Source organism: Neolamprologus brichardi, chromosome 4 (genome assembly GCF_056152115.1).
Source record: "Neolamprologus brichardi isolate AB-2024 chromosome 4, ASM5615211v1, whole genome shotgun sequence".
NCBI lineage: Eukaryota > Metazoa > Chordata > Actinopteri > Cichliformes > Cichlidae > Neolamprologus > Neolamprologus brichardi.
Genome location: NC_142107.1, coordinates 12,663,059 through 12,735,147, shown reverse-complemented (window position 1 = coordinate 12,735,147; position 72,089 = coordinate 12,663,059).

The following is a 72,089-nucleotide window of genomic DNA, read 5'->3' as shown; positions in this document are numbered from 1 at the left end:
CTTTTTGGGATGGAAGTTTCCACTTTTTTTAAATTCACCCATTGGTCTCCGGTGTGATTTTGGATGCCTGTCTGATCCTGGAGACGTCAACCTTTATATAACCTTTATATTAAAAAAAAACGGCTATGAGATGATGGCATGCCTACTGACCCTGTATGTGACAACATGAGCTAATCTGTACTTTGGGAGCCTCCCTGCGCTCTGTCCTTTATGGTTTGGCAAGAACTAGTTGTAGGCAGTGTCACACAATGACCTTGTGCCTTTTAAAAAAAAAGTTCTGTAACCACTAGTGTAAGCCAAGCTCTACCGCTTTGTCGACAAATTTCGGCTTTCTCTTTATGGAGATTGCTCATTTGTTTTTTGCCAGGTTTGTTCAAATTGAAGCATTACACACATTCACAGCCAAGTTCAAGCAACAAAAGCTATATACTTTTATTTGCTCAAAATAAGTATGTTTGACAGAAGAAGACATTTGTCTTGTTTCATAACATATTGACTTGCCAAAAGCTTGATCACTAAATTGCATGGTGGATAGATTTACGCTCTAAGCTCCCTAAAGACAAGATCCAATCCTTTCCCCACAGCATTACCCGTTGTTTTCTGTCTATTGAATAAGACGCAGGTAGTCACACAGGAAAGCCCTATCTCATGTTTTGATCTTAATTTGCTATGGTCCTTGAAATTCCAGACTTTCAGAAAGTCTTCCATTCCTTTGCTCACACATCTGTTAAGATTTACCTTGTAAAAGTATTGGCTGCAAATTTAGCCATTGTTATTCCACTTTACTAAGGTTGACATAATGATCTTGACAAGCAAACAGTGCATGGCTAGAAAAAATATGTATTGTGAAAGCACCACTCCAGCACTACTTTTTTTTTTCCATCTGGTAGTTGATATTATTTTGTATTGTTCTTGTTAGAGGAATATATGAAACGGAGAAAGGAAAACAGAAGAAGTCAAACACTCGTCTCTTTCTTAATTTCAAAGTTTCTTTGTAACACAAAAAGTGCTTTAGTGATGGTACAAGAAGAGGTAAGGGGGGAAAAAAAGTTGCAGTACCGTTGCTGATCTAGTGGTGGCAATCTGGCTCCATTCAGATAGATGGACTCGAGTTACTTGACACGTTTTTTTTTAAAATGAGCTTCTGTCCCAGTATGTTCAGACCATGAAAATGATTGTTACAAAAAGTTACTGAGATGCACTGATGAGCTCTGCCTCTATTCTACAGACAGGGCAAATAATAATAAACGTGCGAATGCATTAATACGCACGTGTGAGCATATGTTTTTATGTCAAGCTTGCTGGTTTTCCTCATGCATATTTAACTGAGCCACCAAAATGACATGGAGACAATTGCAAATATTTGATTTATGATTAATTTTGATACTGAATTCTTGCACATTGTGATGAGTAACAAGTCTAGTTTACTTTAAGTTAAATGGTTTTCCTAGGGAATGCTGGGAACATTTAATAATGAGCAAACATAGCTAAACATAGATAAACACACAATACCTCATCCCTGCTCAGGGAATACCATTATAATTACAATACAAACAAAAATTAAACATTTTTAATAAAATGTAACCAAAATAAATGTCAGTAACATGCAATTCAACATAAAGAAACTGTATACTGTAGCCTTAAAAAAATACAGTAATTAAGTTTCTTATTTCCATTGCTAGATACTGAAATAATAGTTCATAATTTTGTTTTTCTCAGATCACTATCGTCTGCCTCCTCACCTCTGGCCCCACAGCCCCCCCCCAACCACACGCAGTCAACTTTAAGCCCTGACATAGTTTGTGGCTGACAGCAGTGTGAGAGTAAAGGTTATCTGCAGGTGCCCTCTCTCGAAGATGATGTCACTGATAGACTAAGAAATAGAGTGAAATCCCTTCAAAAATAAACACAAGCTGAATGCAAATATCTCTGCTATTTCACACGTTTCATTTTTTCTCACGCTGGTTCTCCGCAGCTTCTCGGGTTATGTTCACTGTGCACGATGCCCACTGAATGTCTGTTCTCAGATAACCTATACCATCTCAGTTTGGGTGCAATCCCTAAACTCTCTTTTTCAGGACATGTAATTCTGTCATGAATGTGCCAGAAAACTGGAAACACACAGACCGTCAGTGGATTTCTGCACATTATTAAGTGAACACAGACTGTGTGTGCAGCTGTATACAGCTGTCTGTAGTAAATAAAACTAGACTTCAAATGCATTACTGCCTAACAGTTTTGAATGTGAAACACCACCAGAAAATCCTACAGCCATTGCAGTCATGTGTTGAATTGACTGGCAGGTATTTTATGAGTAACAAAGTAGCCTGATATCATTTAATATAATTCAATACAAGTTATTTGTCCTGTCAAAGGAACACATTAACACCAATTCACAAATTTTTATTAATGATTTCCTTTGGATTACTCAACATCTTTGTGGACTTACTTAAATCTAGAGAGGGAACGAAAACAGCTACTGTAAACATATTATAAGATCTATTCACATGCGTGAACACAATGTTCAGGACACTCAGCAGGGCGTCTTTTTATTGCTCATAATATGGACTAAAATCATTTGTTCAAGTAGTTGAAAACCTCCTTAGTTTCTAGCAGGCAGGAGGGGGCTGCGACTTGGCCAGTGTTAAAACAGCAATGTGGGCCCAAGGTGCCATTAGTGGCTGTGGAGCAGCTGGAAGTGATTCCAAAAACATGGTGAGGGGAGGCAGTTTAAAACCGCATGGTTTCAACTGGGTTTTAACACTGTTCTTGAGTTTACAACTAATGGCTTCGCCCAGCCTCAGTGTGACTTTGTTTGTATTTAATAAGAAAGGCAACAATGGTGACTGCATCAAAGATGTTCAACTGTGGTTTGACGCACACTGTGCAACCATGGCTACTGTACCGTAGGTGTTAATGGGCTTATAGAGAGTATATGATCCCACATGGAGGGTGAAGGAAGGCCATCTGCTTCCCGTCTCTGACCCAGAGAGTTTGTTTTGGGTGTCCAGTGCGCTGCCTTGATTTTGTTGCAGTTTAAGTTCAAACCAGTTGTTTGTTGTTCTTCTTTTTAATTTTTTTTTTATTTGAGTGCTATGTTTATGTGTAACACTCACATAAAATTAATGAAAGCTTGCAAAGCAATCTTTTTTTTTGCTAGTTTATTCAGAGTTCTGGGAGAGCCAATATTTCCTAAAAGGATTTTTCTAACAAAATCTTGTAGTCTTGTATCATCACACCTAAACCATCTCTCACTTTGCGGCTTTTGTGCTTGGCTGTCTGTCATACAGTAGAGACGGTAGACAGTCATGTTTAAAAAGGCCACCTGAATAAACTTCCTGTGCTATCTGCTCTAATTATGGGATCATCCCTCAGGAATTCCTTTGAATGCTCAAACACGTGGGAATACATACGCAGTCACCAAAGAACAGGCGAATGCAGTATAGATACACAGTTTTGTCAGTCCTGTACAGGATTTCAATAAAGCAACAGTAATATACAGTCTACAGTTTAAGACCACTTGAAAAATGGCAGAATATCATATTTTGCATGGTTGGATCTTAACAAGGTTCCAAGTAGAGCGTCAACATGCAACAAGAAGGAATCACGGTGAGACAAACACATTTTTTTGAGCCTGCAGTTTACTGAAAACAACGCTTAAACAGAAACAGGCTGTTTTACAGCTGATCAAAAGTTTAGGGCCACATGCTTTTAAAAGGCCAAATCTGTGCAAACATGTGGATTCATTGTCATTTTCTGTCAGGTAGTCACACTGTCATGACGTTCTGATGGCAAAGGCAAAATAAAACGTTCCCTTTTTGAATGTGGTCGGGTTGTGGAATTGCATAAGCGGGGTGTCTTGCAGCACGCCATCGCTGCTGAGACGGGATACAGTAAGACAGTCATTTGGAACTTTTTAAATGATCCTGAGGGTTTTAGAATAAAGAGGTCAAGTGGAAACCCCCCAAAATTTCACCAGCACTGAGCCGGAGGATCAAATTGGCTGCCTGTAAAGACACTGGACGATCCTCGACCCAAATTAAGGCCGGTAGTGATGCCGATTGCACCCCAATAACCATCAGACGGCATCTGACGGATTTTGCAAGAGAGCACCAAACATGGGACATTGAAAGATGGAAGAAAGTTTTATTCTCTGATGAGAACAAATGTAACCCTAATGGTTTCCAATGTTCCTGGCATGACAAGCAGATCCCACCTGAGGTGTTTTCTATGCACCACAGTGGAGGGGGCACCATAATGGTCTGGGGTGCTTTCTCCTTCAGTGGAACAATGGAGCTTCAGGAGGCGCAGAAGCCTCAAATGGCTGGCCGTCCAAATGTCCAGATGTTGCAGAGAGCATCCTTCATGACCGAGGGTCCTCGTCTGTGTGGTAACAACTGGGTCTTTAAACAGGACAACGCTACAGTACACAATACCCACAGGACAAGTGACTTCTTCCAGGAGAGTAACATCACTCTTTTGGACCTTCCTGGGTGTTCCCCTGATCTACATCCAATTGAAAACCTTTGGGGATGGATGGCAAACGGACAACAGTTCCAGACAGTAGATGCCCTTCGTGCAGACGTCTTCACCACTTGGAGAAATGTTCCTACTCACCTCACGGAAAAGCTTGCATCAAACACGCCGCAGCGAATTATGGAAGTGATCAACAGTAATGGTGAAGCTACTCATTACTGAGTTCATGTTTGGAACTTTAATTTCTGGGAGGGGTTACAGGTTTTTTGGGAGGTGTGGTCTTAAACCTTTGATCAGTTTAAGACCACACCTTAAACTGATCAAAGGTTTAAGGTTTGATCAGTTTAAGGTCAAACCTTAAACCTTAAACTGATCAAAAATTCAAAAATTGAATTTTTGAGCATTCAATTTTTGAATTTTTGAGCATTCAATTTTTTGAAAACAAAAAATTGAATGCTCAAAAAATGTTTTTGTCTCACCTCCATTCTTTCCTCCTTGTTGCATGTTGAAGCTCTACGTGGAACCTTGTTAAGATCCAAACATACAAAATATGATTTTTTAGCCATTTTTCAATTGGTCTTAAACTTTTGATGGGGACTGCACTATCAGTGGTTCTAAAATAGCATATAGGTGCATAGGAATTTGTTGTGGCATATATATTCAGACAGCATATTTTTTAAAACAATGGAAAATCTGTGAAATACTCAGAGTATGCAATGCAAAAATGCTTTGATTTTTTCCTTTTAAAACACTATGTACAGCCTTTGAATGCACCCTAAACAGCTGGTCAAAATAAATGACCTTTATTCAGTGTTAAATTCACCAGATCTAATAAGCAGTGAGTGAGATTGAATTTATCAGATTTGCAATGTTATTATCCAATCTAAAGCAAGAATATTTTCCTCTCAGCTTGGCTCAACACACTGCCTCTTACTGTAGATTGAAATGGGGCGGTGTGATGTCAACCTAATCAGCATGTTGTTTCCATCTCTCTGAACATAAATGGCCTTAATAGCACATAAACGTAGCCTGTTTTGTTAATAGCTGAACTGGCTATTTCATCCACCGATCTGCAAATTTGTTCAGTACCTCTGTGATGTGTATCTTGAATGTTTGCAGTCCATTTGCACAGAGTTACACTGGTTGGAGATTCGGAGCTGTTAAACTTTGTTCTGTGTAACTGGAGCTCAAAGCTCGCCAGCAATTGTGTCACGAACTGTTTCTATCAAATCTTAGATTCCGAATACTTCAGTGATTTCAACTCAGGCCATTAGGACTTTAAATCCACAATGGAATCAACTCAATGTATGCAAACATATGTACAATATAGTTCTGCACAAATAATAGCATTTCTATAGACTGAAAAGAGGCAATAAAGAAAGAATATTTATTTACTCGGTGTATGAATGGATACCTGAGTGCACAGACACATCCACAGAAGCGTATGTGCACACACACATGCAAGTACGCGTAAGATTTCTGGTTCATTTCATTCGGTCACAGGTCCACTGTGAACAGTTTTGTTTCTCCTCTGAGTATTTTGAGCATTAAAGATGATTGCGGTACAGTGCTTCATGGGTGTCTCACATGAGAGTTAGGAACCAATGAGCTTCTGTAAGAAAGCACTTTAAAAGTCGTTTACCGTAGGGACTGAAAAAGCTGAAAAGTTCCAGTTAAAATGATTTAAAACCAGATTTCGTTCGAATTATATCAGGGCCTCATCTCTCGTGGATTAGTGGACTGCCTGCAACACATGACTACTTCGCTCTTGCATCATCTTGCAGGGTGCTTCTACAGTAAAGCTAATCCTCAGAGGCCCGTGCTACAACTGGACCATATATTTCTTTCTCAGAAAAACCATGTTGATTTACATTTATGGACCATGGCAGCCTTACTGCATAGAGTCCCACTGCATCAGTAAAAAAAGACTTGTGCAAATGTAAATGTTTGTATCTCTGGCTTCAGTCTTTTTATTGTCCTCCTTTCAGCACATGGGGAAAAAATGTGGGAATATACCTCAGAAGCGATTGTTCTGTTTTAAAGGTTTGTGTTTAGTGGTTTGCTTTTCATTGCACTAAAAAGGCTAAATCATCAGATTGCTGATTAGCTACCAGATTAAGGTTATTATAGTACATTTATAAACTTCATACCATCAGACAGGAAAAAAACCAGTCCGATTTCATGTGTCCTGTTCAGTTATTTATTTTTTTGTTAACAACATGTCTCCTAATTCAATCTGTCTCTTGATGAAATGAATTCATTAAAAGCAACCACCCAGTCCAGATTTCTTATTCAAGAAATCTGTCATGTCATGTCTGAATGACTGAGGAGGCATCTGTTGTATTAGTTATACTAGGGTGAAAGTAGGGCTATAGTTTACAGACTCTGAGTTGCATCTCTGTAACATGAGGATCATAGAATATTTACAGAGCCTATGAGGATGATGAGGTGAAATTTGAGGGCTGGGCAAAGAAGCCTTACTCCTTTTTCTGACATGCGTGTGCAAAACTGGCTGAATTTTTAAAACATGATGTGTTTGAAGGGATGTATAAACATCCAAATATTTTTCTAACAAATTGCTGTCAGTAGCTTTCTCCAAATTAAGCATCTGGATGAAGAGGTTGTGGATGAATAGGCCCATTTAGTGTACGGTAGTCCTGACCAACATGAACTTCACACACACGCACTTAAGAAACTAAAGCTTTAATAAAAAAAAGTCATATCTGACTAACAGCACAGACTTTCAGAAACTTAAGGAAAAAACTTTTCAGGCTTGGACTTTAAATGTTTAAGCACTGATTTATTCAGTCACGTATTTTGTTTACAGTAATACATGTGGGTTGTAAAGATGACAATCACTTAAAATTGTTTTATGAGCATGTGAAGAGAAAGAGCCAGAGAGGGAGGTATATTTCATTTTAATTTCCTCCATAGACAGCATGTGGCCAGTAGAGCAAGTTATACTCAAGATAAGGAAAATAGTGAGAGTCTCTTGGCAGAGAGGGGTTGGTTTATGAAATTTATAAGCTGCTGAAAGTGACACTTTAACAGATATTTAAGTTTGTAACATCATATCCCAGAAATTGCTGATTTTTATCATGTACTGTAAAAAACTCCCAGTGCAGTATTTTTTTCTGTGATTCTCCCCCAAAGTACTAAAAAAAACACTTATTAACTTTGTTTTTAACTCGCACTGTCAGTTTAACAAAACTGCAAATGCGTCTCATTCTTGCTGACATTTTCAGAGGATGGCTTTGCAAGTCGCTGATATTTTGGGTCTTTCTGTATTTAAAACTATTATTGAAACTTTATTTGTCATTATTTGTTTGTGAAATCATGAAATCAAACTATGATACACAAAATCTATGTTTTTCTGCAAACTCTTGCTACACAATCAGAACTTGAGCAACCAAAACTTGATACTCAGATACATCTTAACCCTCTGACGGTTCTTATCTATATCAGACATTATAACATTGTCATGCTGCTTAGCAACCACCTATTTTCAGTATTTATGCACCTATAAAATATAATACATATATAATTAATTTCATACAAACAAAAATTCAATATTATCATATAGACCATGTAACAAATTTATTAGACCATCACCTAATAACAGCTTTATGCCACAGCTGTTCATAGAATTGATAATTGCCAAAATCATTTTTGGTTTCTGTAATGATTAATCTACCAGTATGTGCAGTTTAAAAAAATATTTTTATTCCTAAAATTCAATTATTATTGTTAACCCTGAATTTTCAAAGGCATTGTTTTACAATAAAGGTGCTAAATTACTTCCTGAACAGAAACTATATATTTTCAGTGGTTAAATATTATGCTTGAATAATTTCTGACTCCTCAGGGAAGTCCAGTGATCTTTGGTAGAAAAACACGAACTCTGTTATTTACCTTCTTTATATATAGTCCACAGTGTAAGTTTTAGTTTGAAACAACAACAACAACAACAACATAATTGTTTATTTTTTTATAGTAGCTATAGTAGCAAATTTAGCTACTATTGTTATAGTAGCTAAATTTGTTCAGCACTGTATATAATACATTATGATGCGATCATGTTGCCTCCCAACCATCTTACATCTGACTAAAATTACATTTATGTGGTAGGGCAGGATCGGAGCAATGCAGGAACCATAAAAAATAGGCAAAACTTTAAATTTTGCCTTACATATAATAGGAGGGTCATACTACAATGGTTAGAAAAAGGGAAGTTTATGCAACAGCATTCAACATGCCATATTGGATAAGCAAAATAGGAAAAGTAAATCAAAAAACAAAAGAGAATCTTATTTACAGTCTCTCTATTTTTTTATTTTTTACTTTTCCCAGTGTCATCAAACAAAACTGTAGCATGGGCATGTACTGGTATAATTTCCAAATTACGGCATTTAGCATTTAGCTTTTTTGCTCTCATGCATTAACAACAAACAAGCCATTGTATTTTCCCTCGGGAGGTAAAAAAAACAAACAGCATTACTAATTGATTCTGTTTAGCTAAAATAGCTGCATTTTCCCTTTTTTTTTTTTTAAGAGTATAGGTGTTGCTGCACTGGAAAAACAAAAACACATCTCTTGTTGTTAACTTCCACAAAGTGTTATACTCCTAGTTTAAACCAGGGTCACTCACTTTCCTAGAGGATTATTAGCCAGGCCACTGTGTAGTAAATGTAGCAATTAACACCCACTGGAATGGTGTTGTCAATGTTATAAGGTGAGTGACACGAGGCAGACCATGACTATAACAGGTGGAAGCAAAGGTCAGGAGGGAGCAGGTTTCTGGAAAAGGCTATTATCAAAAAATGTAAAGCTGGAAAGGAAGTTTAATTTCCCCCTCGGCCGCTGTTAAACTCAGATAGCTACTTACACGGTAGCTGAACACGATTACCAGGCTACCACAGTATATTAGTGTGACAGACCTCCACTAACACATATTGTGATATTTTTCGAAGTTTTTTTTTTTTTTGAAGTAAACTGCTGCTTTACTTAAACACCCCTCCAACACTTTACTCCGTCATCAGCGGCAAAACCAGAGAACAGCAGAGAAGTTTAAAATGTTGGATTTGTCCTTGCAGTTCTCCAGAGACTTGTATGACTCTTTTGTCCACTATGTGAGCTGTGGTCCAGCCCTACATGTCTAGACAGAGGAAAAGGGAGAAATATCTGCCAGCGTATTCGGTAAAAGGACTCATTTTCAGGGGAGGGAGTTTAATTACTTTTTCCTTTCAGATAACCTGTTATTAACAGCGACATTTACTCTTACCAAACAAACATTTAAACAGAAGACACACGTTAAAAATGGAAAAAAATTGGGTAAAAAAAAGTATTGTGTAAGGCCGGTCTTGTGACTTAGGCATATGTCGACAAGCTGAAACTTCCCATTTGAAAAATAAGTTGTATTGCTGTTAGATTTCATCCATTTTGGCTGATTGAAAGTCAATTTCTTCAAGAACGGCACCTCTGCTTTCCTTTTCATTTGGAAACACAATAAAAACATTTCACTACTCATGCAGTGAATCAAAAAGTATTTAATGCCGATACTTTGTGGCACCCGCAACAATTTATCCAACTGTGTGGTCTCAAAATAGTGAAGGGCCACAAAATGAAGCTGTAATTTAGAAACGCTAATAATAGCTGATACAGTAAATCAGAACTAATGTGATCTGAATGTGTCAGTGTTTTCTTCATCCCTCTGCAGCAAGCTCAGCCAACCCAGACAGATTAACTTCCAGTCATTACAGCATTTTAGATGACTGACAGACTGAGCGGACCTTGTCCTGTGTCCTCTCTCCATCTCGCTGGCTACTGAGCATCTACTGTCACCGGGTGTTGCGGGTGTTAAACCACCGGCTCAGGCGATATGTCATGACTGGCAGTGGAGAAAAAATAAACAGCTCTGGATTATGATAATTGGTTGGTTAGCTTCGGCCCGAGTGGGACGCTAAGACATGCTCAATTAATCAACTGTTCTGCTGAAACCTTTAATAAGAAGCAAAACAATAACCTTTTAACAGATGGGAATCATTTTCCTTAATTAAAAGCAGAAATAAATACTGCCCTATCACAACAAAACCACTCGGGTTTTTACGCAGACTTTAGCCATATAGTCAAGAATTTTCTGGCTAAGCCAGAAGCAATCAAGTCAATTGCAAAGTGTCTGTTTTCTATATATACATATAGAAATTGGGTTATCTGAATTCCACCTCAAAACTGAAAATCTGACAAATTAAAACATCGGAACTGTGCATTTTGGTATAAATGTGTACTGTAGTCCATATTTTATTATTAAAAAGTGTCAATGTGCGATAACAGATGTCAATAAACTATTTACAGTAATATTTTCAAGTCTTGTCTAAAATGTAGTCTCTTAGCATAGCTATGTTAACAGAAACGATAAAATCCATGACTTTATATTAAATCAAGTTGTCACTGTGCACAGTAACAGTGAAAACAAATACAGTTTAACATCTGACAGATGAAACAGCAATATTAAATCACAAATTTATTGTAAAGTTATAGTTGTAGCAAAAATAGACAAACGAAAAGGTTGCAGTTAATTCATATTTAAACTATGAAATCAGAGTGCAGAGTTGCAAAAGTCAAAAAAAAGAAAAAAGAAAAAAGAAAGAAAGGATCTTTAATCCGACTCTTTGGGTGGAGCTTTCTGTTCACATTCCTGCACATCAAAACAATGATCTGACCGTGTCTAAAAGCTGCATCAAGCTTTGAGTGGGATTAGTAGTGGAAACTACCTTTCACCTGCATAGCTGAGCAAATCCACACTTGACAAAAGCCAATGAGCCGTGATAAATGAAAGACACCCCAAAGACGTACCAGTCGATCATGTTGCAAGGGCTGTGCTAAAGGCAAGTAAAGTCAGGCGTGTTAACCAGGGCAGGGCCATGCACCACCTCACAGCTCACCATTGCACTGTAGGTTACATTCCTACCTCTGTATGATGTAGCCATCCTTTGCCTTTACTGGTCTGCAACAGCACCATCAGGTCAAAACTTTGCATTCTTTTGTGAAGCCGGTGTTTCCAAATTCCTACTAAACTAATAACATTTCTAAAATATGCAAGCAGAATGAAAGATTAAAAGAAAGATAACAAGACAAATGAAAGACAATAACCAAACCATAAAAGGCAACATCACATTTAATGTCATGAAATACAAGCAATTATTAGCAATAAAAGGAATAAAAATGTATCGTAAGGTGTTTAAATGAGGTTACTGATTACTGGTCAGACCCAATCGTGCTTTATAAGTGATCTATAAAATCTTAAAATCAATTCCTAATAATACTAGCAGGAGAGAGAGGCCATGGTTGGGGCGATGTAATGGCAGGCTGTTAGCATTACAGTTAGCATGGTAATTAAAATGCTAATGGTGGTGCTAACAGACTGTATAGATATATGGTAGTGCTAACAGCATTTAACTCAAATCTGCCAGTGACAGATCTGTCAAATATTCATTGAGATCTGGTGCTGGTTTTGCTCTGGTTTTTGTTTGGGTTTTTGTTGTGGTGTTGCCTGGGCACATTGTCCTGCCTTTGCCATAGGAGGATATGCTTGGTCTGCATCAATGCTTAGGTTGGTGGTTCATTTCTAACTAACATCCACAGGACTCAAAGTTGTAAAATGACAATCACTGTTGTTCACTGTTGTGGTTTGGACTATGGCCACTCACAGCTGTCAGTGTTGGGATAGATGGGAAGGATGTCTCTACAGGCAATGTCTCACTGTAACACCCAGAACATAAAACTACACCACATACCAGACTACAACAAAGCAATGGGAGGATGTCGTTGGTAAGCAGGGGAATTCTGCTAGTCTTCTTCATCTTCTCTTATATAAATAACACCATGCAGTTTCTATATGGTGAACATGAGGATCATAAAGGCAGAAAAACTCTCCGGGACAACTCAGTCACAATGTCATAGTCAACAATGAATAAAACAGTCTTCAAGATCTGTGAGGTTTAGGTTAATAACAGTCCACAAATACTGTGCCCTATATAGGACTGATTAGAGCTTGTACACATTCTGATGGCTGTTTTTTTTATGTCACATCTCCTTTTTCTACTTTTCTGCCTCATATGCATTTACCCTGTATCTCCTCCCTTTCCCCCTTCTCCTCTCTCAATCAACCAAACTCCGTACTGCGGTACAATAAAAAAGAAAAAAGCCACTGTGTTGCTCAAACCACACTCAGACAGGCTGGGGAGCTCGTTTCAAAGAGCCTCTCTCAGTGACTCTATTTCTCTTCAGAGTGACCTGAAGTGCTGGCGCTGGGCTAGCACTTCAGGACTTTGGGAGGAGACAGACTGTAATCTCGGCCATAATCCATTTTAATCAACAATAACACGCTACATCCAGTCCCAGGGCGAGGCAGCAGATTTACATCTCTGTGAGGCAATGCTGAAATATGGCTTTGATTTATTCAGGTTTTATTTGGCACAAATTGTCCAAGGTACAGATCGCATAGCTCAGCCCTTTCCCCTCCGGCATTAATAGAAAGCTCTCTGAGTTGTGCTTAATTGCAAAAGAAGTCTGACGTCACGTGGACAGTTTAGCTGTTATAAACTTCCTCGCTGACTGCTCTCTTTTTCTAAAATCACCAATAAATTATTTCAAGAATTTTGACAAGCTCAGAATGCACAATCACAACATTTTCCTCAGCTTTTATAAGTGCTATACACTAAAGTACTGTAACACACTGTCATAAAAAACAAACAAACAAAACAACACAAAAGCTAAAGTGAAAAAATATTTGATAGGCTCAAAACCGATTTTTTACCCTTTTAACTATGACGCCCAACACAGCATGACTCTCTCAACAGTACATGGAGTTAATTACACTTGCTGAAGTTGTATCCTTCTACATTACACCCCTATTACACCTTTGGACCTCTGACAAGTAGCCTCTTTGTTCAGTAGGTCTCCTTCGAGTGACAGGATGTGTTAATATCACTTGGTTGATTGGATGCGATAAATCTTGCGCGCTGCTGATTTTTTTCCCTGAGGTATTCCAGCCTAGTGTCCTGCAGAAAGCTCTGCCTGCATCCAAACCTTGTGGCCGACTTTGAATTGGCTTCTTTGTCTTCCCCCGCGGATCCAAATCATCAAGGCCAGAGCCATGCGCCTGTCGCCATGGGAACGAGGACCGTGGCTGCCAGTAGTTTGCTGTTGGCTTTGGCAAGGAATCAAAGCATGAGTGGAGGTGGGGATGGACAGGGTAGAGTAGGAGGTGATGTGGCTTCGTGGGATGGCAAGCGGTGATACAGCATCTTAAGGTACACTGCGGCTTTGTCCCCAACCTGGAAGCCAGAGTGCACTGGTCCACCCAGAGGGATATGATCCGTTTTCCTGACCACCTCTGCCTTGTCATCAACCCAAATGTTTCTCCTGATTCTGACAAGATCTGCATGTGTCACAGTCTCCAACATGATCCCACCCCCTGCAAAAACCCAGCACGCTCCCCTGAGTCATTTTGTTTACTCTGGCGTGCATGGCTGGACTTGAAAACAGATATGGTGCGGTATTCTAAATGTGACAATATCAACAACTTTTCAAAAATCAATAAAGCTGCTGTTCACAGCCTCTGAGTGCAACAGATCGTGTGACATAGCTGTAGCACGATTCTGCTGAGAGTGACAGGCAGTCTTTTGTTGTCATGGTGAAGGCGAATCACATGCAAAGTAACTAAAAGCAGTACCTGAAAGTACACTGTTGCTCTTTATTTCCCTAAAGGAATACCTTTTTTTTACACAGATCACCTAAGTGTCAGTTCATAAGTTATCACATTTGAATTTTTATTCGTCATCAGTTATGTTGTACAAATAAAGCTGTCTTGGGTTGTAATTTTTGTGGGTGTAAATTCATATTCGATAGACGAGGCCATTTATCACTGTCAGAGTCGCAACTGACTTGAAGCCCCTTCACCAAAAGAAATCCCTGTTTTGACAGGCGATGCAGAAGCAGGCACTGGGACAGTCACTGTAGGGGGTCTTCTGGTTTGCAAGGCTTATATCCCCAGGTCCTCTCACATTCAGGTGTAAAACCCCTCAGCCAGCACACCAAGGCTAACATTGCTCTGGACTTGCAGCGCCACAGTGTCTGCTGCAGCCCCCGAGCCTCCCCGCCTGTTACTAAAATAGAGGCAACCTCACACCAAGACATGGCTTCACAGTTAGCTTAGAAAAATCTAAATGTTCAAAGCACTCAAAACAAATCCATCTTTTTTCATAATGAAATATACCTGAACTGACTTCTTGAGTTGTGTGATGAATCGACTTTCCTGGGTAGTCAAACTCATTAATGTTATGCATAATTTATATTTAAAAGGTCTGTGACCTTGATGGTGAGACCTCTCTGCAGCTGCAAGAATGAACCATTTAGCTGCTTACCTGCTTTCACAGTTGAAAAATTACTGCAATGATTTTCACTGATGATGAGAATATTTAAATCTTCTGTGGCAAAACAACAACAACAACAACAAAAAGATGTTTTGTTTTTTTCCACACGTTGTAAAAACGATTTTCTGTGGGGTGCAGGTGTTGCCCTTTCTGGCACGATATCCCAGATGATCAGCAGATGACTCCCTGTCCCACTCACCTCTGCTTCCTGTTTAGCTGCACAGCGGATATCAAAACCACACATGTTCCTCCAGCTCTCTAGATTCACTGCCTGGGAATGGCCCCCTAAGGGTCAAACTTTAGCTTCTTCCTGCATTTTTGCAGGTCAAAGGTGACAGCCTGTTACCGAGGTGTTTCCCACTGCTGCTATTCTGGATTCTCACTGAAACCTGCGTTAGGGAAGAAGAGACTTTGTGCATCAGAAAACCACACGGATACAATCTTGTGAGCTTGTTAAAATAAGTTGGGCAAAAAAAATAATGGTTGTCAGGTAACTCCATAAGGAAGTGTGCAGATGAAAGATGGCAAATGATGAGATCGTGAGAACTGATTCATTGAGCATTATGAGATTTCCCAGCATGTGACAGGAAAGATATGGCAGATTATTTTGAATTAATAATATACAGTACTGTGCTTTGAATAGAACTTGTTCTCTCAATAGATTATTTGACAGATGAAATCAATCTGAAATAAAAGCCCCTTTGAGTATTATGAATTAGGAGAACTTGACTGGATCTCACAGCATTTTTCTTCGGCCTCATTAGTGTCATGACTGATTTCCCCTCCAATACTGAGCTTGGGTCTCCTTGAGAGATCTCGGTACCATGGTAGCGGATCTGTCGAGTTGAGTGATGATGATGGGAGCCTCTTGACACATGTGTACTTTTACAGTGAGAGGGCATGCATAATGCATGCAGCCTTAACCAAACATCCACGGCCTGGCTCTACTGGGGTGTTATCTGGTGTGTGACTCGACTCTCTTCCTGAGTGGGATGTGTATCGCTTTCCTGGAGGCCTCGCTTCCTCCTGTGTATGCATGTAAATATTCACAGACTGCAAATATCAAATAGGTGCATGCCAATACACACACATTGGTAAAACCTTCAAACCAAAAAAGAAAAAAAAAGCATTGTTTTAAATGGTAGGACACACAATCTCGGATTTACAATAGAACAAGTAGAACAACTAGTGCAACAATTAGTTAGTTGCTCTGAAATATACCAGCTGATATGAAGTATATATATTGTCTTTTTCCTCCTATTCTATAGATGAAAGGAAGAGGAGCAGCTGTTACACAGGCATGTCTGGGTTCTCCCCAGAGCCCCAGTGGAGGCTGCGTGGGCTAACTCCAAGACATCTGGCATGATAGAGAATATCTTGACTGCCAGGTTAGCTTATAAATGAGACAGATACACATATATAAGCTCAGTTTAATTCCAGCACTTCAACATTTAATCATTATAAAATTGTCAAACAGTGAAGAACAACATCCCAGTCATCCCCGACTATAAAGTTTAGTTTTGAATTTGAAGTCAAAACTTTTAGCTGCTGGCAGATATTTAGTTAAAATAGATACATTAAAAAAAGGCATAAAAAAGACACAGGTTTTATTCATTTTTATTATATTTTTATTGAAAAAGGACTTGTTACAATAAAGTGCATTGATATTATTTAGTCAAAAAAGTCCTTTTGTTTTACATTCAGATAACAAAAAGTGAGCTCGGTGGCTTGACAGTGTATACATAATGCAGCGTGTTTAACTTATTTACATAAAGAACATTCAATACATATTATGAAGGAGAGGGTCGACCTGAAATTATACAATACATGGAAAATACACCAATTCAGGGCTGATGTTACCTAAATTCAGGGCGGAGGGGGGACACAAAGCTTATCCATTTCTTCCATATTTTGTAGAATTTATCTTTTGAAATTTTAATGAAGAATGTCAATTTTTCCACTTTAAATGTTTCAAAAACCACATTAAACCAATCCTCAGACAGAGGTTTTAAATACTGGAAACATGCTTGACATTTGGACTGATAAAAGACTATAAGTAAAATGATGTGATAATGAGACTGATGGGCAATCACTGTAAGAATGTTGAACAAAATTTCATATATCTTATTCTTGAGTTGTTTTTAAAGTATACCAGATAGGAGAGCACTGCAGTAGTCTGGTACAACCAGTCGTTCTGTGTGTGAGAGAAATAGTTGCAGTATTTTTTAATTAGTAACATACCTCTCAGGTATAAGACATTACTGTGATTTTGGCTTGCTGTGTTGGGGTAAGTCCTAGTGAACTTTGTGGCCATTTGCTCAGTCTGAGCCTTTGGACATATAACTGAAATTTCAGTTGCACTGCGGGCATTTATCACGGAGCAATCGAGTTGAAGTGTTGATTACACAGCTTTTAAGAGTGCGGTCACACAAACTCACCGTGAGTAGCTAAAGGTCTGTCATCAGGACCTCTTATAAAACCCGCAGCCAGTCTGATTACCAGAGAGTGAAAGAGTTTTTTAAGCTTCAGCTGAAAGGGAATCATACCCAGGGTGCCTTCTAGGACTGATTTGTCTGACTTTTATGCTCTTTGTGCATTATATGACCGATTTGTGGTTTCGGCCAACTACGGGCCTTGCCTGAAAATGAACTCCTGACTGCAAGGAGCTGAGTTATATCTGTGTGTTTATGTCTGTCAAAAAATGGTTAGTCTCAGCAGTGTAACCGAGGCTCCCTTGCTGATGTTAAAATTTAGATACTTCCCTGAAATTTGCCAGCAGCTTCCCCTGTTAAATATCAGGGGTCTATTGATCTCAAGGTTTATGGAGCTTAATGATTACTACATTACAATAACGCTTTGGTTCCTGGTTTGTTGGAACTATGGCTTTAGGTAAACTACATAAGAAATGATGTAATTGATTTTTATTTACAGTTTAGTTAAAGTTGTCTAATGCTCATCGTTTTTTTGACACATTTTGGTGAAATTATGCTTAAAATTCTGCAAAACTGCAGCGCTTTGATACTAATGCAACACCAACCTAATAATAATAAAGGAAAAACTGACTGTATTAAGGATTTAGCTTTTGCTTTTTGCCTTTCTGACTATTAATTTGTAATATTTAATAACTGAACAAATGCATACAAGGATGTGAAACCCCTTGAAGAAAGCCCTTAGTAGCATATGATTTACATATACAGAGAGACTTTACCTGGCTTTGTGTAACACAGTAAGTGTGTCCGGCTGTTTGTATGCGACGTGCTGAGGTTGGAGCAGCTTCCCCTCTCAATTACAGTAGGTTGTGTGAGAATATGCAGAGCACAGGTCCAGGCCTACAGTTGCTTATTTATTATGGAGCAGCCACAGCAAGCAGACAGAAGTGAGAGCAGCAGCAGCAGCCAGGGGGTGTCCTCCAGGGGCCTACCCCGGAGGCCAACACAGTGTCTGTCTAAAGCATAAACATCGGGGACCTCCAAGCCCAAAGTGCCGCACCACTGCCAAACACCACCTACCATACTCACCACCGCTATCACACACATGACATTCACTACTGTTCAGAAACCTCACTTTCCCACCAACGGTTTGTTTTCAAAACACACATTTTGGGCAGCCACAACCTGACATAGTGTGTGTTATGATTTTGTAGTCATGTACTAATTAAGCATAACAGGAATCGTTGGCCCTGAAATGCTGAGGATGATGCTCAGATGAGGGCAAGGGTTAGTGCATCCATGCATTTTTGGGGGACTTTTTTTATTGTTTTTATGTACGCCAGCGAGTTCAGAGATTCGCTGCTGTACTCCTTCTTTTCATGTTTTTTTACTTTATACACTGAATTCTGCACATTTGAATAACATCTGACCTCAAGTCACTGTAAATGAATGACTGCAGCAATCTGAAGTGTTCCCGGGAACTGTTTATTCAGATAAGTTAACAGTCTTACTGAGGAAGGCAGGGGGACAAGAGGCATCTTATCGCTTATTACTGTCAGTGGTGCAGCCTGTACCACCATGTGTGGGTGGACAACCAGAAACCTGCAACTTATCTTTATTTAGTACATTTGGTGTTATCCCGAATTGAGCCCTGCACTAGCTCAGACTGCATTTCAACGCCAGTGACTCTGTCTCCTCTCCAGGCCGGCAACCTCCACCCACTTCTTCCTCAGTGACTTCCAGAAAAAGAAAGAGAGATGTCTCAGCTGGATAGAGATCAAAATAAGGGGAAAAAAGAAGCGGAAGAGCTTAGTCAGAAGTAGTCACTGAATTACTCCAGTGGAGTCACTTCAAAGGAGCACCAACAAAGATAACTGCAAAAGGCATCGGCAGTTTTCTACTTCAGAGTGTTTTTGAAAGTGTTTTTATGACAGAGTATCTTCAGACATTTCACCTTTTTATTGACAAATGCTTACCTCTGTAGTTACTATAGCTCTGCGAGTCACACTTGGTCTATCACTACATTTCTTCTCCGTTCCTCTGGCGTCAGCTCACTCTCCAAGTTTGTGCTAAACAATGTGAGCCCACAGCCCTCTCTTCTAGACATCTTTATACCTCCACAGGTATGTCTTCTCTCTCTTCATGCAGGCCCTCACGCCCTCCTTACTAAACCTCTGCAGTCTCTTATTCACTAATTTTCCTCCACTTGTCCCTCCCTGGCTTTCATTTTCTTACTTACCAGCTCCTCAAAGTGCTCCACTATTAACTTGTTAGTTCAGTTCTCTACCCTTAATCGCCCTGAGCTGCTGCACATACTTTCCAGCTTGATCTTCTATTATTATAATGATGGCAATCGATACAGCACATGTGTACATTTACTTTTAATTAATTCCATTCTTTTCCCCTTCCTTAGTGTCCAGCCTCACGTGCAACTCACTGAAAACCTTTTCTTTGACCTTTGCCACCTCAATCTTTGTATTACGACTAGCCTCCCAGTACTCATCTCCCTATCTCACTATTTCTTTACCTCTTCCTCTTCCTCAATTAATATTTCTTATATAATCCAACCAATGTTTGTAAATCAATGAATGGCACAGTTATTATTGATATAATTTCATCCATATCAATCAACTAGAAATCTGCTAAACAATAAAAACTGAGAAAAAGATCTTGCCAATGTCCTCTGTCAAAATTGCCACGCCCCCTCAGGTCTCCCTGGTTGACCTCACCAGGGTTTGTTTCCTGTTTGTTGCTCTTGGTGTCCATGGGTGGGAACCATTCAAGGTGTCTGCCTCTGAAGCTATACACCTGTGTTGATCAATACACCTGCCTGCATTGATCTCATCTGTGGCCATTACTTGAGGTAGCGGCTGGCGTTCTTGACTAGAACGTTGAACTACAAAGATAGTAAAGGCTCAAGTGCTAACCTTGTTTCTTTTCCCTGCAGAAAGTCTCATTCTGTGTCTTCCTTTGTACATACCTTCCCTGGATTCCAGACCTTGGAGTGTTTGATGAGCCTGCCTAAGCCGAGAGAGTATGGAGTGTTTTGGGATATTTGGACCCCCTTTTCCCTGCATCCCTGGAGTCCCGTTTCCCCCCCTGCCGCTACTGTATATATCACATTTGTGTTTTCACTGTAAATAAACACACTTAACGTGACCTCCCAGAATCTTGCTCTTGAGTCCTCTCAGTGTTGTATTCATGACAAAAAGTATAGCTTTTGAGAGATTCGATCTTGTCACTTGTATTCTGATGTTTGCATTATACCTTTCCTACTGCGGACGCTTCGTCATGCTTTAACAAAGAGTGAGGGCTGATTTCAAGACACACAAACGTATGTGGTGGAATGTGTCTCATATTGTCCAGGGTTTCCTAACAAACTGGAGGTGTGACATTATTTAATTACTTACAGCTTACAGCTCATGCCTGCCTTCACATTCATCTGGTTTAATCTGGTTAGTTTTGCAGAGCAAATATGAATATGAGCTTTTGTTTGCATAACTTTAATTGGGCCTTAATGAATATTGTCATTTCAAGACCAGGCCTCAAATCAAACTGGCAAATTAAGAAGACAGTGTATGTGAAATACGGCTCAGTTTCAACGTAAACTTAAGTGAGACACCATGGACGGAGAGGGAGAAACACCCTCATTAAGTAAACAAAATGAAATGGATCCTAACCTTGTGCTCGGTATTGCTTACATGACAAGACAACATCTGTTTTTGCAGGGCCTCCAGGTTCAGGCTGCAGACAAAATTATGTTTTATTAAGGAGCTAATATTTCCTCTTTAGTGGTGTTCAAGACGAAAAAAGGTTTTGTATCTCACAAATTAAAAGTCTTGCTTCTTGAATTTCAGAGTTACCTCGGTGATGGCCTTGTCTTTGGCACGATAGGATTTAGTGAAAACTAAAACCGTTTCCCACCCGGGTGGGGTTGCGGGGGGCATTATTTGCTTATTGGAGAACTCACACACTACTTTTGTTTCTTTACAATTATCCACTCTCCAACTAAAAAGACAGGAAATGTACACATGTATTGTATACTGGGGTGGGAAAGAAAGACTCCAGTAAATGTCAAGTGTGTAAAGAACTCGTGCGCTCAGCTTTTGACCTACGGCGTCTCACTGCCACCTCCCATTCTCATTTCCAGACACACAAAACCAGAAGTACTCTCCAGGGCTGAGTGAACACCACATGAAGGCTGTCTTTGTCCTCTGTGACTGTGGTACCGTAGCTTGCTAACGGTGCAGTCCTGGCCTACAAACAGCACTATGTCACCCAGGAGGTGTTGTTCCAAGTGTACTGGTAACTCTGATATAAGAGAGTTTTTTTTCCCTGACAATGTGTTTATTTCCATGCTTTTTAGGTTGTGTAGCTTATTCTTGAGCTTCTTGTAGCTGTTGGTTCTACCTCTGTGCACAGTGTAGCATGGGAGTCACATACTGGCTCAAAGTCAGCTCCCATCAGAAAGGTGTGGATGTATATTATTAGAGATGTCCGCATGTACTCCAAGTCGTAGAAGCAAAGAATCTGCTTTCTCTAATCTAAGCAGCTGAATTTATATGGACTTGTGCATCTCCATGCAAACTCTAACACAGTGACACATATATATATATATATATCCTAACACATACAAACAAACTAGCCATACTTGTTCTGATCATTAATTTCCTTTTTTGTGTGTAGTTTTTGCATTTTTATGGTTTCCGTTCTGCTCATGTCGTGGTTGAATAAAACTGTCAGGTTACAGTATCAGATCAGGCTAACTGCCACCTTGCAGGGTCATACAAGAATTATGTCTGTGCTGTATTTCTTTGTAGTCTCACAATCTACTGTTTCTAACTATTACCAAATATGGTGGATATTCTCCAGCCCCTCCACAACCTTAAACTGGATCAGCAAATGAGGATGGATGGATGGATGGTGTCACATCATGGCTGGATTATAGTTCTGTGCAGCAGGATAACTATTTATATAGTTACACAATGCTTAACTGAAAGTAATGAGAATGAATTATTAGGTTTTGCAGAAATTTATGGAGTTCATAGCAGCTTGATGCTGACATGCTGTCAGTGAAGCCAAAGGTAACTTTTCACTACTTTTTAAGCTGACTTTTTTTTGTTTGTGTTTAACTTTAGTGCAGAGAAGTTTTAGTGTCAGATTTTTGACTCTCCTACATAACAGCATACCCGTCTACTGTCTATTCTCTGCAAAGGTCTAAAATTACCGATGTTTTGTAGGAAGAGCTTGTAATAGACACAGACTGCACCACATGCTATCGCTCATGTTTGGCATGTCGACACAAAGCTGGTGGGAACCATTTTTCCCAGAAGTCACATGACATGTTTCCAGTCTGCTGGCAATGCCAAACCAAACGGCCAACCTGCAAAGAGTCCACTCAGTACATGCAGCTGGGGTTGCTCCAAAACATTTTGGGAATGGATCCACCAGAGGTGGTGTGTGTGTATGTGTGTCTGCCTGTGTGTGGTTTTGCCTCCGTGGATGTGTGCGTGCTCACCATAATGAATATGTATGTAGCATGCCAGCTTCCAATACCTAAACCCACATATTCAGCAAGCTGTAGTACAGTGCAAGTCTCGTCTAAGCTGAGCCAAATAGCCTCTTGCCTCTTACCATGGTAGCAGTAGACAGCAGACAGGCACGCTCCAAAAACAGAGGCAAGGCACCACAGTACACCTTGCTCACAGTGTATGCCTTTGTGCCACAGTTTACCACAGTGTTCTGGACGCTTTATCAGAGGGCTTTAGCCATTTGGTGGAAGGTTTTATTCAAAAAGCAAGAATAACAGATGTTATTTTTTTTTGCTGTACATTTTTTTCACCAGGAGCAGCCCAGATGAAAACTGAACCTCTCTCTGTATGAGTGTGTCCTTGTAATACTGATTATTTTATATACCAAAGCCACATTTTTATCTTTGTTCTTCAAATTTCAGTGGTGTCGTAACAGAAGGGTGAAAATATGCTACAGAGCATGTAGTGCTGCTCTTCAACAGTACCGCACATCCAAAAGCCTATACCTGCAGAAAAACTGGAGAAAAGAAATGATGCATTCATTGCATTTTATCTTCCATTGGCACATTATCTGGGCATGTTCAGGAAACTACTTCAAGTGTCACGTGTAACCAGTAGCATGCAGTCAAAGTGGGGACTGGTATTTCCCAATTAATGGAAGTGCACAGGCCACTGCTGACCTTTACGATGAGGTCACCATACACCTGACCTTCTCACAGCATTCAGTGAGAGTTCAGATTGTAAGGATTTATGAGCGAAGGTGAGAGGCTCTGGCAGCAGCTCTGGCCCGTGATTGACCCTCAAGGGTCCCGCGTTCCCTTGTGTGCTGACAGTGTTACTGCGCACGAGAACCCCTGAAACATTAGGTGTGCCTTTCTCCCAATTGTTCTGACCCCAGTAAAGTGTGGCCTGGCTACCAATGGCCTTTTCCACTTGGAATATCTCACCCTTAAATAGAGCTCTCAGGTATTGGGGCCTCTCAATGTGTCACTCCAATGGGCTACAGGAGCCCCAAGACTGGGTTCATTAACTCTGCATTGATTGCTTAGGCTTTGAAAGCGTGCAGCAATGCTAGGGATAATATGACTCTATTAAAAAGCATTGCAAGTCCCCGAAGACTAATTATGGCACAGACAAGTAGGTTTGTAAAGGTTTAATGTGCTTTGTATAGAAAGCACATTTCTCCAATTTGAGTTATGAGAAATCCTGTTTGAGTAACGATTGCTGTTAACCTCCATATCATGATAATGGGAAGGTCTTTATTTTGTGTTAACAGTAACTTTCCTTCATTGTACAAAGAAATAAAAAAGTTCCATTGATTTTGCAGCAAATGAAGAACTTTACTTATTTGTAATTTTCACTTAACAAAGAAAGTGCCAAATATTTTACAGTTAAATGCTTGCTTTTCTCTTTAGTTGTGTACTTTATATGCAATAGCAATTTACTACTTTTACATTTGGATTATCCATGCCTGAATACGTTTGATTTAAGGTTGTTATACTTTCAGAGCGATTCTCTGTCTAAGGCTGTGGCAGGCCTGCCCAAACTATATAGCTTGTGGAAACTGGCCTAGATGTGATTGATGAAGACCCCAGTGTGGTGGGCCCTCCCAGCTGAGGAGGCCTTCAGAAGTGCAGTGTGTCAGGGTGCTGTGAGATAACATTGAAGCTGTCCTCCCTGCCACCATCCTGCTAGGAGCCTCATTCATCATGAAAATAGGATACTGCTCACTTCACCGCATGGCTCAAGTATAAATCGACCTCTTTCCAAAGCTCTATAAAGGAAACACAAAAATAGCACAACATGATGCATTCATCGGAGGAGCATTCACGTTTTCTTTTTTTTTTTTGCATAACAACGATTCAGGAACATCTACTTCTTAAAAAAAAAAAGAATGACATATATAATACATATATAATACATATAATCTCATTAAAAATGTACACACAGACAAGTGGAGACTTGTCTGCAGGGAGTGTAACACAGGCTAACAAAGTTAAGCTGAGGTGAGCAAAGTGCTGCCAAGGTCCAACTTGCCATCCCACTTTTCATTCCCCGAAGCTTTTTTAGAGGGAGAAAGACATCCAGTTTCCAGGTACTGATGGGCTTGCTGGCAGACTGGACCAAAACTCCTACTGAACACCTCTGTTCCTAACAGCTCGTGTCGAGGCAAAACCTTTCTCCTTCCACCTGATTAGTGTGGTAAATTCTGACCAGGGAAGGCATTTCTACAAAGAACAGTTTTCACCATACCTCAAATAACATGGTTACTATATATTATCAGTTCAGTATGTATCCATACACATACAGCTCATTCACAACTGTTAAAATATTTCAAAAACAAATCAATGACAAAGTACAAAAACATATTAAAGATATTTTAAAGAGCTTTTATAATAGTGCTGTGTTGAACCCCTGCTGCCTTCAAAATTGCCTTAATTCAGGTAGCATCAAACAGTTGCTGCAGATTTGTTGGTTGCACATCCATGATGTAACTCCCTTTCCACCGCATCATCTATTAGACTGAGATCTGGTGAAGGTGGAGGTCATTCGAGTACGGTGAATTCATGTCCAAGAAACAAGTTTGAGATTAAATGAGCTTTGTGACACAATGTGAAGATGGTACACTGCTACATTGTAATAATGGGGGGGGGGGGGTACCAAGTATACTCGGTGAGTTCTTCTTTGGTGTAGCCAGTCTGCTTCAAGGGTCCATGTGCTGTGAATTCAGAGATGCTCATCTGTGTATCATGGTTGTTAGTTCTGGTTTTGTGAGTTACTGTTGTTCTGTTATCAGCCCACATTAGTCTCCTTTGACTTCTGACCTCTGGCTTCAACATGTAAGTAAATAAGTAAGTGAAACTTTATTTATATAGAACCTTTCAATATATAAAATCGCAAAGTGCTTCACAAGAGCTAACAATGCATTAAAAATATAACAAAATGAGAGGAAGTAAAAAAAAAAAAAAAAGCAGATTTAAAGAGATATGTTTAGAACCGGCTTTTAAAAGGGATCGCAGAGTCCACTGATCTAAAGTCCAAAAGAAGAGAGTTCCAGAGCCTGGGGGCCACTGGACAAAAGGTTCTGTCTCCTTTTGTTTTCAGCTCCACCGTCAGCAGACCCTGGTCACAGAACCTCAGGGACCTACCAGGGACATGTAGGTGCAGAAGCCCTCTGATAGAGCTCTCCAAGTCAGTAAAAGATTCTTAAATTGCACTAAAATAAGCCAGTGTAGCTGCATCAAGATTGGAGTCACATGTGAAAATCATTTTGTCAGAAGCCTGGCAGCAGCATTTTGAACTTGCAACCGTTTTAGTTTTTTTTTTTTTTTCTTGAGACGTGTATATGGTACATTGCAGTAATCCAATTGTGATAAAACATAAGCATTTTCTCAGAGAACTGACACTCACTAAATGCCTTGTATTTTTAGACCATTGTCTGTAATCCCTACACATGGTTATGTGGGAAAATCTCAGGAGATCAGCAGTTTCTGAAATACTTAGACCATGACCGTCAACTTGACTATAACTGCACATTTAAATTGAGCTGCTGACTGCTGATTAAATATTTCCGTTAATGAGAAGTAATTTTTCAATAATATTTCTGGTTAATAACATCTAAAGGTCCGTTGTGTGCACAAAATTAACCTTTCTTTATATCGTTATTGCTTGTTGAAATCCATGCTGATTTTGATGATGCATTTGGTTTAGGCCTTCGTAAGCGCAGGAGAAAGGTTTCATATTCATCCCCTTTAATTGGGACAACCTGGAAAAACTGACCACACTGCATGTTTTTTTTTTGGTGAGGGCCTGTGGAAAGGTGTGTGGTTTGCCTGAAGAATTAATGCATGCATGGCATTGCTCTACCTTCAAGATTTATAACCAAGCATATTGGAGACACCGCAGTGGTTACAGTTTTGAAAGTCATGTAAAGCAAGTCTAAATTTCTGGCAGTTGGTTAGTTAACCACCAGTTACCACCAATGAACAAACACGCTCCTTTACTTTAACTATGTGAAGTTCTTCAAAATGCACAAAAATACTCTCTGTTATAAATGAGGCAGTGATATCTCCAAATGTGTGCTTCTTTCATTAGAAGGAATATATTCATATGATAAGTCCAGGTATGTGGATTCCTCTGTTACCAGTTTAATATCGCTGTAGATAAAATAAGTAAGTATCAGATTATATTTGCAAACATTTTCTCAGCTTTACTGGTAGGAAAAAATTCATAAATAGAAAGATACAAAACTTGAGCACACTCCTGATTCATGGTGATGAGCAGTCTTTTGTCAGTTTTACACTTTTTCCAAACTATGACATGTTTTCAGCTGGTTTCAGCTAAAATGTATAGAAAATGCTGCTCATACTTGGCCTTTTCCTTTTCAGCATGAGGCAGAATGTTAACTTTTAACCTCTTGTCTGTGCTAAACCTTCTTTTTTATCGTTCAAGAGTTGTTTTCAAAATAATCACAATTGCTTCCAGAAAAAACTTCAATAGCCAAACGTTGTCTGCAACCTTTATTAGAAGCATGTTCGGCTTGCTGAATAGATGTGCACCTACACGACTCCAGAAGGAAGAAGATATTGGTTAAAAAAATTTAAAAAAAACCCAGTTTGGTAAATTGTTTTTGACTCTCAGTAGAAACCAGTAAGTTCATAGTTCATCATTTCTTATCATATGATACATATGATAATGAGATGTCACATAGCCAGCTCTATAAGCCATTAAAATATGAAGCAACATATGGATTTTCTTAAAAAGAGACAGTGTAAGAGAGCATTTGGCTAAGCGCAAATGTTTATTTTAAAAGTGATGTTTGAATATTGCTTTATTTCCATATACTTGTAGACTTAGCTCAGCAGGTCAGCCTGTCTCATAGACATGTTTAAATCCAGGAGCCTGGATTCAATTCGTGTACTGTAGGAATCTATACCAGGGAAATGTGATTAAAAAGAGAACCACGATAAGAGAATCTGTGTCACAGTATCCAAGTAAAATAAGCGAAAGGCTGGCATACTTTATTTGTGAACATGAGCATAGAATATGAGGCCTGCAAAGTGGAAAAATACCACAGGTGAAAAGAAACACTAATTCAGTACTTTTCCAGGCTTTGGAAGTACTTTTTATTATTTTTAAACTTTTCATGTGCAATAAAACATATGTGAAAATGTGAAGATGGTAAAATTGGACAAAAAACCTGCTAATGCTCATCATTTGTGGGACAAAGTGATGCTGTCGTATCATAAAATGTCTTTAAAATATCCCCAACACGTTTGTCTTTTTAAGAACAAAAGCATTGCCATATCACATTAATAGAGATGAATGGAGAATCGTGGCAATTATAGTTGACACATATTAAATTAAAAAATAATACAGCTCTACAACCGCTGAATCAGTCAGGTAAAGCCTACAAGTGTGACTAAGGTAAGTTATAAGAGGAGTCTTGTCTCTGTGTCCTGTGAGAGGGATTTTTTTTTAATTCCACCTTAAGTAAATACTACATATGCAGTGGGAATTAGGCTCCATCACAATCCCTGGTTATTTGGCAGCCTGTAGCTAATGGAAGCATGGAGTTGAGTGGACGTCACAAGCACATGGTTGAACAAAGAGCTCCTTTCTGTGGACCAGAAGGTGCTGAAAGGCAGGGTGAGGGTGGCAGGCCTGTATATTGAGCAGTACTATCATGCTGGGCGTCATATACCAAATCTTATAGACAAAGGTGAGGCAAACCATTGCTTTAGACCACTCCTGTGGGGTCACATCGGTTAATAACTATTGAGTATGTTGTTCAAAGATGAGGAGGTGAAGTACTTTTCAAGTACTCACAAAACGGGAAACAATAATTAGCAGCGATTATGTGCATCATCGTCACATATGAACTATTTCACAACACATCTGAAGTCAAAAGCAGGAGGAAGTGTGTGCCGAAGAAGGAAGTAGCAGTGCTGGATTGAATGATGAGGCCCAAAAGAAGATATGACAGAGCTTCATACCTCGGTGATTCTCTGTGCCACAATGTTTTTGCATCATATCACATAATTCACACCAGGTGTGCCCACATGCCCTCAATAATGTGACATAAATGTTTGCGACAGTTAATAAGGAACATAAAACATGATCCTTAGTAGAACAAAAGTGAATAAATGTGTGTTTGTGTGTTACTGTTTTGCATATAAAACACATCTCTAATAAAGGGAGTACAACTTCCAAATAATTGTCATTACTTTTACATCACCTGGTTATCTTCTTTCAAATTTCTGTTTATAGCTTTTCCAAATAAATCAAGAAGTAGATTAGAAATGGGGGATTATAGAACATAGGATAGATCTGAAGTTGTAAATAGGCACTGCTCAGCGTCAGGACCTGTGGAGCCACACAAGTGATCTCCTTACTACCACATATGCTCTCTGCTTCTTACCTCCTTCTGTGTGCACAAAGGGGAACTTATCTGAGTGCCCTACCCTCTCTATTTCAACCCTCTATTCCCTCCTCCCTCCATAGCCCTTCATAATGAGAAGGAGTCAGGTCCTGCCACTGCATAATAAAAACCTGCTCCCATTGCCAAACAACCACAGCAGGGCGGGAAGGAGAAATCACCTAAAATCAATCCAACTGAGGATGCGAGATTTGATATTGTTGGCTGAAAGGAAGCAAAGTTTAGTACAAAGAAGGAGACTTTCTAGACCTCTCATATAGTGTTGGAGAAGCCTGAGCTGCACATGGATCTGCTCATTATTAAAAGGAATGTTAAACTTCTGGTCAGGCAGAAGTTTTGCATTATCCACTGCACGTTTGTATTCCATATATGAATAATAGAATGTGACATTTTAAAATAATAATCAAATATCAGTTACGCACAATTTTTTAGCAGAATTTAGTTGTTAACAGGCATGTTTTGCCATGTAAACATGTTACATATTGCGGTTAACAGAGAGTTCATCAATAGGTTCCCCTACAGCCAAGACATCTGGTTGCCTGTAGTCCCAAACATGCAGCTGCATGAAGTCTGAAATCCATCTTTCTCATTGTGTCTGTGTCTAACGTTTGCATGATCTGTCACCAGAAGAGAGTACTGTAAAATGTTACGTTTCCTCTGGCACAGCTTTTACAACATAGAACCTCAGAGGCCACACACAGCTTATGAGATCCAACGATGAGAGTAAATAAACCATGCTTGAGCCATCCCTTACACCATGTGTGGATATGTACAGTGTAGACTGTTAGGAAAACAAAGTTGGGTCAAGCATGATTACCATCTCACCTTTTCTTAGGTTGTGTGTGGAGGGTGCAAGATCAGATTACTTCTGTGTGACTGAACCAAACTTAAGAATATACATTATTGAGAATTTTCTGTTATATTCTAAATGCTCAGGTACATGGAAATTAGCCCTTGATTTTGACATTTTTGGCTATCTCAAGCCCTGACTGGGTATTTGGAGCAAGAAGTCACCATATTTAGGGGACAAGGAGGTAGATCTGACTGACACATCGATCAGGTCTTAGTCAAACTAGCCTAGAGACTGGTCCATATGCTTCTTTGCAACCAATTTCATCTACCGACAGAAAGCACCTTCCAGCAACCACTGACCCACCGATTAGCAAAAAGATATTTTTTCTTAAATAGTCGTTTTAACAATGGTTGCAATTATAAATAATCAAGATTTGTATGAGGCACTTTACATTAGCTTTCCTTTTTCAGACCCTTTGTCACTGCTGAGCTGAAGAGCCATCAAACAGGAAGTGAAAAACATTACACAGCTGTTTACAGTAGATGATGTCTTACTATAGGTTTGGAGGTTCTCATAGGGTTAAGACCCCTATTTAAAACATTTTTTCTGTTGGAACATTTTTACAGTTTAATAAGTAGATTTCATTACTGAGATGAATCTACAGTACATTTTCATCGTTGCCTGGACTGTTATCTGTTTGTTTAGGTGCAACAACTTTTAAGTCCTGAAACCTAGGGTACGTGCTGCTCTGGATCGTATTCCTCAAACTTCAAAATGACTTTGGCATTGGTTGTGGAAACGCATTATTGACTGTCTCTCAAATTCACATACATACTGAATACCACAACTGGTAATGTGGAGACTGCTTTTTTCTCTTGTTTAAGCTGGAACCACTTAAGTGTATATCTACTAAAGTTAGCTGCTCGGAGCTCAAGCTCACTCTTTTTCTGATACATTTACGACTTGGTTAATGTTTTCTATATCACAACTATTTCAAATATCTAAATTAAAGTCTGTATTAGGACACAACAAGTGTGAAGTATTGCTAGATTTATGTTGGAAATTAGGAAAAGGATTTAATGTAGTATATTTAGAAAGCTTTGGACTAGCTAGAATTAACCATTTTACAGTTAATTCTAGCTAATTTGCTGACTGTGCAGCTTTAAACGCTCTTCTCCATCACCTCTAAGTCACATGCTTAGGAAGCACTCATGTAAGTGCCAATCAAGACAGATTGTTTATATCCAAGAATGGCCTGCAAACCCGCAGCCAGGTTCATTGCATCTGCAGGTTCTCCGTATATGTCAAAAAGTGCCCCAGAGCATTTGCCTTACAGTAATCCAGAGCAAAACAAGCCATCATCACTAGGATTGAGAGTGACAATACTGACATTTCAACAGTTATACAATCCCTAATCTATATTCCTAAACAGGATTTGCCACCAAATTGCTTCATTGCCTGTGGTCTTTCTGTTTGTTGTCGCCCGTTGCCGTGCATAGACTTAAATAAACACAGCTTTGATAAGCTAGGGGCCAGAGAGTAACCTCTGACCCAAAGCAGTTCCGATCAGAGTCCCGGGGCATGAAGTTCACCAGATGACATAAGCACAGCTCTAAATTAGCTGCCCTTTTCTACACAGGGAGGTTTATAAACTCTGTGAGTGGATGAGGGAGTGTAAGTAGGAAAATGACTTTGTCCAAAATTTGTTGACCAGGAAGAGAGCAGAGGTTAAGAGGCAAGATTGATTCTCCACAAGTTAGTATACATTATGCTAGTCTCTAAACAGTCACCATCAAATTAACAACTCCTGACAGATATCTGGTGCAAGTTCCACATCTTATATATAATATAGTGAACTTGTGATTCATAGCAGTGATTTTTCTTCTGTGAAATTATTATTTTAACAAAGTCATTTGTCTGGTTTAGAGGCTTAAATCCAAGCATAAACTAAGAGGGAAAAAAATTATGTAAATATTTCCTTCTACAGAATAAGGGTCCTTGGCTTATTTGTAGTGGATCTGGCCATAGGTGGAGCCAGCCAGTAGTAGTCTGAACCCTCTTTGTAGGCAGTCGAACATACACCAAACCACAAATTATCATTGGAGCAGGACAGGCCTCCTGCACCATAACCAGGACTACCCCTGCCTCCCAAAAACCTCTGGATTTATGGCACACGTCCAGATAAACATGTTTGAATGTTCTTGAGAAGGATTGCGAGCGAGTGTGAATTTGAAAAGGTCACATCTCACACCTGCTTGAGCGACGTGTACTGTTGATAAGACCACATACTTTCCCCAGTAAATCTAAAAAAATAAATATCTTATCTATTTGGGACACCTCTGTCTCTCTGTTTGTGTTTTTACGGTCACCTCAATTTCCTTTGTTTTTTTTCCTCAACCTCCAGTTTGCTATTTTTTCTTAATTTTGTCAAACGTATTAATGGTAAATGAGGTGTGCCTTAGAATAAACATTGCTTAACTATGTTTACTTTTGTCCTTGTGTAATTTCTGGTCTGTACAGTAGTCACTTATACAGGTAGAGTAGAGAGTGGAAAACTTTCCTGTGGTTCTCTGACGTTTGTAACCATCTACCAGGGTGGGATGGCTTATTTTAATATTTCCTTACCCAAACTTAGGGCCATTTCTGCTCCTACTGGTGCGTTTGCATGCTTTTACTGACTATTAAAAACAGGATGCCGGAGGGCCTCTCTGCATTAATTTGTGCAGTTAATGAAACAGACCAGCAGTTTTGGATGTTATTATGTTGCTGAAGAGTTGTCCAAAAAAAAGTATTGGTCAAGTATTTGCCTGTTGTAAACCAAAGTAACCAAAGTAGCACAAAAGCCAAGACATCCACCTGCTGTCCAAGTCTCGAAAGCGGTTTTCATATATGGGTTACAGTCCTTAAATTTTATAGACATTACTCAACTGAGGTGCATATAAGGATGCAAATGTCTCATTTGTTCCGAGTGGACAATAAATGGTCTTCACCCTGTTAGCTCTCTCTCAGGTGGAGGCTAGCGGCATGTGATCTGCTTCTCTATCAAGGCAGCACCACCCCTGAACCAAACTGAGTAACCTTTTTGTAATTCCTGTATGAAAACAGCTATATTGTCTTCTCTGTCTTGATTTATCCTTTTTCATAAAACTATTGTTCCCATAACAAGCTTTTAAACCCTGTCCACAGGGTTGCTGGCAGCAAGCAAGGCCAAATTGCTTGAATCTGATTTATTTGAAAAGGTAACGCATTCAAGTTACCGAATATGTCCCAGTACTGTGCACTGTTGTACATGAATAGATTTAATAGTTGGTAAGCATACCTTTGGTCTTATATCTTTCAATGGTTTTAAGCGTTAAATTGGTTAACCTTGCAAGCATCTACTTTAGACTTTGAGAGTTGTTTCTCAAATGTGCTGCCACGTTTGCTCTTTTTTCTTTACCACACTGGTAGATGAAGGTTTAGTTTTACTGGTTGTGCTGTAGGCACGTATGTTAGCCTATAAGTCAGTGTGCACCCGCCAACACTAAGATTCTGCTTTTGGCCTGCTGTGTTGATGACATCAGTAATTTGTCACTCTGCAGACACACCGTGATTTATGGGTTTTCCCATGCAGTGAAACATGCCATTGGTGTTTCTTTATTACACTTAAAACCTATTACTGTAAAAAGGAGAGATTACAGCATAATACATGCTTGGAAAAACGCCGCAGGTTGAGCAAATGTGGTGTGTTTTGTACTTATAAAGTAGCTGAATTCAGAGTAAATGTTTATATTATTTTACAGCTCGCCTTGAGGAGGGAAAAGATTTCCATTAATAACCAGAGTGATGAATGTGAGTAATTACCTTGTGTTGTAGATACTTCACCCCCTAAAGCTTCACATTCCCGTTCTTTTGGATGTCTCAGTCGCAATTATAAAAATGTGTGTTTTTTAATGACGTTTGAGGTTTTACTGTTTTCTCGATTGATTCTTTTTTTTGTTTATAGGTATATTGATTTGAAATTTGATGTATAAGAGGTGTGTGTAAGCCATTTTTATATACCTGACTATTAGGGATTAACATGCCTCTCCCTTCCTTTTGATTAATCCTGCTTTCTGATGGGAGACGAACATAAAAAAAGAAGGGCATCCTTTTGGAGTGAAATGCAGCTTTTAGTCTCAGTAATTACTTCGACTGGCACCTAGGGATCTAAAGCAATGATGGACAACCTGCTTGCCAGGCAGTAAGGCAGTTTTTGTATATTTGCCCGGTGAGCGATCTGCAGAAAGACATTCTTGTAAAGGCCACCGGCATTGCTCTCTGAGGGCACCCTGGGTGCTGACATGCGGTGTCTATCAACTCCAGCACAGAGCATTTTTGCTAATCAGTTCATTCCTACCACTTGTTCATATTGTACAGTATCAGAAGAGAGGACCAAGAGACAGGGACCAAGGGAAAAGATTTATTTTAGGCATTTAGACATTTTAGCTTTGTCTATTTTATGGTAGACAAAGATTTATTTTTGCTGATGCTGACACACGTGCAGCGTGACTGCATTTAAGGAAAGTGGTGAAGGATCGTCATCATCAGGGGTGCAAATCAAATAAACACTGGCACATGTGCATCCTGCTTTAGGATGTTTTTTGTGTGGATACCAAGTATTTATATGTTAACATGTTCCCATATTGAGATAAGGATTCCCTGTTAGTTTATAATAAAAGGGAAATGGTCTGTAAGGGTCAGGTCATACAAATAACATTCAGCAAACAGGCACCATGCACATAGGCCAATAAATGGCTGATAGTGAAAATGACTGTACAGTTGTCAGCGCTGGAGTGATGAGAGACTAGGGACCTGCAGTGTTGTTGGTAAAGGGGTTAACGTCAGCTCTGAGAGCAGGAGGCTGTCTTCACTGGGAGTCCCATCACAATGGTCAGTCTGGCAACTGTTAAAGGTGTCCATTAATCATAGTTCTAATTTGTTTTCACACTGTTGTGCTGACATAAAATAGACTGAATATTATGACAGTGGAAAAAAGGAGGGAATCTCAGTGGCTGCGACTTTCATTGCTGCACATACTAAAGGATCCACTGAGACTGCCCCACTGTTAGACATAAAGGAGTTGCTTTAGCTCACTTATGATAATATTTAAAATTCAATTTAGCTGAACGTTTTTGGTGCATTTTTAAAGTGGAACTAATATGCTCTCTACTCTCTGCTCCAGCTCAGTATTTTCACATTTGGGCTCTCCTAGCTAGCTTTGCATGAGTCATTTTCCTAATGGATCTCGGTACGGTGCCTCAGTTCACCCACCTTCTTAAGCTGTCTGTTTTATTGTGTCTCCCTTTAAGCACACCCACATGTTAAGCCAGTTTTTCTTTGATTGCCTGGCCCAAGAGAACCATATCAAGGACCATATTAAGGACAGCCACTCTCGCTGACATTTCCAGATGCATAGGTAATAGAAAAACCGAAGGAAATGCAGTCAAAACCTGAGCTTTTGGCTCAAAGGGATAACTTGAACATATCCTGACCAAATTGTTTGAAATTTTAGCAATATCTAATATGAGTAACTATGGTAACAGTGTAAGAGAAAATAACTAAAACGATATAATGTTCCATTTAAGTTTCACATATTTACAGTCTGCATCCATAATAAAATGTTTACCTTACATCATGTAACAAAAAGTCATTCCCTGAACTCATCTCACTTAAGACTGTCAAGACCTTTTTATTGTTTTGTTTTAAAAAGTAAATAAATATAATAGCTGGACTATACGCTTTAAGATCTAATTAGTTCCCAAAACTTAAAAAAACATGCAAACTTGTTGCCTTAGAAAAACTAAGCAGAGCTTACTCCCGCTGGAGTTTTTATGCAAAGAAATTGAAGATGATTTCTCAAAGATGCTGAACTCTAATTCTGTTGGATTTCATGTGTAACAATTTTTTTTAGATGCACAAGAGAAGAACTCAAAAATAAGCATTTTGTAACTTTTTTATGTGCCCCTATTGATCAGATTCTTAATGGATTAAACCAGCAGTAAACCTACATAATGGACACAAGCGTTATCAGTTATCATAGACTACATATAATATATGTTTATGTTTGGATAAAGTCTTGCAAACGGAATATGCATAAATCTTAACAGATGCCAATGTGGATGTTTGTCAATATCTTAATATAAAATCACTATAAAACACTAAATCATTCACGAACCACAAGAATAAATGTATCCACACATATTAAAAATTGTCTGATTTTTATACTCAAACAGCATTTTCATCTTTTCAGCTATATGTAACCATCTAAATGTGTCAAATGGTCTCATGAATAGGCTTTCCATTTAAAGTTGCTCTTTCTGAAAAGTTGAAAAAGTGAAAGACTTCATTGTTACTGCTTCAGCAGTAGCAGATAAGGCTAAAGGTTGCTATGGAAACTCAGCCACCTGGAGCCAGAGTCCAATTTAAGAAAACCACAAAGTCAACATGAGCGCGTGCTACGGTTGGGAGGGAATTTAAAAACATTGTGATTGTGTAGGCCATAATCAGAAGTCAAAATATATAAACTAAAAGGCCCTTGGATACAGTAACACATCACCATTAATTTCCATCAGTTCAGGTAAACTATCATGATGACACATTTAAAGTATACATAATGTGAGACTGTCACTTCTGCAGAAACCGTATCCTTTTATTTAACTAAGGCAAGGCCAAATGTTGCAGTGGTCATGAGCTTCCTCTAAATGTTTTAAATCAACCACATCTTTTTTGAGTGGAGACATTATTCTAATATCATCCCACCAATGTCTGACATGAAAACCAAGAGGCAGTGTAAGTCTGGCAGGATATAAGACTGTGGAAACAGAAAAGAAAAACATGGTTTTTAGACTTGTGTCTGAGAAACCGTTGCCAAAATATGACCTCATGCAATATCCACAATGAACGTTCATTCATTCATATATTAATGTAGCGAACACTGAGAAACGAAGATGCATTAGCTTAAAAGGTAGGCGTTTTAACAACGGATCTATTATACTAAATTCTAACTCAAATATATCCTCATCTAAGAGATAATAAACAAGTTTTTGTAAGTTAGATACCTTTAAAGGTATGTTTCTCTTAACTTGAAATATTTTTTTCTAAATCTGGTGACTGTGGTCAGGTTAGCGCACCCAAACCAGCCAAGCTACAGTGGCTCCTTTTGAGTGTTCTTTAACTGCACCACACAGAAAAATAGTCCATCAGAACTATTAGCAAAGTCTCTGATGTATGCTCGATCATCCAGGTAAAGAAAAGTTGATTCTTCTAATCTGGACAAAATGAATCAACTTTTTGATATTAGCAAAGTAACAAACACTAACATCGTTTTAAAAAAAGGCACTGATGCTGGAAAGCCTTTAAAATGAATCTTCAGTGCTCATAAATACTTATTGACGTGTAACTTAGCACAGATTTTGTCAAAAATAATGCTTATATCAAAATTTACAAACTGAGAGATTAATGTGAAGCTTAATACCCCAAAAGTAGAAGACCAAAAAAGTAATTGGAACATAATATTCTTTACAAATTGAGATTTATCTTCAGCCTCTAGCACATCTGGAGAAGAGACTGAGGTTGCATAAGCAACCATTCAAAGAGCGAAACAACTGAAAGGCTACAAATGCTGAGTGGTTCCAGGGACCATTCATTTATCTTCACTGATTTTGGCACTTTGATTACTTATAAATGGGTTACTTGCACAACCAAAACACAATATCAACTAAGGTGGGCCCTGCATTATTAGCTAATTATTTGGCCCTGTCTTGTGGACGGGCCCTGGGTCAAGACCAAGGAGCACATTCAATTCAATCAAATTAAATTTTATTAAATTACTCCAAGTGGAGACAAATGGAGTATTAATTCAGCATAGCACTGGTTGAAGAACTAAACAAAAACTCGAAGGTGGCAAGAAAAAGGGAGCTGAGCACAAGGGCCCTTTAACAAGAATCTGGTCACAGAGGAGCATGGAGGCACGGAGGGAACAGGGTGGAGATGTTCAGCTGTTACCTAGCAGGCCTGCATTGTGGTAGAGTGGGTTGTCTACCAAGTGGAAGGCTGGTGGATTGATCCCTGACTCTTAGTTACTCTAGTTAACATATAAATCTTTAGTGTTCACCTGAGTAGGAAGGCATTACCACAGCAGTGTACTTTGGTTTATCTAATGTGAAGAAAGCGCACAGTGGACATGAAGAAATATAATTGCGGTGAGAACCCCCCCCCCTCCCAACCTATTTATAGTATGTCTGACAATACAAGATATTTCATGCATATTGCTCTTCTCTACATCCACCCTAGAGAACAAGTTCAAGCAAACAAAGTCATGGAGCATACCACAATCAGGATGGGAATGTCATTATCAGCACACACGTACTGGGAAGGGAGGAGGAGAAAAACAGCTCTATAAACTACAAGGAAAAAAATAGAAACAGGGTAATGTTCTTCGATGCAGTGCTCATTTATTAAGTGACCTGATCCAAACCTTTGTCAGTCCTATCCACAGGTCATCTGCGGATAGGACTGCAACTTCCTCAATATGGTAGTAAAGCAAATCAAAGTATACAACAGTGATTCACTCCAGTTATTCCAGATCTTCATCAAACAACATGTGTCAAAAGCTACGATTTGTAGTTACGTATAAATCTGGAAACTTGATAAATGAACTCAAGAAAATTGATAGCAAAGTGGTCTTTTTTTTCACACATCAGTCTGGAGAAAAGTACTTTCGTCTGCCAGGTTTAGCACGGGTGACTCTAGCCACTGGTGTGGTACCTGTCCAAGAACAACTTGTCTGAGGTCGCTGCAGAGCCGGAGTCTGACACAGTGATTATAGGTGGTGCTCATGGGTGAGGAAAGCTGTGGTTTCGAGGTGAATATCTGAGAAATCCATTGTGAGCTTCACCTCTTCTGAGGTAGCACTTGACTGAATTATTTGCTATCGGGAGGAAGCGAGTGAGTCCCCAGTCTGTTACTAGGAGCAATATCTCAGCTACACTGCAGCGCGGATGGACCTGGCTGTTATATAGTCACATATGTGTTATTCATTTCCAAAGTGTCTTAATTTGTTTGGATAGAGAAAATTGGAATAACTGTGGAACAAACACACTAGGTTTGTTTAAACTGATCATTTTCCATAAAGACTTACATAAAGGAGAGAATGGGACGATTTGAAGTGAATGACACTTTCCATTTTGTGGTCTTGAAAGGGGAAAAAACATCCATTGGAGCCACTGTGAGTGGCAGCCCTTACCTCATGTATACCAGAAGAGGCCTTTCATGCAAATCTTCATGACTGAGGGATTGAGATGTGGGGAGCTCCTTTGGGTTTGGAAAAACTAGATCTTTCTATTTGACGAGCTGTGATGTCAGGCATGTTACAGTCCATCAGTTGGATGCCTGCCACAAATAACTTCTAACAAGTGGACCCCAGGGAGTCTCTTTTTAGGCAGAACTGTCTAGAAGCTGGCTCACACTTTTCTGTGCATATGTGGCGGGTGAGAGGGTGGACCATGATACGTGCAGAATGCCTAGATACGAGGGGAGAAAACAGTAATCATGATGCATGCATGGTTTGTCGTGACGTGCTTCATGCTGCTCTAGACACATTGTAAATTCTATCAGTCATCCAATAAATCCTGCTGGAGGGAAAACACAACACAAGATATATGACTGTGTTAATGAACATGAGCCAAAGGTGTAGTAGTCTGGACTGAACCTGAATGGGGTGCATGGATTCAGTGCGAGCGGGGTGTAATCCACGGGGACTTGGAGGTTGGAACGTACCTAGCAACATGGGGGCAGACACAAGGCCTTAGTCACAAGGGGTTAATTGTAGGTGTTTAAAGAGCACATGTTGTTAAAGAGCTGGTGGGTGGAAAGAGTTCTATTTATACATGGCAGAGGTAATGAGGTGAAATTATTCTGTCCGACAGAGATGGGATGTGACCACAGCGGGCTTGCGGAGACTCCCCTGCCCCTGGCTTAGACTCCTGAGACTGTTTTCAGTCCAAATACGGGTGCTGAAACGTAAGCTTGTTAATTAATTCCCATTTACATATGGCCAGCTGTGGTTTCCATTGCGCCCTAAAGCCCAGGCGCCCTGTCATTGCAACAGGCGATTGATTGACTAATTAATGATTCCCCAGATGGAACGGTTAAATTGAAATTAGCTCAACAGGCCTCAGACAGCATTAGCTACAGTAATGTTTTCATTACTCATGTTTATATGATAAAACATATAAACATTCGGCTTACACGTGGGGAATCGGAAGAATAATTTGAAGGCTCTGAGAGGATTAAGCCTCTGATTCTGGAGCCCTTCTCAGTTTAAAGTGCTCTTCTGTTTTATAATGAAGAAAGCTCAGTTCTTTTCTGTGCTATTCTTAACCTAAAAGTGTGTTTTTATGATACTTTATGATATAAGAAAAAAAAACAAAACATCTTTAGTTGAAACAATGTTCGTTGCTCCACTAGAGGGAGCAACTTGATAGGGATGACACAGGAAAGAATCACTTGATTTTGTCAGATACTGCAGTAAAGATTCACTCCCACTCTAAGAATGCGAAGAATGATTTCATTTAATCCGTCTTATTTTGTTTTCCTTTTTAATCCTGAGAACTCGTCACTCAGCATCGCAAGGATAATGCGTGTGAAAAGCACAGAACAAATGTTTAAATCCGTACAGAAATTTAGTCTGTGTATGTATTTATTTTTCTTGCTAAAAAATAAATACATACATACATTCTTGCTAAAATTACAATTAGATCATTTTGTAGATTTTATTGGTCTGTGAGGTGTTTTTCCCTGAACAGATGGAATATAGCCCGAGGATGTTCAGTGGTTGCCAGATTCTGATCACAGGAAAGACCCATGTAATTGAAGTAAAGAAGAAAACAGCAACCTGAACAACCTGCCAAGACCATCATGCAATTTCTGGACCCCTCTAAAATGCTAAGAAGGGAATTTGAATCTGCTACTCAGCTGCCTTTAAATCCCCTGAAATGATAATTTCTTCCAATAAATGTTTGTACATTTTGATAGATGAAAAAAGAAAACATGTATTAAAAATGTGATAACTTTCAAAGTTTATTATTAATAGCTGGAGTAATGAAAATAACACAATTAAATGTTTGTAATTCATAGTGCTTTCCCCTCTGGTGCTCAGATTACATGGACTGAAACAGCGTTTATCCGTGTTAGTGAAAGCCCAGGTTTTACCCTTCCTGTCTGCCTGCTGGTAAAGGAGGGAGGCCAGAGCGCTATGGCATGACGGTCAGTGGCACCCACCCTGCATTTCCATCGGCGCCTGCTGTCCGAGCCAAGGCTGAAAAAGGTGAAATGGCTGATATATAAACTCTCTCACACAAGGCCATCAAAAATAAGTGAAAGGCCACTTCAGTCTGGGTTGCTATACTTTTGAAAAGCATGAGCAGGAACCATAGATCCATACTAGCTTCAACAGGAGCCTAGACTGGAAGTATGTTTTGGTCAATAGCTCTTGTTTGTTTCGCTTCAGTGGGATTGAGTAGGACTGATTCACAGTAATCATACGGCCTGCTTTACTCACTGAATTCATTAATTTCATCGGAAAATCGTAGAGTGGTAAAATTACTCTTACTTACACACCTTTCATGTTAAATCTTCTCAGTGAAATTCTTACAGCAGACTCAGTCTCTGTTCAGGATGTTCATTTACTTTGAAATGAAGGCCAACATAAACATTTAGGCATTAAACACAATTAGGAGACTGAAACACAGGTCGCGTGATGAGGTAAAGAAACTACAACAGAGATTTGGCACACCTTAATAACAGTATACAGACTTTTACTGTGGGTTGTATCCTGATTGCTGTGAAGATTTTTGAGTGTCTTGACTTTTTTTTCCTCTTCAAAGAAAATCAAAAGAACAAACAAACAAAAAAGAGAAGGGGGAAGAGCATCATGTAAGATTTTTTTTTTTAAATCAAATGACAGCATTTGAATATGTCACCAGTTTTGATATAGCAAATTAAATTATCTTAAAATTAAACTTACCCAGGTGAGAGTTAAGTTATCAACATGTGCTGAATTGTAGTGTGAGTACTTCCTGCTATATTATTAGTGCAAATTAGCTGTAGCTTGGATTCTGCATTTTTAACTTGATATTTTGTCCAAAAGCATCACACTCAGCATTAAATCCAAGGTGTCTAATATGCAGAGCTAGCCCCTTTAAGCATAAAAACACATCAGTTTATCCTCAATTAAGTCACATTAACACAGTTTCCAGAAGGACTGACTGAACTCTGTTTGCTCTTTTTTTTTTTTGGAAACCCAACAGTGGCCTTTTGATGGGAATCCCAGGTCTGTCCTCGTTAGGCATCTGCTGGAGGGATCATCATCTATGTTTGCATGGCACCCGCTGAGAGGCCTGCACTCCATGGGCTAAGCTCTTTTAGATAATTTCCATAAATATGAATAATGTGCACCTTTTCCACTTTAGCGAATGTCTCAGGGGGAGGACATGGGGATGAATGTGTAAGCTATAACATCCACAGACTAATAAGTTATCTGCAAATGTGTTTCTGGGTTTACACTGATTTGTTTATTGCTGTTTAGCAGAAAAGACTAATATTTTGCGAAGGCATAACTTGACTTTCTTGTTGAAAAAAAAAGACATGCTTGATAATGTTGGCGATTATAAGGCAGGAGAAGGCGTTTGGAGTTTTGCTGGTGAGCATCTGGGGACTTTTTGCATGACGTTCATTTTCAAAGGGTCTCAAAAATCAAACAAACCATGAAACGCATGAAGCGTGCAGCATTAAATGATGCATTCTAATGTCTTTTAAACATATTTTCTTCTTGGGCTTAAAATTCACATGATCTGCCATTTATTTCTACTGTTACCTGTGAGTTTTATAAGAACCCATAAAACCCAATGTTGTTGTAAGCAAGTGAAGGAGAAGAATGATGAACTTTTTTATCATTTTATGGACAGACAGGCAGGAAAAGAGAACAAAATAGTGAAAACAGACTTATTCTCTCTGTGATTAAATTATGTTTTTGGCTTACTGTTTTACATGCAACATGTGTTTGTTATAGAGCCGTAACTTATACAATAAGGTGAGCGTTGCGTGGAAGAAAATACCTCCTTCTTTTCTCTTTTATATAACTGAAACCCAAATAGCAGTTTCTCCTCAAGTTTTAGACTCCAAGTACTCCAGGTTCTTGACTGGTTTGTTTGAAAAACAAGGTTTTTGGTCTCTCTGAGCTCTTATTTTCTGCCTTCTATTTCTCTTCATCCCCCAGTGGGTCATATCATGGCTGCACCTCTCTGAGCATGGTATCGTTCTGTTAAAAAGAGAGTTTTTTCCCTCCACACTTTTGCCAAATACTTGCTTATAAGTTTGTTGTGTCACAGGGGTTCTCTTTCTTTATATTGTAGGGTTTTATATACAATACAAAGGAACTTCAAATGACAGTGGTAGTGAACTGGCAACAGCCCGTATTAGGTGTGGTAGATAGAAAGCATGCAAACACACATGATGGTAATAGTATGATGCTATATTACATTATATTGTCATTGTCATTATATATATGACACTTCATTCCTATCTATATCTCTCAGTTCTGTGTTATGATGTATTATGATATTCCATTTTGTGCTCAACTGAACTGTCAAATATATAAATATATACAATTGTGAGGTTTGTATGAATTACTTCTATACACCATATAAGTCCTGTTTATACAACTTATATGGTTTATACAAAGTTTCATCAGTATTGAACATATGATAACAACCAATATAAGATGGAGGAGTATTTATTGATAATATAAAGGTCATTTAATTTAAACTAAATGGTAATTCTGTAGTTATTGAGTTTAAAAAATATATATATAAACTATGCAGCTTTATATGTTACAATAAGTCGGTCAGCTGCGTTGTGGTCACATTCTGCCTCCTATGGGGTAACACGGTCAAAGGGCGCGACCTCCATTTTTTAATTCAACTTGACTCGACCGATAATAATAATATTTGAATTTATTTGTGCTATTGTTCTTTTAAATATAATTTGTAGTTTTGGGCTCAACCACTCTTCAGACATTCCCTATACCTCCCCTCTATTGCCTACACACACACACACACACACTGTAGGTTAAACTGTGCTCGAGACAGTAAATCAAACTCCTCTGAGGAAACCATTTTTAAAAGCCTGACATCCAGCTTCCTTTTTCTGATTGCTGATTACACCTCAGAGTTTTTGAATGCAGCTTTGCTAGTCACCTCAGGACCAGCACAGGACAAGGTTAAGAAACCTCCAAGCTGTAAATTAAGCACATACATTATCTATGGCCCCAAATTTGATCCGCTGATCACCGTCTCCTCTTTGCAGCAGGCGACCTGAGGCCTCCCATCCTGGAAATGATGAAAGAGAAGAGAAAGCTCTAATGGCTTTACCATCGCTCTGAATCCCTGCTTTGTCTAATATTAAATCACCGCTCATATTTCTTAAAGCTTGCCTTGAATGGCAACTTTGAAAGCATTTGCAAACCTGTGCTTAACATATTCACAGATTGTATAAAATACTAAGAGGATCAAGTTCTGACCCATTAATAAAAAGTTATATTTTTACACAAACTTGGCACAATTGACAGGAATCCCCAAAACGTAACCATATATCTGGGGTAAACTTTTAATCGAGCATGAAAAGAACAAAATGGTATTAGGAGATGAAAAGTATGGATGGCAGCATAAATCATACTGACTGAATTTTAAAAAACGCATCTCCCCCCTCAAGTTGTCCTTCTGTAATTAGCTGCTAAACATTCCTGAGACTGAAGAAAATACTATAAGAATTATGAGCGCTCGGCTGATTTATATTTGTTTTATAAGTTATTTAGCAGTCAGAGTTGTGCTCATGTGGTCTATCTATAAATATCTCTTTTTTTTTTTATATCTGCACAATTAAAATGCTGTGAATATACTATTAGTTTGAATTGCAGTGACTGAGTTTCTATTATTTCAATAGTTTAGTTGAGTGATTTTTGCAATCAGTCGTGTATGTTTAAATTCTAAGAATTTGTTATAAAATGTAACAATTTTTTTTGTCATTTTGGGATTTTCTGCTTCTATTTTTTCATTTTGTAAATAAATAAATTTGGTAAAAAAATAATTTAATCCCAACAATTTTTAAGCCAGTAATTTCTCTACATCAACTCATAAGTTCCCTATGTAAAATCCTTTTGTGGTGGCCTTTATTTCTTGAAGCATAGTTTAATTGTTATTTTACTAACTTGTTTTCAACAGCTTCAGCAGACGAGTGGGGCCAGTCATGGTTTGCTGTCTTATGACTTGTTAGGAGCTTGCTCTGTTTTCAAGCACATTTCCCAAACAGATGTCCTAACTCTGAAGGTGTTGTTAGAAAAAAAAAGAAGGTAAAAGGCTTCTTTCATCAGTAATTGATAGGTGCTTGTTTTGGTTCATTGGCCTTGTGGTCGCTCTTGCCACTATACGTTATGAATATATCAGAGCTAGAGTAGTGTGTAAAGCTTGGGAGAAGCTGGAAACAAGTGTGTCATGACCAGAGAGGGTGGCACATATGCCATGCTTGTCAGGATGACTAATTGCCTGGGGCAACAGGTCTCACTGTGGGGTGTTAACAATCAGCCGGGCCTCAAGTTGTAGCCTGACAGCCAGCCACATGACTTGGATATGAGCTGGTCACCTGCATTTTGTGTTGCTTAACAGAGGTTTTGTGTCAGTGAGCTTCATTTAAACAGCTTTGCCGTTTCGCACTATAAAAGAACATTGGCCCCCTTTGTTAGAAATGATTTACACGACACACAAGCTTCTTTAATATTACTAATTATAACTTGTGGGTAAATTTAGATTCTTGGTGACTAAAAATAACTTTGAATTACCTGTGACACAAAACAAAAGACGATTCAAGACATCAGATCATATTACTTAGGTCATTTAGTCCCTTTGCTCTAACTGAGAGTCTTTATTTGACAAGTCAGCTCAGAAAGCTGTTCATCAGTTCAAAGTGACATTTACACTCCCACTCACCCATAATCAACCTGCCTGCTCAGCAACGTGCACAACAGTATTCCTTTTACATTTTCATCCTCTGCACATAGTAGACAGCTCGGTCAGATCTACGATTTTATTTATTTATTTATTAAGAAGCTATGCATTCAGACATGTATGCCTACATATTATCCTTATACTAAGATTTAATGAAAAATACAAATTTTCAATCATCTGAAAAAGATGCATGGTGTTTGTGAGAGTTAGATCCTGTTTATAGTGCTGAAAAAATGTGTCGTCGAGTGATAATTTTGAAATATTTGAGATTGTGAAACAATAAACTGCAGACACCGAGTGGTCGGACAACTTTGTTTGACGCCTTGGTGAAAACAAAGAAGTCTGTTGGACAGCTTCCTACAAGGGTTTCAGTAAATGTGACATAACATTTCCTCCTAGAACTTGTTCTGGCACAATCTATAAGAAGACAGACATTCTGAGAGCAAAATACCTTCACTACTACCTTGTATGCGTCATTGACCAAAAATAAATCACGGAAAATAAATTGCATTTAGCTCTGTTTCGCTTCGTTTCTTTTCTTAAGCTCACAGCATTCAATTATTTGGAGGAAAGCCCACAGGTAGACTAGATGCACGTACACTGGAAGAAAACAACTCAGCGCTGTGCTTGGCAGCACTCGGGAGACCTGTTTTCATGCATGTTTAGCAGTACGTGCTGCTATTTACACAGTACATGTGATATTATACACAGCTCCATCTAATACAGCTCTTGCTGTTCCCAGTTTACACTGGGAGTCGTGTCTTTGTTGACACAAAAATGTATTTATTTTTTTTTTAATTTCCACCAAATTTGTGTTATAGCTAAAAAAAAACTAGTCCAAATTTAAGCACTTTCTCTGTTTATTTTTGATCTCACTAGAAATCATTTATAACACGCGAGTGTGACTGTAAAGTGTTTAACTGTATGTGAACGTGCTGTAAAGTGAACCATCCATAAACAGATATTTATTGTTTTTAGGACAGAGCAATGCTGATCATAGTGAAGTTATACTTAATATCAGTTCAGCACTGCTCCATATTCAAACACTATTAACGTCTCTTTCCATTGTGCCTCTTCATTTGCACATCAATGAACACTTGAGCTTAAGTTTATTAAAACAGTGTTAACAGCCAATTAGCTGTGAGTAGAGGTGACAGATTTTTCCCCCTTGCCTTGGAAGACAAATCCTTGCCAAAAGCATTTAATTTTCCAGGTGTGTTAAGCTATTTTTATATGGTGTGGGCACACAGCCTTGCCCACCCTGTAAACAGCAATGGAGAACATGTCAGAACAATAAAAGAAAGACCACCCGAAATTTGTTTGTTGCTTTAATTGGCTCATTAGAAAATCAGCTTGGTGAGTGCTGATCAGCCACTTAATGTAGCCTGTCCTTGTGTTTTTGTTGTAAAAATTTAATCTGAACACACCATAAAATGTTGCAGTTTTTGTGCTTCTATGTAGCACAAATAAATTAGCTTTTTTAGCTGAAACAGCATCATCTTATATGTATATATAGCCTAAAACATAACAAGCTGAGGCTTATTTTATCTGTTTGTCAAGGACGAGAGCCTTCAGATAACTACTTCAAATAAATATTTTTCTTGCATTATCGTATGACAGAAAAAGTGAGTGAAAGAAAAGCCACACACTTGAAATATTGCTCAATTCCTATGTTGGCTGAGGAGGTAAAGATGCCAGATTAAAACTTTGGCAGGGAAAAAGCTTTTATCCATGTGAAATAATTGAAAAAAAGAAAAGAAAACCCCACATTAAATATAAATGCCATTTCCTTACTTTCACATTGTGTTCTTTTAAGCATTCTATCTTCCTTTACCCTCTTCTTCTTCTCAGTTCAACAGTTCAGGGTCGATCAGCTGGAGCACTGGCATCATCAACTCCTTATCCAAATCTTCCCAACACCTACTAATTTTTCTGACCATGTGTGTGTGGATTTAAACATACACAGAATCGGTTGTGATGGATGAAAGACTAACAGAAATGTACAGCAACAAAAAAGTGTAATCCAAATCTAACAAAATACCAAACACATGCTTTATTGGAGCCCCTTCTCACTTTCAGGAAAGAACTCAAACAACAATATTTATACATTAGAGGCTTGTTCACTTCAATGTGATTTTTTCTCCCCACAGTTTTGACTCTTAATTGTGTACAGGTATTTTACATGGAGGTAATATCCCTGATTGTGTTGTTTTTAACACTTGTCATAAGGCGACTTATGTTTGACTAAAAATTGGCATACGGGTAGTGTTATGTTAAAATCTAAATGATATGTGTATCGTATTTCTCTCAAGGTAGTTGTTCTTGTGAGTCATGCAGTAATCTAAGGGGGATATTTTTCCTCCAATACAGAGATGTGGCTGCCTGAGGTCTTGGCAAGGTCCTGTACAGTCCGGGAAAAACTCCACTGAACACTTGTGATTAAGTGTCTCTGTTTAAGCCCATGAACTCAAATGAGCAATCAGAGCCAAACCAAGGCTCCAAAGTTCCTAAAAATTGTGTTGCTGGAAGCACTGACTGGATATCATACTTCCCTTCATGTCAGCTGGTCCTGAACGTTATAGTTTGGCTGCTAGATTTACAAAAACTCTGCTACTAAACAAGATATTGGCCATAATATTTTTTTTCTGGAAATTACGTAATACTAAAACATAAAATATATGACCCTTCATACAGGACTACGTGATATTATGTTATTGTTAATGCTGACAAAGGGATTATTCATAATCATGGCATGATCTTATTCTAGTATATTGTCCTTTAAACTGACAGATCTAGGACGTTATGTCTCTAGGCCTTGACCCAGACATCTTCCGTGCCCTCATTTCTTTGTTCTTCTGAGCTATCGTAGCTGTAAGTCTGTGTATATATAATATTTTATGCATGCATACAGCTTAAAATGATTCCACCGTGCTATAAATTCTTTGCAAGCCTATTTTTTTAACTTGATGCTTAGAAATGAAACAACTGTCAAGTTCAAAAAGTAATTAGAACAGGTGAGACGACTCGACATGTCTGCAAGATAAAGCATGTTTTGTTTTCTGTGGGTTGTTTTTTTTATGAATGAGTTTGTGTTGCAGACTGTGTGCAGGCAGGCCGGTCCTGTCTCCACCTGTCTGATGGTGAAATTCCCACATTCTCCCTGTCTTGTTCACATTACTCGCCTGGTGGGCAGATAATCTCAATGATATGCCAGTGTTTTTTTGGGTTTTTTTTTTTTTGTAGTTTTCATTACATTGCTGTGACATATCAAGTGATAAAAAAAAAATAATTACAATGTGCATACCATATCCATTCATTTTAAACAACTTAAATGTGCCTCAAGCTGTATGAGTTATATTTTTTTTATACCATTTGACAACATTTGACAACATCTTCTTGGATGTGTTTTGAAGCATGCTCTATTTTTTGGTCCATTTAAAGGATGGATTAGAAATTGGTGGGCGTAACAACACCCACATCAGGTTTATTCAGTGGCATAGACTTGTGAGACCCAGAATTTTCATGATGTGTGGGCCCGCACAGGTTTGTCTAGACTGTTTAACAGAGAAGAAAATGTGATAATAATAACAATAGTTATAAGCATAAAACAAACCAAAAAAGAATATAAAAAATTAAAAATCCACAGAATAACACAAACTTAAAAATACATAAAAAAGCGCTATACAAATACAGGCCATTTACCATTTTTACCATTTACATTTTCTGGAATAAAATATTACATCTCTATTTTTGTGATTTTATTGACATTTCACATATTTAAAAATAACAGCAAAATTGTGTTAAATTAGTAGAAAAATTGGTTTGATTACAGATTTATTTCTTTTTACAGTACAATGGTAGATTAGCAGTAAAAAAGGAACAGCATTAAAGCATATTTCAAATACAGGAGGAAACTCGTTAGATACAAAATATTTTGGACAGTGAAAACAAGTACAAATATTAGCAGTTCTAAAATTTGGGTAAAAATGAGTGAATTAATCAAACTATTAATATTTTATGCATAACGATATGCAGTTTTTAGCACACAAAACTTTCTTTTGCATACAGAGTTGCTCATATGTTTGTCATAGCATGAGTTATTGCCCCAGAAGTTGAATTTATAACTAATGAATATATGTCTTTAGCAATGCCTTTTTCTGCATTTAACCAAATGATTGGTTTTGTTGAAGAGAAAATGGTATATTTGTCAAAGGCAAATCAAAATCAATAAATAAGATGGGTAAGCTAATACAGGCGTGAGATGTAGAACAAATAAAAAGATGCTGCTCGACTGTTTGTCAGGCTGAATCGTCCCGTATAGCTGCGCGCATGTATGTGTGCGTCTGCGTCCCACCTGCCTTCGATTTCTGTGAAAGCGCGTGTGTCACGGCAGGTTCAGATGGCCACACACTAACCCGTTTAACTCACTTGGCGCCTATGCCACTGATGGGGGCCCTGTACTGATCCCGGTTGGTCCGGCCCCTAAAACAAGCTTCTGTGCCACAGCAGCGGTTAGGACCCAAACCAAGCCTCCATTCAAATCATCGGCTTCGCTGTTTATTTTCAGAGGCATTAGAGGAAACACTCGACGGGGCTTATCAGATCCAAACAGTCGCACGTCTTTGTTATTTTACACACAGGCCTCCTCTCAACTCAGCCTCATTTTCAGTAATTGTTTTCTTTCTTGCTTGGTAGAATAACACAGGGGGCTACATTTAACACAAGTGGTAAGTGAATCCGTCAGTGTAAACAAGGGAGATACAATACACACAGGGATTTTATCTGAGCCTTTTCTGTTATTCTGTGTTTCTTGAGGGCAGGGCCGGAGCAAATATTGGAGAGTATGTTAAAGTGAAATTGGTGAAATGAAGCACAGGGCATGTGACACGAAGACTTCAACCTCCCATAGAGACCTGTTTTTCTCCAAATCAGCTTCAGGTATCAGATCTCTGGAAATACTGGATTAATAGTTACAGCTCTTTCCTTAAATCGTAACTTTAAAATTACATGATTTTATATTTAAACAGCCAATTGCGTGTGTTTTTTTCTTTGCGTGTAATGCTGTGGTGAAACAAATGTGTTATGATGCATGTTGTGACACTGTAAATACATGTGGTCAACATGGTGGCAGTGTTGCACTGTCTTCGGGACAACTGAAACCCTTTGTGCTACAAACTGCCAAGATGTTAGAGACAACACTGTGGATTATGCAGCAGCTATGTGCCTCAACAAGCCGATTTCAGCATGTTGCCATGTATAGTGTACATGTTAGCTCGAAATCAGCAGTAGTGAAAATGTTAAAGCATGTGAGATCTAAGCGCTTTTTTCCTTATCAGAAGAGACAGCTTAGTTATAGAAATCAGACTTTTAGGCAAGAAGGAAATAATTGCAATCACTCATGACTGACAACACAACCTCTGTTCAGCCATGAGGCCTTCAGACAAGCCAGCATTACGAGCTGAATATCAAGGCAAACATCGTCCAAATCCCCCCGTCCACCTCCCCGTGCTTTCAGCAGGAGCGCTCATAGATGGGCCAAGCTTGACTCTGCCAACTGCGCCATAAAATAAACACACAGTAAATCCAGCATGATTAGCATTAATCACGATCACGTCACTGCTAATGCACTGACTGAGAGCCGCACAGTGAAATCACACTGTGCTAGACGCTCCTGAGGAGGAGGTGGTCAGCACAGACAGAGTGACCTTCACGAGCTGCGCTATGATAAAATTCATTAAGAGCGGTGTGGCGAGGCGTAGCGATTTTCGGACTTGCGGATGACGTGACCCCAAAGGCACAAATCAACATAGGTGTTGGACACGGTAAACTTCACTTTATTTGTGCGACCCCTGTATCTGGAATGAGAGGCGCTTTGAAAATATGCAACTTTTGGGAAACACATTTATTTAAAAGGCTCTTTTCAACTGTGGCAGTGCCAGACACAGTTTGACTAAAAGGTCCCACAAGGCTTGTAAGTTATTGTCAGGGATTGGATTTCAGCTAAAATTAACCATCAGACCCAATTTATTACTCTGATCGAGGACTGAAAATGCCAGCAATGGGCTCCCATTATAAAAGCTAAGCCTTGAGTTGAAGATATAATGTTGCAATTTAATTCAACCCACAACACTTGTGAGGCAAAATGTGTAAAAGTGGTGGTAATAGTGGCTTAGGTTTCCCCAATGTATTGAACGGGCCAAAGTCTTGGAAAAACAGGCCAAAATCCCCCACCAATTTTATGGAGGTGGCAAAACCTGTGTCTTTCCCTAGGTGACTTGACTTATTAAACACACCAGAGGCGGAGAGTTATGAAACAGACCAAACTCGAACTGGCACATTGTAGCTCAGATTGGTTTTACAACAAAACGCACCACAGTTTCAGAGCTGCAAAAAGGATCTGCTAACAATTAAAGAAGTTTGATGCTTCTGTCACATTATATATGATCCGAATTCAAAATAATCCCATCCTAAAATAGTGAATTTATCTTTAATATGCTTACGCTGGTAAGATGCATATTACGCTGTAGTGCAACCTTTCAAAACTAAATGCTTCTGTTTATGATACCTGTCACATCAGTTTGCTACTGTAAATAATTTGAATAACTGCTAAAGAGAGTTTGTAGTTCCCTGTTCTGCAAGCTGAGCCTCTTTTACATATATGATCTACCCTGGACTTTTTTTTATGTCTTATTATACTCATCTGCTTTTGAGTGAGCGGCGACAACACGGGGGCGCGTACAACCGCATTTGAACACAAATGTTCTTTTGATTGAGAGAGCATGTTCTCCTCACTGTTCAAACACAGGTGTTGTGTCTGGTAAGAAACATACTGGCCCTGCAAACCAGTCTGCATGTGCTGTTTTAAATTTAGAGAGTTCTAAGTACACAAGTCAGACTTACAGGAACTCCAGGAGTTAATAGGGATTATTTGAGCACCACATCCTCCTGCACCCAACACCATTGCAGTTAGTTTTGGGGTGGGGTGTGTGTACCGTTTGCAGTCTCTACACGCAAACAAGCAGCTGAAGATTTCAGCAGGTTTACAGCTTGAAAGGGATCGCTATTGTCGTTGCCAGGTAACGTGGTGCCCCGCCCTTATGCAGCAGTAGACATGTAGACAGCACAGCCCTGGCTCTGGACACAAACAAAGAACCTTGGCCAGAAACTCCCAACTCCCTTCTCTTAATGTGATGTACCTCTGTAAAGTTGGATGTGCGTCACTTTTAAGTAAGTACATCTTTAAGAGAAATCCCGTTCTTTTTATCCTCCCATATCCTTGCACATGATGACAAGAAGCACAGCGAAACAACTCGACAGCTTTCTATGCTGCTTTCTACATGATTAGATGGTGTGAATAAGATTTCACTACCTAGGGTGCAACATTGTCTCTGGTCACAGATTCTGGCCGGTGACACTGGCATCCAACCAGTACCACGCTGCGCACTCTTCACCACTGGCATCCTCCACTCAAATCAGAGACCGTAAACACAAACCGACCGGACCACACACACTTCAAAATTCTAAGAGAGCTGCTTAGTGAACAACAAAGGAATACTTCAAAGGACAGATTAGTAATTTTTCAGTTTTCTGACCAATTACTTCAAGTATTTTAGTGAAAGCAGGGAAACCAAGTGTATGATGTAATTTTAAAATAAAGTTTATCAACCAGAAAATCAAAAATCACAATAAATCATAGAAATTGAATGGACAAATGAACAAACAGACAAATAAAACCAAACAGATAAACAAAGACTTGCATGTGTCCAGATTCAGTTACATAACATCCTAAACAGCACCGGGCGAGGTGAGCTGTAGGAAGAGGTTTGTTTGTACTGCACAACAATATGTACTTTGTGAGTCTCTGCGGGTTGGAGTTTGTATGTATATTTTGGCCACGTTGTAGAGTTGCTGACCACTCGATGATAGATGCCAGTTGACAGACAGAGCCACTACACCTTTTACATTTGGACACCCAGCGGTTACAGCCTGATTTTTCATGAACTTTTATACAAATTGAAACAAACGTTTCAGTTCAGTTTGAACTTACAGTGAGATTACAGTAAAAAAAAGGTGTTTGGCAGTTTCTGTCAAACTATGAAAACAAATCTTTTGACAAGCAAAACATAAAGTATACTACTCTTTTTTTTAGTCACCTCATCACGTGTTTGAAGCACCTAGTTAGCTGAAGGTTGAAGGCACCAATATGCCACTGAAACAGTCTCGCTTTGCAAACTTAAAAGTCATGTAGCTGCTCATTGAAGCAGATGCTGTGACCTTGAGAGATCTGTAACTTTAGGCAATGCTGGCAGATACGAGTTTCCACTGTTTGAAACAACCAACTGAAGATGTCTTTGCATGACCATCTACTTTAAATTGGGGGGAAAGTCTGGTAGTTTCAGAAGGTTTCAGGAGGCCACTAACTGTATTCTCCCTTTGCTTGGTTAAGGTTAATGACTTTAATAACTTAGATATTTCAGTTTTTTCAAATAAACTGCGCAGCAACAGTGCACATTTTATATGCACAGCAACGTAAAGTCGAATAAAATCAAGACAAAAGTAACTGTAAAATGTAGTGGGTGAAGACAGCCTCTGGAGAGGATGATGCCATTCTACACAGGAGCTCTTGAAAATGAATTATTGAATAAAAAACATTTCTGCATGTTTTTACTGTCAGTAGTGGATACTACTGAAAAAAATCCCCTGTAATTTCCTCCCTGTTCTTAATTTGAGGGGCGAGGATAACGAATCTAAAAAAACAGAACTCTGCTTAAGTAATCTTGTCAGCTGACATTCAGTGGGCCAACAGCTGTCATCGTGACCTCCGGATGACTCTACTAATTTATTCTGCATTGTCAGTGATTGGATTGGTTTTACTCTTGTGGCTGATGCAGTGCCCTTGGCACAAAAGTCATACATGGAGCATACAGTAAAAGATTCATCAGCCCTTCTCGAGACTGGAGAAGAAACGAGAAAGTAGCAGTCTCCAATACAACAAGGTCGTGGCTCAAAAAGGCCTATCACATGAGCTGAGCCTCTTTTTGCATCCATGGCTCAGAGGGATTTGCCAGGCTGTGTGTGTTTTCTCATCAGTTTTAAACAAAAAAGCCCAGTTTGAAATTTGATGAACAGGAAAAGTAGGCTGATGACGGAAATTAAAAGCTAATGCCACACTATAAACACTCGACTGAGGATAGCGTAAGACATTTACAATAGAACTAAAAACATTGTTACTTAAGAAGAAGTACAGATACTTGTACTGTGTTAAAAAATACTCAATTGGGAGTTGAAGTACTGATTCAACTTTTTAACTCAAGCAAAAGTGAAAAGTACAAGTATGCCTTTGAAGGACATGCTTAACACCTTTTTTGTGCAAAGGTCGTCGTGTTATATTCATGTAATAGTAAAATAATGTTGGTACATATAAGGAAAATTGTATTTAAACACAAATTCCAATTTTAATGAATGTGCTCAGTTTGAACACAGACTGTATGTAGAATCAAGCAAAGGAAAAGAAAGAGAATTTAAAAATTAGCTCTATTTTCCGTTGGCTACATTGTAGGTGGGTGACTTTGGCTCCATACCTAAACAGAAAAATGAATGTAGTCGGGGCTTAAAGTGAGATTTGGCAGGTGGGAGAACCCTAAGATTGTTTGCAGTAGCTACTCACAATAATTTCTATTGTGAACTGCAGTAGATTTTCTTTGTGGCTGTGATCAGCTGACCTGCTGCTGATGCTTTGAGGTTTACTGCTCTTTATGGATTTACATAACTGAATTCAACAAATTAGAAGCAGATGTTTCATAAGCTGTCATGGCTGATTGCTGTACCCTTCACTGGCTACACAGTTTATACTGTCTTTATACCAGACAGTATATGCTCAGTAAAAAGGTGGAATTCAGGTTAAATTCAGATTCTGTTATCCTTGATGTAACATAACACTGACCACAAACACAGCTGGTCTCCAACAGTTCATTGTAGTGCTTTACTGTAAATTCTGTTAATCTGTTTATCCTGCGCTAAACTGCAGATTATTTTCATGCAGGCTGTAAATAATACAAAACTTAATACACTTTGGTTTGTTTTTTACGATGTTCACAATATGGAAAAAACCCCAAACAAACTTCACATCGTATACAGATTCCATATCTGATTTAAAAAAAAAAAAAATAGTATTACATGTAAGCTTTAAATTTCTAGTTTATCAAATGTCACTGAGCAGTCCTTTAGCTTCAGTTATCACCTCTCTTCTTCCTCGCCTCTCCTGTCCTTCTTACATCTTTCTCTCCCTGCAAAATACGGTAGATTTAGCTTTAGATAGCAGACACACTGTGTGACAAACCCGACAGAAATAATTTGTGGTTGCTAATATTTACTGAGCTGTTAGAAACTTTGCATTTGAAATTACCTGTCATTTACAAAGCCGTTCCCTTTATGCACCCTTTCACAAGTGAGATGAGTACATGCTAAAAGTATATGAATAAGAATAAAGCGGTTATATTGCAAATCATGGCATAACAGCTGTGAACACACCATGTTAATAATTTTGCATGTGCTGAAAAATAGCCCTTTGTGTAAAAGATGAAACACGTGAAATGCTGGATGAAGCGACGGCCTTCCTGATTCCCTGAAGCTTACCTGGGCTCAGGTGGGAGGTGGTGCAAACCTACGTCTTCGTGTCATTAAGGTCAAAAGATGAATTCCAGCATGAGGTCTTCTTCTGAAGTGTTGAATGCTAACGAAAAAGCTGTCTTTGTTTTGTAATGAGCAAACAAAACCCAAAGAAAGAAACAAAAAAAGCAACATTTTACAACTTCAACCTAAAGCGCTCTGTCTATGCAAGATAGCATGGGTGCTGTGTAGGAGTAAAGTCAGTTTCAGTCCACTTCTGTCAGGCCACAGGGTCTTTTGAACTCTTGACCTCGCTCATGAATCCACTTATCCTTCTATCTCATTATTTTAATCTTTAATTTTATTTTAACTACAGTGTCCTTCTGCTGACTAAACTTGACATGTCTAAATCATATCAAACATTTGGTTATTTAAACCATTGATATATGTTTTTTTAAAATGTTTATTTATTTTTTATGAGAAAAAGAGATCGTTTTTGAGGAGATCTGCAACACAAACGCAGCATACAAATAAATAAACAAATAATTATTGTCAGACAATTAATATAATTGATAAATATAATTATGAAAAAGAAAATGTAGCTACATTCGAGTGCTATTGATCTTAAAAAAATGATTTAAACTCCATATAACCTGAGGAACAAAACCTTTTGATTATTATTGTACATTAAAAGCATTTTCCTTATTTAAATAATTTAACTTCAGATTTTTTATTTGAATTGAATGGCTCAGTCTCTGAGACTTTGTGCCGGTAAAGTCTATTGGGGTTGAGACCAAAACAAAGGCCATCTGCCAACGACAACTGCTTAAGCACCATAGAAAGCAAAGAGAAATCAAGTCCAATCAATCATGCAATGATGAAGGTTAAAAAAAAAACAAACGAAAAAAAACAAGACAATGTTAGAAAAAAATGCATATTTAAAAAATCCACAATGATGTCAGAGACCAGAGGTTACAAAACCTTGAGGCTTTCATTGTCCCAGGTGAAGGTTGCATGGTTTTAAGGATGAATGAGGAGGTGTACTCCCCTCCAGTGCCAGATAGGTATCAGGTTTCTTTTCCTGGAACTGTTTTTAATGTTGACTTCCCCCTCAGAGCCTGTTTCCTGCTCTCTTGGGCCTACTTATCATGTACAAGAAAAATGACTGATGAACTCTGTGAGGGAAAATCAGCTTTGAGAGCTAATGCAGCAGCCAGGTCCGTGCAGATAATACGTTAAAGTGTGAACAAATGCAAGTGTCAAAACTTGTTTTCCCTGATCTCTTCAGTGCGTCAGCGAGACTATATGGTGAAAACAGGTGCATAACTTGCTTATCACCCATGTTTATTTATGTAAATAAAGGTCTGCTTGGCGCACCATGTACGTTTTCTCCTCTTTTTCCATCAACAAGGAAAATCGTGGAGACTGTTAATCTTTAAACCTTTACGTCTAATCATTCATTGGTGTTTATCAAAGAATTAATTGTTTTCTTTCTTCTTTAAATTTGAAATGAGCAAAACTCATTTTTGTATGACTTACGTTATATAAATATTCATTTACAAATGTCACAAATGACTTTTTTTTTTTTCAGAGATCGCTTTTCAGTGTTTGAGACAAGGAAACACATGATGTGAAAAGAGCCAGTGTAAACACAGATAACATCCCTATTTAATTTATAGCTAAGCAAATATATTACAGTGGTTAACTCTGACTTTCAGTTCAGGAGATGAATATGTTGATTTAGAGCTTATAGTTTAACAAAACAGACACTGACAGACACTGTGGACGGTCAAAAGGCAAGTCTGTGCACATGTGGTTTGATTACTGTGCTGTTTAAATATACTGATATACTGAACATTTTTTTTGTGTGATTAGAACAGGAAGTCAACATATGGAGCACACAATATATATATATATAGAGAAGGATACAAACAGTGATTAAATAGGCTCCACTTATCTTTTAAAAAGCATCACATTGCAATCAAGGTCTGAGAAGGAAATTCATGAGTACAAGTTCGCAACAACAAAAACCATTCACTCGAAAACAACCTCAACACATACGCACATGAACAACCACAGTAATTAAAGCAGATGACAAGTCTCTCCGCGTCTTTTACTTCAAACTATGCTGCAGCTAATTTCAGTGGTGTCATAAAACCTTTGTTATGGCCCAGACTTTGTATAAGGGACTTTTAAAGTGTGACTTTGTTATAAGTGGTTCTAAATTCAGCTAAAGATGGTAGATATCTCTAAAGATCAGACAGAAAGGTTTTTTAAACACACACACAAACCTGTATCGTGTGTATAGTGGCTGTATCATGAAGATATAGGATGATTCAGTGTAGACAGCATGGTGGAGAAACCCTGGTATAAGGTATAGGTATGAACTTTTTGTTTTCCCTATAGAAAATAAGTCAATCTGTGAGCTTTATATTTATACATTAGAGACACTTTTATCAAATATTGAGTGGATTATCTGTTTTTTTTTTTCTTGGAAATTTCCAAGTGGAAATTTCTTCCTTTTTTTTGCCATCCATCCATCCATCCATCCATCCATCCATCCATCCGCTTCTGCTTAACCTTCCCAGGGTCACGGGGAGCACCCCCCTTTTTTTTGCCAGTCTTCTGGATATTATGTTGAGTTTTGTGTCCCATTCCAGTTGAGGTCTTTATTTTGTGTATTTTTTAACATAATGAAAAGCTGGGAATATGTGGGACAAGCAGGTGGATGAACTCCAGAGGCAGGTGAGTGGTCAGAGAGCGTGTCTGTAGACAAGTCTGTTTAACCAGGAATGTGTCTCTTTGATCCCTAGATTTTGGTTTGATCTGTTGGGTTGGGCTGATCCGCTCTTCTCTCATCCAAGGGGCCTCTCAGATCTTATTGATATATAGGTCTAACCTGCCTGTCAGGATGATCAAATAATATAATCTGCATGGATCCCCAAACAAACCCAAATTCATAATCCTTTACTAACTCTGAATGATATTTAGCCTAAATCCTTTGCACACAGCTTTCCAAACTGAACACAAACAACATTTGGTCTTTGTCCTTTCATAGGGGGTTTTAGTTCTTCACTGAATCGGTGAAGAACTAAATTTGTGATGTATCTTGAGTTTGACTGACTAATTCTTTAGCTTTGAATAGCTGAAATAAGTACAAAACTAATTTCTAATTTTTAATAGAATATCATTTAAAATCCAGCACATATTAAATCTCTAAAAAATAACCTTATAATAGAATTTCTAGTATAAAAAAGCCTAACAGCATTTTACTGAACAATCGCTGCTGTAAAGTGCTGCATCTTGTGGCAAAATCAGAATGCTTTATTAATCTCTAAGGAAATTATGTGGCAAAACTAAGCAATCTTTGATGCTTTTTATGAGCCTTATTTCTTTCTTTCAGTCTGTCGACGTCAAAAAGAAAATGTGTGCAACAACCCTGCTGTGAACTCTGCACTGAAGGTACCCATCAGTGGTGAATCTACAGGGGGGCAAGAAGGGGCAACTGCCCCCCTGCTGTAGACCCTTACCGCTCCCCCAAAGTTTTATGTTCTTAAAAAACATTTTTTCTTGTGCAAGATTGCTTTAGTTTAGCTATTGACTACTGCAGGGTGTGAGCAAAGTTCTTCTGCCTTAAACCTTGAAAAAAATCACCTTGTCTTTTTTTTCTCAGAAGAGATGATGATACAACAAATAGTTTGAAAGTGTTTTTGTGGATAATTTGTTGACTCCTTTCACATATAGGGGATTTTCACATTCTTCAGTGAAGTGGTATGCGCCAGCCCACATAGACCTCTTACCCCTACTTGGCCACCCCATGTAAAATTTATTAGATCTGCCACTGATACCCATCATTAATAAGTAGCCGACTCTGATCTTCCATTAGTTCCACTTTACAGAAACCTCAGAAACAGTGCTATCATGCATTTCAGTTAAAACATGTGATACAAGAGTGATTATCCCTCTTAGCAAGAAGAAAGAGCGTTGCACGGTCAGTGTTGTCAAGCTTCTGTTATGCTCTTATCTATATTAGATTAGAAAAACATGGACTCCTAACTCAGATAGAATGCAGTTATTGCTGAATCATATTTGAGTTATTTGCATATAAATATTTGCATCTTGATGCACCTGGAAGTTAAGCCAATGTTATACCATGCATCAAGGAAACTGCTGGTAAAAATTGTCATGAAAGCAGACGACTAACAATTGTATACGTTGTTTTGTCATTCATGTCATACATATTACTACGTGTGGGAAAATGTTAAGTTGCATCAGACATCCTTTGGTGCACTGATTCTGATAAACCACGTCTTTGCATGAACTTCAAACACTGTTCAGTCCCAGCTGTCACAGATGAAATGGCTCTTGCATTCCTGGATTTGGCGTGTCACATAAAAAACCCCACAAAAAACAGGACGGAAAGCTATTTAGATTCTTCAGTCATAAAGTCATGTACATATGCCGGCTGCAGTGGCTGCTTATAGGGAGACATACCAATCCCAATTCCCAGTCTGGGAATTTCTAATCTGTTTTATTTGATCAGGATTTTTTTTCAATGAGCTATGCAGTGATATATGCTTTCTTGTGTGTTGTGTACTATTTAATAAAAACTGCACATTTCCTACAAACAGTGCTGTCAGCTGATCAACTACATATTTTTCTTTTTGCCACTCTACATTAGTCTTCTAAACACTTTTTACTTTGGTGCTCTATTCTTTTGCAGACATGGGCATTTGCGTGAAATCGCATTTAATCTCTGTGATACTTCTTTTTGTTATATAAACTTTTTAAAAGCCCTGTCATTCATAGATCTTCAATAACATGGAGATCTGTTGTCAATCTCAAGGTAATATAAATGCAGCACATTATCAAATTACCTAAAAATAAGACCTTTTACCATTCAATAAGTTAAAGAAAATGTGCAGATTTATTCATTTTACTGCTGACATGCCTTATGTCTCTTAGTAGAAATAAATGTTGACTTGGAAGTCTGTGAATCGACTTTCCTGCTGAGCGTCACTCAGGCTCTCTCCACATTTGGTGCCAACACAAGTTTTGTTTTCCTTTCAGTATAATTAACATGTCAGCACAAGGGCTAAGCAATAAATCTACTCTCTTAGGGCATTAACTGTACGAAAATAATTTACAATGCAATGTATATAAATATATATTCATTAAATGGAAAAGTTGTGATTGTAAATGTAAATGTTTATGGAACTGATAACTAAGTTCCAGAAAAAAAGGGAATTATACAAATTATAAATTATCTTTTAGATTAAAAACTAACATTTTTCAAGCTACTTACTTATGTTATCATCTATAATATATATAGTAAAACACTAAATCTGTGAAATATTCAGTTCAGTATAAACTGTGAATTGTAGAGTACTCCCAACACAAAGTATACCTTCTTTGACCCCACCACAGCTTAAAGACAATAATTACAGCCTTTTCGTCTTTATGTGTTTTACATTTCCCCTTTTAAATGACAGTGCAATGAAGCATTCCTCCACAAGTCCCGCAAAGTTTATCCAAGTGTGGACTCTAAGCTTATTATATGAGTATGTATTCTTTAGGAAATAGAAAAAACAAGGAGATGAGTCTCAAGATTAAAAACTCTAAGCCCAGCCAGTTCATGTCACTGAAACACCTCTCAAAAAAGAAACAAAAATGCTGGTAATTTAAATATTTGACATTTTCAGCTGATAGATAGGTAATACACCATGACTCTCATAACTCAGTCAGCTTTGTGTGCAGAACTATAACACTGGCTATAACATGGGTGTGCTGAGGATATACTGTGGCTTCCTCTGTGGCAACATGTCTGGTTTGGACCCAAGTTTGAGGGAAAAATAAAATTCACCTTATTAGTCCACTGACAGTTTCCTGCCACAAATCTTTCCTGTCACACATCAGACTTCATGTCAAAAAACCTGTTAATTTTCCCATCGACCAGTCTGAATAGTGATACTGTTACGCAGACACTATAATTAAACTCGGTTTCATCTTGAAAGTAAGTATGTGAGATTAGATCCCTAACCAGTCACATTGAGGATTGGTTTGTAAAAAACAGGAGATATGGAAGCTGGAGATATGTTTTTTTCTTTTTATGGAAATTAAAATGTAAATTTAAAAAAATAAAGGTTTTGAAGATTACGTATGGATATGGAGTCATCAAATATTGATATTTTGTTGTTTCCTGATGCATTTTCTCGATGCTTCTAGTTCAGTGGGAACAGGGCCAACAATCTCAGACAGACAGTAGGGTGCTGTCTCAGCTAATACATTTTCCAGACGGCCATGAGTGATTCATTATGGCGCTGCACCCTTTAGTCTATGGATCAGATTCATGCATAGTCAATGCACAAATCTACAGTGAACCAGGCCTTAAAAACATGTATCATGTATAAAATCATTTCCAAAGATAATGAGAAACTTTAAAATCGTACAACTTGTCAGAAAGGTTACACTATTTGCCACAAAGCATGGCAGATAGGCTAACTGAAAGACACCTGGCCAGACAAACAAACTGGGTACATAGTATCAGAAGGTACTTGCTGCACAATCTAATCAGTGTATGGAGGCCAAAACAACTGATAACATTAATAAAAAATTCAATTCTTATATCTTTGTATCCATTAGTATGTACTATATTGATACTCTAATGGATAAAAAATGACACAGCAGATTAAGTAGAAATATACGGTTAGATCCAGTTAGTGCACAACCACACATTATTTTTTTGCATTTTTGCTTTTGTACAGCAGCTGATGGAATCAGGTCACCAGTGTTTATTAATGGTGTGGCTGCTGCTACAAGTGCGGGATGAATTCTAAAGTGTACAGGACTATAGTCTATTCAGATATAACTAAATGCTGCAAAACTGACAGTGCTTCAAAGTGCAAATAGACCCAAAGCAAAAAGCAAATACAACCCAAGGGTTTCTTTTTCAATAGTTAAGTCAGTCACCTGATCAAAACCCAGGTCAGCATGTTTTCACTTATTAAATACAAAACTGGATGCAGAGAGACCCATAAACGTGCAGTAAATGAGGGGGCTGCAAGGCCTAACAGAGTAAAAAAAAGGAAAAGAGGAATCGCAGTATGTGGGGGTGGTCGATTGGTTCAGGCAGTCGTTTACAAAAAATGCACATCCACTTATTAAAAACACTTATCTTAGCCTGTCCAATTTCATTTAAGCGCCTGAAACTTGGGCATTCTGTATAAAAATGTCTGTATTTCTTTTCTTTTTTTTTTACCTAAACCTCCTGAACTATATCTGAAAGTCTATATTTCATTCACATCTTGACTGTTTGATGTAAATGCAGTTTAAGACTGTACAGAGCCAAACTTGTAAATGTCCATATACTTACAATCTAAAATAAGCTACTAATTCATTTCTCCATTAACTAATGATTGCAACAACTGTGGTACCAACATTATGACTTATAACAACCTTATTTTATTGCTTTTCTCAGAGGGGGGGGGGGGGTTCTATCTAACTTTGAAACACATCTACTTCCCTTTTGGCCTCACACACACAAAATACCCTCCTACTCATTTGACCTCTGACAACTGGGGCCCCCTGTACCACAGACTATTGATTCCGTGGCATTGAACTTGAATCTTGGGGCTACAATCAAAGAGGCATTGTCTCTCTCAAAGACAGATTGCAGTCAAAACAATACTTGTTAACTTTCCCTCATTTTTCCATTCAGAGAAAGAACCACTTATCCTCAGCTGTCCTGGGCTTTTTAACCATTCAGTTCATGCAGAATGTATGCATTTCCTGTGCATAGAAGACGTCTTATTTACCCTGATTGATCACCGGATGATAACAATCTTCATACACCCTTTGGTGTAACCCAACCATGGTTGGTGGCAGGAAGTCTGAGAGGTCCCATTGAACCAGCTTAGAAAGATGGAACAAGTAATCACACTAGTTAACATCTAAATCCTAGCACAATATGAAAAACATTCAATATCCACTTCCCCAGTTTAATTTCGATTTAGTATTAATCTACATATTTCCTCTGACTGCATTAGGTCACACTAATTTCTTCATCAGCAGCACAGTGACAGTAAGAGTAAATGGCATAAATGAGCATTTTTTTCACTATAATTACAGGAAAAAGTAATAATGACCCAGTGAAACCAATGGCTGGAAAAATATTGTTTACTTTACAGTGAGCGCTGTTGAAACAAATCAAAAACCCATTTTCTGGCTTTGGATGGTGTAAACATCACAGTGACAAATAAGATCAACGGCAGTCTGAAGAAGACTGGTGGATGCATGCTTCATTTAAAACCCATGTTGTTGTAAGTGGCTAATTAACATGGGGCACCTTAATGGTTTGCCTAATGTAAATACACAAATGAATTAACATGTGTCCTGATTAATGTGGAGTTGTCCCAGAAACCACTTTCTGTAGAGATACTGTGCAAAGACTTGGGAAAAATTTTTTACGAAACATGAAAAATTAAATACTGACAATAGACATTTGGAACAGTAATTATGGACAAGCATTCTTGAAATGAGTCAAATTGACAGAAACATTTGCAGTATTCAGGCTTTTCTCTATTTCGTTTTTTTGACGTCATGGAAATATTGTTTCACTTTCCTGATGATTCTGTGTCACTGCCTTGACCTTCCAAATGGTAACAGCAAGGATGCTACTTTTAATTTCAAAAAAGCTGCTCAAGTTCAAGAACCCTGCTTATGACAGTTAAAAATAGAAAGACTTGCTACTGATTTAAAGGTTTGTAAAAGAACAGAGTTCCATGGAGTAAATGTCACTGATGAAAAGTGTTGAACTGGTTCTTCCTTGTGATTGGCGAACTGAGCTCTGACATTTTCCCTAACAACTGAGTCACGTCCACGGTAGGTGGCATACCATCTGCCCTGGAGCTGGTGTCTAGTTAAACTGAAAGAAAATACTGAGAATGACATTCATTTGGGAGAAACTGATTAGCCTTCTTACATTATTTTACACTTTATACTCAGAACGCTTTACCATCCAACCCTAACCCTTTCTGCTGGCTTTACACCATATTTGGACGATCCCCTGTCAATCTGCTCTGTTATCTTATGGACCCCATGCACAAAAGCCTAAGGCTTAAAACTAGCTTTTACTCCCTTATTTCTCTCTATAAAGATCTGGACATTACTAATATAAGTTTGGTGCCTGTTGGTGTTTTATGAGTTGGTGCTTTATGAATAAAACTGAACTGACCCTGGGAAATCCTAATTCAATATATCCTGGTAACAAGATCACATTCATAAACCACAAAGATTTCTATCCATCCGCTGCAACAAGAAAAACTAGCCTTTCAGGTTGAGATTTTGCAGCACTATTGTTTTCCATGTGGCTCGTGCAAACATGACCAAGCACACAACCTAAGTATGTGGATAAACTTGAACAATGGCAAGCATTCCTAACAGAGAAAAAAACTCAGGAGGGACTGCAACTGCGTAATTGTTTCCATCATACAGATTAGACAGTTCTTACTCAGCAAGCTCATAGTTACGTTGTCTAATTCTGCAGAGTCAAACATAATGCTCTCTGCAAAAAACAAGGGCTCTCAGGGTGTGGACATTTTTGTTCTCTCTTTGTGTCATCAAGGTCTGGACTATTGTTTCCTGCTGTGACTAGGCAACTGCCTAATTGAAGTATCTTGGGATTTTTAGCCAGCCAGAGTCCAGGCATGGGCATGGCATGGGAAACTAAAGAGTTATGGTATTCAATTCATATTTAGTTAGCCTCAGATACTGTAGATTATATTTAATGAAGGTTTATTGTAGTTTTAAAATGTCAGACGTAATAAAAAATATCTACTCCTTATCAGGTCTTAGAATTTGACAACTACCGCAAATAACAAAACCTGACATATTACACTGTGTCATTATTTATTTAATAAGAATTAAGCTGGAATGCAGAAGCACTGTGTGAAAAAGTTAGTTAGAGCACCTAGTTCCTGATAATCACTTGACCTGAACACGACAGTAAGGTTAACTCATAATTAGGTGATTAACACAATGCCAAGGAAAAGAGGCAAATGCAATGATGTAACTGTTGGTGCCCAACAGCAACAAAAGATATTCACAAGCAGATTTGGCAAATTTCAGGCAAATCAGATCATGCAATACTCAGAAAAAAAATCCAAGTTGTACATCTCAGACTCCATGAACCTCAGCATGTTAAATGAATTAGAACTTTGACATTTGCATTAAAAGACTGAACAACTATGTTTGTAAAGTTTGCCAGAAGGAAGCTTCTTCTATATAAAAGGAACATGGAAGTATGGCTAAGTTTGTTCAGATGAAACTTGCTTTCAAACTGCAAGACTTCAAGAGGAATGTTCTTTGGTGAAAATAATGCAAAAGAGCCACGTTTGGTGAAATCATCACAAACACTTAACACCAACTATCAAGCACATTGGGGGATTTGGGTTTGGACTGCTGCCACAGGACTGCGGCATTTTGCGGAACTTAAGTGTACACCAAAATTTTCTGGGGTCAAATCTGACCAACAGTGAAAGCTTGGTCAAAATTACATTCATGCAACAGGACAAAGATTTCAAGAAAAGCAGGGAATCTAGAACAAAATGAATCAGAATACTTTATTAATCCCTGAGGAAATTATGTGGTTACACTTGGTGCAAGAATGAAAGACCGAAAGAACAGAACAGAATGTTATTGCAGCTAAAAGTGGTTCTGCTATGTGTCGAATCATTGTGTTTCACAATTAAATAGGAACACATTTTAAAATGTCATGTGTTGTTGTCTATCTCTGGTCGTATTTAGCAAATTTCAAGACCTGGCTAGAAGGTCATTTTTCTTATGGCTACTATGCAAAACTGTTGAACTGACAGCAATCTGAAAGAGAACAGATCAGGTTTATTATCCTTAACTTCAAGCTAAATAAGTCAGATTCATTTATCTCTTACATTTGCCATGCTATAAAACCGCTCTTACAGTTTTATAGTGTAATTTTAAAACTGTGTATATTCTGTGTATGTATTATCTCATTCTTATTGCCTGTTTATGCCCTGTCCTTATCTTCAATGTCATGCTGCCCTGTTGTATCTTAATTGCCTCTTGGGGATAAATAAATTCTTTCTGATTCTGAAACAGAGCAATTGTTGTCATTTTCAGAATGTATTTACACAAACTGCTCCTGAATATATGTGATTTGTTGACTGACACCTAGTAGACAAAAAACTCTGGGAAAACTGAGATGAAGTCATTATGTCAAAAGTGATAAATCATGCACCAGACCTAATAGTTAAAACATTCATACCAAGCCAATTTCCAGACCTTCAGTAGCATAGATCATATCAAAATGTCATAATAATTCTTAATAGAAACAAAGATTAATATTGAATTTATGTGCTGATTAAAAAAAAAGTTTACCACAGAAATATTGGATTTCATGTAGCTTATGGATTGTGTTTTTTTTCCCTTAGTGTTTCTCTCCACAGTGTGAAATAGGGGCGCGACAGTGATTCAATCTCTCACACGTAAACCTTTTGCACACTTCCCTGTCCAAATAGCCAATCAGGATTCATTTAAGCAGCAGTTGTCTGGAACAGGATCTGACAGGCCTGGCAGAGGTGTTCTGCACCACATGTGAGTCATGGAAGTCCTCAGCAGTCCAGGTCTGAAATCCATACTGTGGTGTGCACAGACATTGCTGATTACCACACCACTGTTGCAGACGTGTAGGACAAGGTTGTCATGCCTAATCGTCTAATGAACAAAGAGTGAAGTCACACCAATAATAAAAAAAATCTTGCGTTTTCTTTTCTTTTTTTTGTTTTCAAGTATATATTTTACTCTGTCTTATTTTTTTATGTTTACAGCATTTATATTTGATCTGTTGAATTATTTACTTGTTTATTTCTTTCTTTCAAGGCTTAATTTAGAAATGTTAGAAAAGTTTTCTACTTAAAATTTTTTTAAAAAATGGTAAGTGCACACATGTGATAAATTTATAATGAAAAAAAAAGAAAAAGAAATAAAAAATCTCTCATGACTGAACAAGATAAATGCATGGTTATTTGGCACTCAGCACTGTTATTTTGTTCTTCATTATTTTTATTTATTCTATGTAAACTTCAGTACTTAGACTGTGGTTCTGCTGCCAGATCACCTTTCAGGAGGCCTGCAATTTCAGTGTCCTGCCTCCACGCTTGGATTAATTTGGTTTAAACAAACCGGCTCTGGGCTTTGTGAAGCCATTCAGAGCACAATCATTGTTGAGAACCCAATCACACACCAAGGCAAGTTTTTCTTGCCTCAGTGTTTTACTCTTCTGTAGACATTTGAAGTATCTTTTTACATGAAACAATGCGATTCATAATATCATATTTGTCATAATTAGACTCATCCTGCAACAAAATTAAAAGAAGCAGCGAGAGATTTTATCTCAGTATTCATCTCTATATAATTTTATGTGATGATATGTTTCATTCATTAATTTATTGTCCTATTGTTGTTATTAATGTTCTGTTTAATACTGTTATTACACAGTAATAACAGTATTACACAGAGCCAAAGACGTCAGCTCGACCTGACTGGATTAGATTTGACATGATTTCATGTTTTGAAGCCTTTCCATATTGCCACATTAAGCAGCCTAAAATCTAAATAATGTCTGCTCAGAGTTTCTAAATATCATGGATAGCAATGAAAAGATTTCTATGAGGGAAAAACTGGCTAACGTTTAGCTTGTTCTCAATCCAGTGCACAATCCCATAAAAAAGGTTATCTGTTTACATTCCATTCAAGATCGCATCGGGATATTTCCAGACATGTTGGATTTGTGCGCCGAATGTTTGAAAAAGCACTTTAAATTTGAGGGTATTATATGCCTCGCACAAGTTTTCTCATTAGTTGAAACGGGAGGCTTAGCTTTATTTGACATCTGAAAAATGAATTTCCAAAAGGTAATTTGGCAAAAAGGCAGGGTCAAGAATTTGTCAGGACTATCTTCCAGGAACGAAGCTGTTTATTAAAACTGAGAGCTTGACTGTTTTTGCAAACTAACCACACACTATATATTATGACACAAAGGTGTTAAGACTGTGTTTAATGATGCATGGGCACGGTCGTCACCAGTGTTCGGGTCGCTACTTGTAAATTCTAATACATCACTTCACTTACTTCATGAAGAAGAATATTTGAGTCAATATATTTTCCATTACTTTTAAGTTACTCCACAAAATCAGCTGAAATGCTTTGACATATAATTGTTAGCAACACATCTCAACATAAACTCCTTTCCTGATGATCACAGTAAAGATAACACTGGTTATTATATACTGAGGCCTTTTGTCAAATGTGATGTTTACCAACATGGAAACTTAATGCTTCGTGTTGTGGTACAATAAGAGACCATGTGGAACCAAAAGCCCTGTAGCCAACGTGACTTTTTTCAAAGGCAGGACTTCTTAAGTTGTACTTTATTGCAAAGACTTTGGCTCTAGCTCTAATTAACAAGAGCAATTTAATGAGGTTCAGTGAAGTTGACCTACATCTGTGTTCCCTGTTCGCAATACACAAAACAACTTTATGAATGGTCTTTATCTGAGAGAAGTAATCGCTGAAGGAGCTTCTAACTTTGTCTGAAACTCACAAAGACTGATGGAAAGCAGGACAAACACAAAGACAAAGGGCCAAAGATTTCACGCTGCACATTCTGTTTATGACTGTGAAAGCACTTTTCTTTTTTTTCCATGCCCAAGCATCCCACATACTTTATAAATCAAACCATCAGTGTGAGGACAGGTTGATGACGTCATTCACGGTCGATTTCCAGCAGCCGGCAGGGCTTTGATTAGAGCAGTAAATCTCCTCCTGTTTGACTGTCCTCCTGAGTGAAAGGGCATTTTAATGGTCACTCCTCCATATGTTTTTGGATTTTATTTGTTTTGAGCTATGCTTTGTAGGTCAAAGTTGCATTTGTCATCATTGAGATGTTATTTTTAGTTTCATTTAATCTACCTTTGTTGATAAAAAGAAGAATTTAGTTCAAGTTTGCATCCCTATAATCCTGACTCCTAATTTATTGTCGTATGCACCACAAAGCTATGCATATTCACTGAAACTACTTTTGATGGCTTTGACAAAAAGGACCTTTTACACAGTGAGACTGTGCTATCTAATGTAATACAGGTTCCTTCACAATTGTTACCAAGCAACAAAATCAACACCAAAACATACACAATGGCTTCCTACACGTGAATGTAAAAAATCCCCTTCTCTTTGCATATAAGGTTAAACTGTTTCCTCATTAGGTATATACAGAACAAAACCCATTGATGAGCAGTACTGGGGAGAGGCTGGAGGAACATTTCCCCACTTTCTCCGGCAACTACTGGACTCACTTCAGTGGGAAAGAGGAGAAAATAGACCAATTAAATCAAAGATTTAAAATAATTACAACTTGCATCGCAATATGTATGATATATCTACATTGATATATATATTGCCTATATCATGGTGGCTTATCATAGACACCAAAAATGGTTTGCCCTCAAAGTTTCAGGTGTTATTCCACAGAGTCATTAGTGATGGGAGACCACTATTGCCTGATTTCTTATCAGTTCTGTGCACCACTTAAAGAGATTCCTGTTATGGCCTAAGAGTCTAAAGACCAGCAGTAAGCAAAGTCCAACATCAGGATTATATCACCGAGCACCAAAGGAGAAGGGAGGATACTATTAATATAAAACCAACTTCCAGCACTATGTCAGATAAGCTAGGTATTGCATTAGTTTCATGCATCTTGCTTGACTGATGAGGTGAGCAGTGTTGAGTGTAATAGTTTACTATAATCACATTACATTTTTCTGTAACACAATAATCTGATGTTTTATTGTCCTAAATCTAGTTGTTCTAAATTTAGTAATCACTTTGCAGTTACAATTATGTCATTAAATCTTGCGTTACAAAGGTTCTTAAGTTATCTGCATGATCGGCCGATAGAGCAAAAAAAAAAAAGCATTAAATGTGTCGTTTTCTTTAGGCGCACTTGCAGTTTGTGAATAGCGGAGACATGGGCATTACTTTTATTTTTATTGACCCAAAGAACAACAGCGCGATGGTAAAGTGCAAAAACTGCATCCAGGACAGAAACAACTATATCATACTGCTAACACAATATCGGCGCTTTGTAAACATTTGCACAGACAACAGAGAAGAACCCGGACTTCATGCCGTCCCAGCTGATCTTCAACGTGAAACAAAGGCAGTGATGAGCTGTCAGGCTTTTGCCATTGTTGCCTCCAATTCTACCTGT